Raw genomic sequence first — 72,089 nt, 5'->3', positions numbered from 1 at the left:
TAAATATGTTTTAAGTCTAACAAATGCTTTAATGGGGTCAGTGATCATCTTTATTTTTAACTTCCTGACTTTGGTATGTTTTACACATCCTCATGATCAGTCTGATTTTGCCTTCCTCAGATTAGTCAATGTTTTACAAGATCCTACATGGACAGTCTTCATGTTTTACCTGACCCTCAGATCATCACTCACTTTCTGACACACCTTGATACTGTACATCCTCATGCCCAGTCCTTATGTTTTACATACATCCTCAAAATCAGGACATGTCTTTCCAGGAGTTGAGCAGGTACAAATCAAAAATATTCTACAAGGGTCAAAGCAGTGGGTGGTGAAGAATAAAGCCGCTCCCCATTCGCTCCATTCATTAAAATCACAAGTTAACCAACACCCATCTGGACCTACTAATTGTTTTTGAATTATTGAAACCAAACCATATGGATTTTAATGAAAATAATTTGAATAAACATGAAAAGGGGAATGTAAAAGAAAGTGTCTTTTTAAAACCGCATATAAACACTAAATAGGTCAGGAGCCATAAAGAAGGAACAAATATGAATTATTTAGGCTATATTATTTCAATTATTTCAAGGCTATAGCCTACAAAGAAATACCTTGTGAAGCATTTGCGAGTGCGACACGGTAGGCTGCTAGGGGCATAAAGCCCTCAGTATTTAAATAACATATCATTGTATTAAATCATTATAGTCTATAAATTGTGCATATAGGCTGTGACTTACTTAGAATTAAATACACATTATACAAAAAAATTACTTAGTGCCTTTGAATTCATTTTTAGAAGTCATTTTTTGAAACACGAGTTTGGCCAGTCTGTGGCTTCGGGCTCATGCGATGGTGCATGAAAAGCAGGCTGGTCGCAGAGAAAATCCTCTGCACACTTGCAGAGCCACTGGGGAAGCTAAACACCCTTTTGGCCCCTCTTGCCAGGCTGGGCAGAGATCCAGGGTTGTTTAGACATTTTTCTATAGGTAGGCCTAAAAGGTCTTTAGGTAAAATAACCCAATCAAAACAGAAAGTTCCTTGAACATGGGAAAATGCCAGACCTATAGGGCCAAAATCAATTATGGCCAATTGTATAGATAATATAACGAAAATGAACAACATGTTTAAGAGATCAGATTTTTATGTTCATAAATATTTTGCTACAATGATACACTTAGTTATCTAACCACCTCATTCCTTTCTTTTAGCACGTGCACGTAGCATGCTTTTGGGATACGTGTCTTTTTACATTCCACAGTGATTCTTTAGTTGTGGACACTAAATCACTGCACTCACTCTCTTGCTCTTGGTCCTCATCTTTGTAAGTCATCTTGATATAGCACCTGTGTGTTTAATCAGTTTCTTTATGAAAATATTTAGAGAACTCCATGACAGTAGTTAAAGCAAGGGGCTGTGGCAGCACACAAGATGACTACAAATGCATGCTGGGGCGGGCATACCCTGAGCTCGTGAAGGAAGTGCTACTGGAGTGAAATTGGAGCAGGCAAGAAGGCCAAAGCTCCAGTATTTTGGAATCTCACTCCAAGTTCCAGTCAAATTGGGCACCCTCCACTCCTCGCTCCGCTCCAACTCCACTCTGCTCACATACTCTGCTAAAAGGCATCATCTTTGAGAATTGTGACAGACCCTACACGTCCATTTATCATGTTAATGGCTGCCGTCCAGCCAATCAGCCATGATTGATCTGGTCTTGTCAGCCAATAGACTGCTCCATATGGTGTGCCACTCACATAACACTCCCCCATGAGAGGATGTAATTAGCAACTTTATGTAACAGTATAGCTTTCCATCCCTCTCCTCGCTCCTGCCTGGGCTCGAACCAGGGACCCTCTGCACACAGACAACAGGCACACTCGAAGCATCGTTGCCTGTCGCTCCAACAAAAGCTGCGGCCCTTGCAGAGCAAGGGGAACAAATACTTCAAGGTCTCAGAGCGAGTGAGGTCACCGATTGAAACGCTATTAGTGCGCACCCCGCTAACTAGCTAGCCATTTCACATCGGTTACATCTACCTTGGTTCCCAGTTACACTTGTAAATATCAAGCACGACCAATATCTAGCTGAAACTGGACCAACATAGCTGAAAAAGGAAAAAGTTCCCACCAGCACGTGTCTGCCCTGTCAGCGGATGCATGTGCTTGTTTCAGCGTTTCCTCCTCTGTTTATTCTCTCTCTTTCGCTCCCTCCAGGCGCTTGGTATGAGGTGCATTTACATTTTACTCCAAAGTTAGTAAATTACCGTTTTTTTTTTAATCGCTTTGTGGCAATTTCCTTAGTACAAAACTCAAAACAGATCATCAAAAAGGCAGTTATTCAAAACTCTTCAGCACATTTTCAATTGAGTACCAAAAATCATAGACACTTTTTCACCAAACTTAATCAGTGTTTTGTCTACAAATAATTGATTGTTACTTAAACTTTTTGTAAACCTATAGATTTACATTTAGACTGGTTTGTGTACTACAGATTTGAGAACTACATAATGAAAATGTATGTCTGTAAAGTAGAAAAATAGGATATATAGTCGAATGTACTAGTATGATGTTGCCTGACCGGGGATTTACTATATGTAACATATCAAATCAAAGTTTATTTGTCACTGACGAGACCATAATCATCTGCACAATATACGTGGCACGAAAGCCAAAACAACAAAGCACAGGTACTCACACAACCAATGGACATTGGAACAATAAGCGACAGGACAATGGTGAACAAAGGGCACACTTATACAATTACTAATCAATGGGAATAGGGACCAGTGCGTAATGATAGTTCAGGAGGGATCCGTGACAATAATCCATTGGTATTCACTTGAATCAGCCTTGTCATCTCTGTTATTTTTTTGCTAGGGTATGGATCACTTGACTGAATTAAAAATATTTATTGCCAGGATATCTTTGATCATTCATAAGGCAAGGCACTCTGACGGAACCCGGCAGTCTGCTGTGTTTGAGAATATGGTTTCTGTGTCATCTAAATTAGTTATTCTCAACCAGGGGGACTAGGACTGAGCCCTGGGGGACCTCAGTTAGCTTTGAGGTGGTCCCTGAAAAAGCAAGGAAATAAATAGGAAAACAACAGCAGGAGTTCTCTCGCAGAAGGGGGTGAATGTAGCAGAGGTGAGTTTGACTCACGCGCTCGTGATGAGGTAGCCCTGCCTACGACTTCAAACCAGTGCAGAGCAGTTGCCATACCAGGCAGTGATGCAAACAGTCAGGATAATTGGACCATGTTAGTTTGTTGGTGATGCGGACACCAAGGATCTTAAAGCTCTCAACCTGCTCCACTACAGCCCCCTCGATGGGAATGGGGGTGTGGTCAGTCCTCTTTTTCCTGTAGTCCACAATCATCTCCTTAGTCTTAATCATGTTGAGGGAGAAGTTGTTGGCCTGGCACCAAATGGCCAGGTCTCTGACCTCCTCCCTTTTGGCTGTCTCGTCATTGTTGGTGATCAGGCCTGCCACTGTTGTGTCATCGGCAAACTTAATGATGGTGTTGGAGTCGTGCCTGGCCGTGCAGTCATGAGTGAACAGGGAGTACACCAATGAGGGGCCCCTGTGTTAAGAATCAGTGTGGTGGATGTGTTGTTACCTACCCTTACCACCTGGGGGTGGCCCGTCAGGAATTCCAGGATCCAGTTGCAGAGGGAGATTCTTTGTCCCAGGGTCCTTAGCTTAGAGATGAGCTTTGAGGGCACTATGGTGTTGAACTCTGAGCTGTAGTCAATGAATAGCATTCTCACATAGGTGTTCCTTTTGTCCAAGTGGGAAAGGGCAGTGTGGAGTGAAAATTGGAATGGGTCTAGGGTTTCTGTGATAATGGTGTTGATGTGAGCCATGGCCAGTCTTTCAAAGCACTTCATGGATACAGACTTGTGCTACGTGTATGTGGTAATTTAGGCAGGTTACCTTAGTGTTCTTGCGCACAGGGACTATGGTGGTCTGCTTGAAACATGTTGGTATTACAGACTCAGAAAGGGAGAGGTTGAAAATGTCAGTGATGGTCTTTGCCAGTAGGTCAGTGCATGCTCGGAGTACACGTCCTGGTAATCCGTCTGGCCCTGCGGCCTTGTGAATGTTGACCTGTTTAAAGGTCTTACTTACATCGGCTGCAGAGAGCTTGATCACAGTCATCCAGAACAGCTGGTGCTCTCATGCATGTGTTACTTGCCTCGAAGCGAGGACAGAAGTGATTTAGCTCATCTGGTAGGCTCGTGTCACTGGGAAGCTCTCAGCTGTGCTTCCATTTGTAGTCTGTAATAGTTTGCAAGCTCTGCCACATCAGACGAGAGTCGAAACTGCTGTAGTACAATTCGATCTTAGTCCTGTATTGACGCTTTGCCTGTTTGATGGTTCGTCGGAGGGCATAGCGGGATATCTTATAAGCTTCAGGGTTAGAGTCCAACTCCTTGAAAGCGGCAACTCTACCCTTTAGCTCAGTGAGGATGTTGCCTGTAATCCATGGCTTCTGGTTGGGGTATGTGTGTACAGTCACTGTGGGGACGATGTCATCGATGCTCATATTAATGAAGCCAGTGACTGATGTGGTGTACTCCTCAATGCCATCGGAAGAATCCCAGAACATAGTCCAGTCTGTGCTAGCAAAACAGTCTGGTAGCTTAGCATCTACTTCATCTGACCACTTTTTTGTTGACCGAGTCACTGGTGCCTCGGAATCAGGAGGATAGAATTATGGTCAGATTTGCCAAATGGAGGGTGAGGGAGAACTTTGTAAGTATCTCTGTGTCTGGAGTAAAGGTGGTCTAGAGTGTTTTTCCCTCGGGTTGCCCATTTAACATGCTGATAGAAATTAGGTGAAACGGATTTAAGTTTCCCTGTATTAAAGTCCCTGGCCACTAGGAGCGGCACCTCTGGATGAGCATTTTCCTGTTTGCTTATGGCGGTATACAGCTCATTGAGTGCGGTATTAGTGCCAGCATCAGTTTGTGCTGGTATGTAGACAGCTACGAAAAATACAGTTGAAAACTCTCTAGGTAGATAGTGTGGTCTACAGCTTATCATGAGATACTCTACCTTAGGCGAGCAAAACCTCGAGACTTCCTTCGATATCGTGCACTAGCTGTTGTTTACAAATACACATAGACCACCACACCTTGTCTCACCAGAGGCCGCTATTCTATACTGCCGATAGTGTCGAACCAAGCCGTCGTTCAGCCACGACTCAGTGAAACAAAAGATATTACAGTTTTTATGTCCCGTTGGTAGGATATACGTGCTTCTAGTTCGTTCATTTTATTTCACAGCTATTCTACGTTTGCCAGTAGTACGGATGGCAAGGGCAGAGTAGCCACTCATCGGCGGATCCTCACAAGGCACCCCCATTTCTTTCCGCGATATCTTTTCAGTGTCTTTCTCCTGCGAATGACGGGTAGGAGGGCCTGTTCGGGTGTCTGGAGTAAATCCCTCTCGTCCGACTCCTTAAAGAAATATTCTTTGTCCATTTCAAGGTGAGCAATCGATGTTCTGATTTCCAGAAACTCTTTTCAGTCATAAGAGACGGTAGCAGCAACATTATGTACAAAACAAGTTACAAAAAAACATGAAAAAAAAATCAGGCACGGCGTAGTTGTTGATATTCTTACTAGGCATAAACCCAGACTTTGAAATTACAGAGGAGTTTGCTTCAGTGCAGTCAATGAAGAGCACATCCACAGGGAACAATTTAATGGAAGAGGTTAATAAGTGTGTGGCAAAGCTGGGACTGTGTTTTGAAAAGTTATACAGTGTGACCACTGATAGGTGCCCAAACCTGACAGGAAAAAATGTTGGCCTTTTGAAAAGGATACAAGATCAAATAGCGAAGCTGAAACCAGATCAGAAAATTATTTTCCTGCATTGCATTATTCATCAGGAGGTGCTCTGTAAATGTGTTCTGAAAATGAGCCATGTTGTGGATACAGTCACTAAAGTGGTAAACTTCATAAAATCTAAATCTTTAAATCATAGGCAGTTTGTCTCACTGTTGGAAGAGACAGAGTCGGGTCATGCAGATCTCCCCTACCAGACAAACATGAGATGGCTGAGTTTGGGGAAGGTGCTTAAAAGGGTGGGACCTGAAGTCAGAGATTGCTGAGTTTTTGCAAATGAAAGGAAAATGTGTAGATATCCCTCCACTGCAAGATAAAGAATGGTTGGCTGATTTTGCCTTCACCGTGGACATCATGAATTAACTGAATTCCAAACTACAAGGGAAGGGCCATTTTGAACATCAGATGTACAGCCTTGTCATAGCCTTCAAGCAAAAATGACTCATTGTGACCCATCAAGTAGAAGCCAACAATCTCACCCACATTCCCGACACTACTAGTCTGTTCCCTATCAGATGACCAGCGGGAGAAGTATACATCGCTGCTGTGTGCTTTGAGCGGTGAGTTTTCTTGTCGTTTTGAGGATTTCAAAGTGTTGGAAAATGGCATGCTGTTGGTTCATCTCCTTTCACCTTCCAGTGTGGAACGATCTTCAGTCTGATGCCGTGATTGGAGAACTATTCAAAACAATGTCACTGACAAGGTTCTTTGCATCTCTCGATGAACAAAACCTTCCAACGATTAGGAGTCATGCTCAGAAGATGTGTCACGTTCAGACCCTAGTTATTGTGTTAATTGTTTGTTTTAGTTGGTCAGGACGTGAGTTGGGTGGGCATTCTATGTTTTGTGTTTCTAGGTTGGTTTTCTGTGTTCGGCCTAGTGTTCGGCGAGGTGGAATAGCCCGCACTGGGCTATGCAGGCGAACCGGGGACACCGTGCGCAAGGCTGATGCCATGTAAGCCGGCCCAAGGAGACGCACTGGAGACCAGATGCGTAGAGCCGGCTTCATGACACTTGGCTCGATGCTCACTCTAGCCCGGCCGATACAAGGAGCTGGTATGTACCCCACCGGGTTATGCACCCACACTGGAGACACCGCGCGCTCTACAGCATAACACTGTGCCTGCCCGGTCTCTCTAGCCTCCCAGTAAGCACAGGAAGTTGGTGCAGGTCTCCTACCTGGCTTCACCATACTCCCTGTGTGCCCCCCCAAGACATTTTTGGGGCTGACTCTCGGGCTTCCATCCGCGTCGCCGTGCTGCCTCCTCATACCAGCGGCTCTCCACCTTCGCCCCTTCCAGCTCTTCTTTGGGACGGCGATATTCTCCTGGCTGTGCCCAGGGTCCTTTACCGTCCAAGATTTCCTCCCATGTCCAGAAATCTGGATTTCGCTACTCCTGCTGCCGCAGCCTGTCACCACGCCGCTTGGTCCTGTTGTGGTGGGTGATTCTGTTAAGGTTTTCTTCCGTTGTAAGAGAGGAGGACCAAAATGCAGCGTGGTTATTATTAAACATCTTTAATAAAGATGAAAATAGGAACAATATAAAAACAATAAACGTAACCTGAAAAACCAAAACAGCCCTATCTTTTTTTTTTCTAAAAAATAATTTATTACGTTCAATACCATTCATTCTTTACAACTCATAATTTTCATACATACTCCAATAATGGTATTAATGGCTTCCCACAGCCCCCGTTTAAAGAGACTCGTGAGAAGCCAGAGCAGAAACCTGTCCCTATCCGTCCCTCTCCCTCTCCCTACACCTCTCTCTAACCTGGCCCACGTCAATACAAAATCCCCCCTTACCAAACCTAACAGCACCTGTGCCCTAGCCCATACTACTCCGGCAAAGGCACAGTCCCAAAAGACATGGCACACAGTCTCCTCCCTGCCACAAGAGGATCTTGGACAGGTGGGGGATTGCACCAAACTATACCGGTACATGATGGAACGTACCGGTAAGCACTTATGGAGGCTCAACCAATTCAGGTCCTTGAGCCTGTTGTCCAGACCCCGCGCCTGCACTCCCTCCCAGACCACTTCCGAGATGCCCACTACAGGCGCCGGACTCCCTGCCTTTCTGACCTCCTCGTACAGGTGCCTGTGATCTAAACCTACTCGGGCAACTTCAACCTCAGGGTGCGCACACGCAGCCACTTGGCCGCATGACCAAAGTGCCACGGCAGCTGTTCCGCCCGAGGACCCGTGTTAGACCACACCTTTACGCTTCTCGCCTGATACGAGAAGAACACCCGCAGGAGGTAACCGGATGGGTGTATCACTGGATGAGCAAGCTCCGTTAACAATAAAGAAACAAAAATTGCGTCCAGCTTGAGGGGAAAATGTGGTACCCCCCTACCTCCCTCCCCGATGGGACAGAGCATACGTGCCCTGGCGACCCACTCGCACCTGCCACTCCACATGAACTGAAACACAAGCCTCACTAGAGGCCTCCTCAGACAAGCCGGCAATGGGTAGATGTACGCCAAATACAAAAGAGACGGCAACACATCCACCTTTAGGACCAGGACTTTGCCCATAAAAGACAAATACCGAGCCTTCCACATTGCTAGCTTCCTCTGTACCACTGCGATACGCATGTTCCAGTTTAGCGTCGCTGAGCCGAAGGTCTCAAAATGGACCCGAGAATCCTCAGGGCCCCCTCACAGAGAGATAACCCCCCGGGCACATCCGTTCTACCGCGCCATCTTCCGAAAAACTTGACGGAAGACTTTGCATGGTTCAGAACCGCTCCCGACGCTCGGGTGAAATCCCCAATGATGGCAAGGGACCTTGTCAGGCACGAGTCCTTGCACAGCAGCAAGGAAGTGTTGTCGGCGTACTGCGTCATCTTAACATGCAGCCCACCACTTCCAGGGATCAACAAGCCTTCCACCCCTGTGTCTGCCCTAATGGCAGCCCCCAGAGGCTCCATATACAGAACGAAGAGGAGAGCCAAGAGTGGGCACCCCTGCCTGACTATTTACACTAACTCGGCACCCCGCTCCGACATATAATGTACGAATCCATCCTATGAACTTCTCCCCGAATCCTAATCGACCTAACACTCTGAATAAAAAGGATCTATTCACGCGATCAAAGGCTTTCGCCTGATCTAACGCTGCTACCATTAAAGGCAGTCCCCAAGCGATGGAGTCCCTGATTAACTGTAGGTTCCATCTAATAGAGCGGCCCTCTACCCCGCACGACTGATCCTCATGGACGACGTAGGGAAGGGCTGTGCGCAACCAGTCTGCTAAAACCTTTGCAAGTATCTTGTAATCTACAGACAGCATGGTCAACGGCCGCAAGTTGCCAAGGTCTGTTACTTCCCCCTTCTTATATAAAAGTGACAGCACACCAACAGCCATTGATCCCCCGGGACCCCCGTCTCAAGGATGGCCTTCAAGACTTTGAGGACCACTGGTCCAAGTATACCCCAAAACTTGAGATAAAACTCAGCCGGCAGCCCATCCATCCCAGGCACCTTCCCTTTTCCCATCCTACTGAGAGCGCTCTCAACCTCTTCTAGTGAGATCTGGGCCTCCATCACTTCTCTAATGTCCTCCGGCAACCGCCTGGACAAGTGTTCTAAAAACACATTTCCCTGCTCTCCATCTATTTCCCTTTCCTTAAATAAACCTTGGAAATTATCAGTTGTCACCCTGACCATATCCTCTGGTTCTCTAACTATACTACCATTTTCTTCCCTAACTAACACAATGCATTACCTTCCTACTCTGTCTGGCCCTAACCGACTTAAAGAACATAGCAGAACAAGTCTCATTGTGTTCTAGAAAGCCACTATGCGCACGCTCCAGGAAAGCTCGAGCCTTCCGCTCCTGCAACTCCCTGAGCTGCGCCTTTAGGTTTGCGGATCTCTCCCAGTCAAACGACCCGCCGAGGTTGCCTGCCTCGTACTCAAGTTCAATTAACCTTTGGATACGATCCACCTCCCTCCTCTCCTCCCTTTTTTTCCTCTTGCAATACCCTATTATAAAAGCCCTAATCCTCACCTTAACTAATTCCCACCACTCTAACACCCCCTCGCACATGGACCGGAGGCCTTCAAGCCTCCAAAAGAAACCAAAAAACCCGTCAACAAAAGCCTGTTCCTCCAGCACATCCCGATCTAACTTCCAGTACCCCCTACCAAAGAGGCAGACTGGCGACCCCACCTGCAAGAGCACCCCGTCGTGATCCGAAAAGAAAACAGGCAACAGCCGCCCAGTCAACTTACCCAAAGACCTGGGTACAAAAATATAGTCGAGCCTCCGCGCAACCCCCCTAGTGTTGCGCCATGTAGGACCGGCCATTTTCGGAGTAGTGTGCAGGCTACCATCAACCAGACCATGGCAAGCCATTAGCCCGGTGATGGCGCCTGCACTGCTATCCCCCCTATTCCTAAATCTGTATTAAAATCCCCCCCTATCACTAATTTCCTATTTGTGACACACAGGGCGCCAGACAGTCCACCATCTCCCTCCTGTCTGCCACCACCTGTGGCCCATACACCACCACTAATCTAAATTTACAATCCCTTATCGTAACATCCACCCCTATAACCCTCCCCTGCATCAACACAAAATAACCTTCCACTTTTACCTCCCTGTGCCCACACAAAATCCCTACCCTCGATGAGTGTACCCCCCCAATACCCCAAACCGACTCCCCCTTGTCCCACTCCCTCTTAAACCTACTAACATCCCCTCCATCCCTCAGGTGAACCTCCTGTAAAAAACAAAAATCAAACTCCACACCCTCCAAATAACTAAAAAACGCCCTTCTCTTAACAAAATCCCTTAAACCCCTTACATTTAAACTAACAAAAGTAAAATTAGACCCCATGAAAGAATAAAAATAAAAACATGTAATACACTCAAATACTAAACCCAGACAGAAAAAAACAAAAACAGGAGACTCACCCGATGCTCCCCTGCTCCATATCTACCGGTGATAACACCATCCGTACTCCCGACGTCCAACCCAGGATGCAGGAATAGTGTTTGGCTCCGGGGTGCCCTGCACCCTGGGTCTACTTCCACACTCCTCCCCCTCCCCAGCGCTGCAGCTGGTTTGGAAAAAAATAGGGGAGGCTGAGTCCCCAAACAAAAAACTCCCCAACTCCTCCTGTACCCAGTCCTGGGTCTTGTTAGGTGTGTCCCCACCCAACAGAAGTTGAGGGCCTGGGGAAACCAGCAGCAACCCAGAGGTTTCTCCCACCCCCATTGCTCTCTTGGCCATCCCCTCTCTCTCACTGTCGGCCAATCGCACCCTCCTCTTCACTCTCTTCTTTGGTGATGGCGGCAGTGGAGAGATACCCCCCCCCAGCTCCTCCACCATACCCCTCATCTCTTCCACCAGGGCACTTTCCCCCCACTCCACTTGCTCTTCCACCATCTCCTTCTCCACCACCCCTCCCTCGCTTTCTTCTCTCTCATGCTCCTCCACTCGCTTGCCTTCTTCCGCCGCTTTTCCCTTTTCCTGGTTCTCCTACTCCCGTGCCTTCCGTTTCCTTCTCTCTTCCATCCGCCGCTTATTGCTCCTCCTCCTTCATTGCGGCCTTCTTCTCTGGAACCGGACTCTTGGCATTAGGTGTGCTTCCTTCCCCTCCTCTTCTTCCCCCATCCCCCGCTCCTGCTCCCCCCCCAGCCGCAGACGCGTATGACCTCTGACGAGCCGGGAACCCTCGCCACAGGTGTGCTGACGAGCCACACCCGTGGCACGCCTTAGGCTTGTCACAATCCTTCAAAGATGTGGCCGTAGGCCATACAGCGCCTGCAAAATGGGGGCTGACGTGCATAAAACAATGTCCCCCTGTCAGCCCCTAGGGAGAACATAGCAGGAGGATGGAGGTAGCCACCATGTCCCTTTGGGTCCTCCCTGAGGAGGGCCTGGAAGCCTCTCCTCCCATTCCAAAACCAAAGGGAGTCTTTGAGGTGCCTTGCTGAGGAGATGTTATCCATGTATCTCCCCAGAAAGGCCCTCACCTCCTCGTCCTTAACGTATGGGTTGTAAATATTGACAGTTACAACCCTAAAGTTGTTCCTCGCCAGGCTTGTTATTTCATAGTGGCTCATCGGCCTCTCACCTCCCACTGCTCTTGCCATTCTCAGGATATCATCATGTTTCTCCTCTGTATTTAGTGCCACGTCGTATGCTCCCTCCAACGAGTTGCCTTGGAAGCAAAACACGTCCTTCACCGTCAGCTTTAGAATCCCTATCAAGATTGTCCTTCCAAAAGTTTCCCGTCCTAAAGGCTCCAACTCCTTTTCCTTCCAAGCAAACCGAATCGTGTTGGCCAGCCCAATCCCAGGGACCGACCGTGTTGATGGATTTTGCACCATCTCCGCAAGGAGAATGGCGCTCGTTCTCTTCTCTTCCAAAATAAGGAAAAAAGAAAAACCAAAGTGACTGAGCCTATCTGGTGCAAACTAACACAGAGAAAGGAACAATCACCCACGAAACACTCAAAGAATATGGCTGCCTAAATATGGTTCCCAATCAGAAACAACGATAAACACGTGCCTCTGATTGAGAACCACTCCAGGCAACCATAGACTTTCCTAGACTACTATACTACACCACAATCCCTTAACCTACAAAAAAACCTAGACAATACACACCACATAAATAACCCATGTCACACCCTGGCCTGACCAAAATAATAAAGAGAACACAGAATACTAAGACCAGGGCGTGACACCTGGAAATGGATCGATAACTATCGAGATCACTACTATCCCCGCCCTTACGGAGTGGCAGCACAAAAGATGCTTTCCACACTTTTTGGAATATTTCCTGATAATAAAGTTCAATTAAAAATATGTGTGTTACTGAGCCAGCAATGAGAGGCGCTGCAAACTCAAGCAATGATTGGTCCAAATTGTCAGCCCCTAATGACTTATTGATATATTGCTGTCAATAGCTCATAAGGCAGCAAGACCTTCTGTTTCTGTGAGTTGCCTAAAAGAAAAACCCTGACTACCACTAAATCACTTGAGATTGACTGATCATCCATCGAGGCAACTGGGAAGAACAGTCAACTGACTGGCTAAGACCAGTATTTTATTCAAATAAGAAACCAGCTGAGATAAAATGCAGATTTAAAAACATCACAAATCTGAACTTTTTCAGTAGTAATGCAGGAGTCTAAAACGACTTGCTTAAACAGGGAAGTAGAAGAATTACCCTGCTTCAGTGAATTAACAGTTTTCCAGAATTTAGAGGGAACACTAACAGTCTGCCTAAGAAAGTCGTTTGGCCTGTATAACTGAGGCAGTGCACCTATTTCTCAACCGCCTAAACAGCTGCCAATCAGCTAATGAGACAGTTTGTCTAGCCTTGGCCCAGGCCTGATTTTTTTTCATAAAGAGGAGCTCTGAGAGTGCAGGAGGGTACGATGGATTCGTTTGGTTTTTGACTCTGAGTTGCTTGAAATGGGACATTATTATCAGCCAGAGAGGTTAAAATGGATGAGAAAAATGAAAGTGCCAAAACAGGCCATGAAGAAACACTATAGATCATGAAGGATCACCTGGGGTGAGAATTTCTAAAAATGCATTTCAAAAATGTATATTTGTTATCTCTAATGCAAGCAATAGGTCAATGGTCGCTGATATAATTTGCAAAAACAACACTAGCCTATTAAATACATGGGGACGGTTAGTCAGGATTGAGGATTGAGAATTGATATCTTGACACTGTATGTCATGGAGTTTTGATCTTCTTCAGAAATCAACATTGTTTTCTTCCTCACTGACTGGCCACACGAGCCCAAGACTGATAACTATCACCGAAAGGCATTAATATCTTCAAAAGTAATCTCTTCCTCGGCGCCCTATGAAAACATCAAATTTAACATGAATTGGGAAAGGGAATCTGACTATTCACACTGAGGTTTTTTTTTTTTTTTTAAACACAAAAGCATGAATGGCTGCTGATATCAGAACTGGAATCAACGGGGACAACAGGATACATGATGTGTTACGTCAGGTATCCTCTGACTTATGAGGTGGGTAACGACAGCACCGCATCACACTACATTAAGTAGAACCAAGGGTGCCCCAGTGCAATCTTGAAAAGCTCCACAGTCCTGCTGGTTTTTGTTCCTTGCTTTTTGACAAACATTCTAGGATTGCCTATGGAGATCAAACACCATTTTTTTTTGTTGCCTCCAACTCAGTATCTGATTATCAACCGAAGAGAATGAAAAACAAGCAGACGTTGACTACGACCCTCAAGGGTCAACATTGTGCACTCCTGCATCCGCCCAATGTGCTGTACTGTTAAGGAGCCACTCCACTCTAAGATAGCATAGAGAAGTTACATCCCCCCTGAACCAATGTTCTTTCCCTGAGTAATCTAGCCGTGCTGAGCCCGAGGGGTAGCACAGATAGGGGTGTGATTGCTTTGTGATTGCCTGGCAGGACTCACTCTTTAATTTGGAGCCTGGGGGCCCATCAGGACCCTGCTCAAAGCATTGCTGTTCCTACTCATTGTTTTCAAGGATCGGCTAATCTCAAAAGACCAGAGCAAAACAAGATGTTGGCAACAATGAGACGATAAGATAGTGCTTGAATTGATCCTGAAGCTCTTGGTTATTGCCCTGAGCAATATTTTAGATATTGAGTGCAGAGGAAATCTTCTCAAATGAATCTAGTTGTTTTTGTAATCTGTTGTTCATTGCTTTTAAAGACTCCCAAGTCAGATTATATCTGAATGTAGTTGACCATTGTTTTGCGGCAGGGGAGGCAGCAACCATATTCTGTGTCTAGGGAGTCTAAGGCTCAGCTGCGCAGTTTATTTCTCCAATGCGACGCTTTGAATCGAGTGGAATGTTCGCTGGTCACTACAGCCAGCGGGAACAGCCATTTCATCCCAGTGAAGAAACCAGAACAATCTGTAGGTCCTAATCGCAGTTTGACAGAGGGCAACTCTGTGCCTGTGGCAGGCCAATGAGAAGTGCTTGTATGATTGCAGGGCAAACTGCACTGTTCATGATTGAGTAATCTTCTTGTGGAGAACATGATAGTCCCACTGACATCTTCCTGAGGATGAAAGTCTGTGTGTGTGTGTGTGTGTGTGTGTGTGTGTGTGTGTGTGTGTGTGTGTGTGTGTGTGTGTGTGTGTGTGTGTGTGTGTGTGTGTGTGTGTGTGTGCGTGTGCGTGTGTGTGAGTGAGTGTGTATGTGATTGTGTGTGCCGCGCGTGTGTTCTTGTGTGTGTGCGTAGTGTGTGTGCGCATGTGTGTGTAAGCCACTGTCATTCAGGGATAAATTGCGCTTTGAGGGAAACCTAAGATGGAAATTCAAAGATGAGGTTCATGTAAGGCAAAAGAAAAGGAGAGGTAAAACACACAACAACCCAATAGAAATAGTGTCCTGTGTGGCTCAATCGGTAGAGCATGGCGCTTGCACCGTCATGGGTTCGAATCCCGCTGGGGCCACACACACAGAACATTTACGCAAGCATGACTGTAAGTCGCTTTGGATACATTATATATCATTATTTTTATAGTGTAAGGCTGCAGGCAAAAATAGATTTTGTCTCCGAATATTAAGGATAAAGCCATCGGGTTTTCAATGGGAGTGATCCGTTGATGGATGACTAGAACAGAGATAATTGTCCGTTAAAAATGCACAATATGTTGGCCTTTGTGCGTATCTCAACTCGTCCGAAAATAGTTGACTTGAACTTTTGTCGGACAAAAATGTACAATGATGGGATGTGTATCCATTTTCATGTGTCACAGCCTGGTCTAGGCAACAGACAGCACTACATTTAGCTCATCTCTGTCTAAAGGTTATCATACTGTCTGTAGACTGTATCGCAGTTAGGTGCTGTTTGTGATATCTCTCTGTACTGCTGAACAGAGGTACTGGAGGTTATCTATCTATCTATCTATCTATCTATCTATCTATCTATCTATCTTGATAGATAGATAGATAGATAGATAGATAGATAGATAGATAGATAGATAGATAGATAGATAGATAGATAGATAGATAGATAGATAGATACTACCTCAGGTAATTCTACAAATGGCAGCCATGATTAATGTAACCATGCCAGCTCTCTTTAGTAGCCCAAGGCATGGCAATGAGCAAGGTTTTAAATGGCTGGGGCTGGCACCTGATCGATTTATACTGGTGGCATATCTGACTGACTATAGTCATATGATATGTGTTTGTGTATTACATGGAATGTTTCATTTTGTATGTGTGACTAGCATTTATAATCAAGAGTCTATATTTTCCGTTCCACTTCCCAAGGACCTTAGAGATGCTTCCGATTTGCCACTCAGAAAACTCAAAATGGTGGTCTGAAAGGAGATGGAAAGTGGTGAAAATAACGAACAGAAATGCCGGAAAAGCTTGAGGCTGTTCATTCAACACAGAACTACACTTAACTACCAGGTCTCACAACGTTATCCTCATCCTTTAAGTCCAGGAAGGTGCCGTTTCTTGTCTTCCCTGGTGACTAATTTATAGTGTGCATGTTTCTGCCTGTGTGTGTGTGTGTGTGTGTAAATAGGTTTTTTGATAAGCTTGACTCTCTTTTGTTTGTGTGTGTTCCTCTCCCCTCTGGGAATGTACTATGTGAGGCTAGAGACATTAACTGAATGTGTCTATTGTTGATTGTTCCACTTGATTGTGAGGTAAAATCTGCACAAAAATGGGACTCATTTAAGCCTTTAAATGGATTTATTGTGACGTCGGGCACTTTGCCAAATGATACCCCTGTTTTCTGGTGAAAAGTATTTAGTCAATGCAACATCAGAAGGTGACAGATTACTTGATTATTTTGAACAATTATCTCATCATTACACATTGAGTTAATACAATAACACCTTGGGAAAGTCTCTGTTGATCACCTTTTTGCGCAAATGACAGCCAAACCCCTACACTTCACCTTTGAACACTTGGCTGCTCTTGTAAATAAATGGTGATTTCAAAATACATCTTGCTTGTCCGAACAAATCACTAATCCCTTTTTCCAATTTCATTGACCTTTAAAAAATATATATTCTTGGCCAATAGGCATTTGTCCACTGATAATTAAAACATAAATGTTCAACAGGCATTAAGAGACATGCATATTCACATTATTGCATATTCATAGATACGAGCTCTTGTCAAGCTTACCAAAAAGTGAGAGGGTGACGGTGAACTCACTGGACACATACTGGTTGAATCAACATTCCTTCCTCTTAATTTCAATGAAATTACATTAAACCAACATCTGTGCTCCGCCCACAACCGTAAGGCTCTCCAGAGGGTGGTGCAACGCATCACCGGGGGAAAACTACCTGCCCTCCAGGAGGCCAAAAAATATCATCAAGGACAACAACCACCCGAGCCACTGCCTGTTCACCCCGCTATCATCCAGAAGGCAAGGTCAGTACAGGTGCATCAAAGCTGGGACCGAGAGACTGAAAAACAGCTTCTATCTCAAGGCCATCAGACGGTTAAACAGCCACCACTACCATTGAGTGGCTGCTGCCAACATACTGACTCAAATCTCTAGCCAGTTTATTAATAAAAAATTGGATGCCATAAATGTATCACTAGTTACTTTAAACAATGCCAATGTCATGACGTGGCGCTCTTTGGGTATAGCGAGTACCCTCCCCCTCTCTCTGACCACCTCTCTCTCCCTCCTACACCCAGGTTCTGTTATCTCACGTCGTAAATTGCATGAGGAGACTCTCCTCAGGGCTAGGCAGTATAGAAAGAGGGTTTCACAGTAGAACAAAGGAACTTCTTCTACATCACAGATCTTGAGAACTGAACAATATCCAGGTTTTGGAGAACGTGTAAAAGGTCGGTGGAGAAACCAGCTACGACCAGTCCGTTATGTTTTATGATTGTGACCTCAGGAAAGACAATACAGCCACATTACCAGAACTCTGTTTTATACAGGAGCCTCAGTTATGAGGTTTTGCATCTAATTATTGTATAAAATGAATGAGTAAAGATTAAACTAGTTGTGAAATTATGTAATGTAATTTTAAACTGTTTACTGAAAGAGAATCCAATTCCCTTTAAAGTTTAACTAAGTTATTGGCCCACCCCATGAGCACAGACTGTCACGACTTCTGCCAAAGTCGGTTCCTCTCCTTGTTCGGGCGACGTTCGGCGGTCGACATCACCGGTCTTCTAGCCATCGCCGATTCATTTTCATGTTCCAATTGTTTTGTCTTGTTTTCACACTCACCTGGTTTCAATTCCCTATTTATATGTATATTTTCCCTCTGTTTCTCCCATGTCCTTGTCGGGAACTGTTTATTGTTCTGTGTTACTGGTGCGCTACGGTTTTTGTACCCATGTGTTTGTTGTTTTTTATGCTGTTAGTTTTATGTATTAAACTGCTCAGGCTATTCACCAAGTTCTGCTCTCCTGCGTTTGACTTCCCTGTCATCAGTTACACACCCCTTTACACAGACATTGATATGGCATCATGCAACAGCCCCTTTTTACTGTTCCAAATAAAAACACCACCTAGAGAAATCATCTGAAGACCATGCGTACCTCGATCACAGAGGGGACGAAAGTTTTTGGATTCCTAACCAAACCACCTGGAGCATTGGATACACTGGTCGAAATGGTTAAACTCTGAGACTAACGATACCGACAGAATAAGAGACTAACGATACCGACAAATCTTCGATACTAATTACTAGTCTGCAGCTAGAAATTATGTACCATTGAATGCGAAGACCGACAACCGCCAAAACATCTATTCTACAAGAACATTTCTGAATGTTACTCTGAAGTATCCATTCTAACCACAAAAGACTCCAGGGACGCAAAGAGAAGTTCAGATGAACTTTCCAACAGAAAGACGGACGATTCCAACAGAGATCACGACGACACACTGAGCGTAAATACATATATATATTGCAATTATTCCCGAATGAGTGAGCGTTCATGTGCAAAGGATTAGTATTTCTATCAATATAATTATCAACTGTGTAGAGTCTTGTGTGCTTTTCTCAGTCCCTTTGCCTACCAAGCCGCCATACCGGTTTAGCCCACTAGGGCACATCCCCATATCATTTCCGTGTAACCATATCTACTGTTTGCTTGTTATGCATTTCTGTGATTATTTAGTTAATCATTTATTTACTAAGACAATTGATGTATGGATGATTCATAGTGAAGGCTGGGTTCGTGCAGATAACCAACAACTTACGACGTTTGGAATGAGACTAACGTGAGGTAAAGAACAATTCATTAATTAGAAGACTAATTGATCAGATATTAAAATATCTGAAAAGTTATATTAGGAAAATGATAACTTTGTAATCTGAAGATTTTCCTTGGTGCCCCGACTTCCTGGTTAATTACAATTACATGATTAGTTTAATCACGTAATAATAATTACAGAGAATTGATTTGATAAAATGAATTCAATGATGCCAAAGACACGACACCACTTTATATATATTATATAATGTTTACATACCCTACATTACTCATATCATATGTAATATACCGTACTCTATACCATCTACTGCATCTTGCCTATGCTGTTTGACCATCGCTCATCCATATATATGGATGAGTACATCTATATATATATATATATATATCATATATGTACATATTCTTATTCATCCCTTTACATTTGTGTGTATAAGGTAGTTGGTCTGAAATTGTTAGATTACTTGTTAGATATTACTGCATGGTCAGAACTAGAAGCACAAGCATTTCGTACACACACACTGACATCTGCTTACCATGTATATGTGCCCAGTAACATTTGATTTGATTTGATGTGCACACTGGGGAATAGAGAGATGGAATAAGCCAATGCATCTACTCCACAAAACAAGTCTCCCTTTAACTTATATATTGTGATCAACCTCATTGGTATCATTTATCCAACTAGAAAAGGTATATTTCCTGATTAAAATATGTGTGCTTGCGTCATCTTTTAGTTGTCTTAGATGTATAGTCTAGTTGGAAGTGTACTTGATATAATTGGTATAGATCGACAATCTAGTGGGTCGAAATCTTCTCCATTAAAAGTAGTTACAAGCAATATATAAACTGGCTGACATGGACTGAGAGATCTTGCATATCTGTTGCATCTAATCCTATCACCACCACCATATCGCTATAACCCTCTACCATGCTCACCCAAGGGCTACTTTCAAAAGATCCTCTACCTACGTCAGGAAGTCTTATTGTGGGAGTGGTGGAGCACAAAGCACAGTGGGGAAGCTGTTATCTGTCCCATAACAGCACACACACACACACACACACACACACACACACACACACACACACACACACACAGTGCAGCTTAAGGACATCTTCTACTAGGGTCACTCCTGTAGTCGCTAGGGACACTCATACTCATGTAGGAACATGCTGTGAACACATGGTGAGGTGTGTGAGTGAGGGAACATGAATTTCCCCAAGCATTTGATGGAATAGACCTACAGTTGAAGTCGGAAGCATACATAAACCTTAGCCAAATACATTTAAACTCAGTTTTACACAATTAGGTCAGTTAGGATCACCACTTTATTTTAAGAATGTGAAATGTCAGAATAATAGAACAGAGAATGATTTATTTCAGATTTAATTTCTTTCATCACATTCCCAGTGGGTCAGAAGTTTACATAAACTCAATTAGTATTTGGTGGAATTGCCTTCAAATTGTTTAACTTGGGTCAAACATTTTGGGTAGCCTTCCCACAATAAGTTGGGTGAATATTGGCCCATTCCTCCTGACAGAGCTCGTGTAACTGAGTCAGGTTTGTAGGCCTCCTTGCTCACACATGCTTTTTCAGTTCTGCCCACAAATGTTCTATAGGATTGAGGTCAGGGCTTTGTGATGGCCACTCCAATACCTTGACTTTGTTGTCCTTAAGCCATTTTGCCATAACATCGGAAGTATGTTTGGGGTCATTGTCCATTTGGAAGACCCATTTGCGACCAAGCTTTAACTTCCTGACTGATGTCTTGAGATGTTGCTTCAATAAAATGTTCCTTCCTCATGAGCCATCTATTTTGTGAAGTGCACCAGTCCCTCCTGCAGCAAAGCACCCCCACAACATGATGCTGCCACCTAGTGCTTCACGGTTGGGATGGTGTTCTTCAGGCTTGCAAGCATCCCCCTTTTTCCTCCAAACATAATGATGGTCATTATGGCCAAACAGTTCTATTTTTGTTTTATCAGACCAGAGGACATTTCTTCAAAAAGTACAATCTTTGTCCCCATCTGCAGTTGCAAACCGTAATCTGTTTTTTTTATGGTGGTTTTGGAGCAGTGGCTTACTTTTGTACCCGTTTCCATCATCATCTTCACTAGGTCCTTTGCTGTTGTTCTGGGATTGATTTGCACTTTTCGCACCAAAGGACTTTCATCTCCATGAGACAGAACGCATCTCCTTCCTGAGCGGTATGACGGCTGCGTGGTTCCGTGGTGTTTATACTTGCGTACTATTGTTTGTACAGATGAACGTGGTACCTTCAGGCGTTTGGTAATTGCTCCCAAGGATGAAGCAGACTTGTGGAGGTCCACAATTTTTTTTCTGAGGTCTTGGCTGATTTCTTTTGATTTTCCCATGATGTCAAGCAAAGAGGCACTGAGTTTGAAGGTAGGCCTTGAAATACATCCACAGGTACACCTCCAATTGACTCAAATTATGTCAATTAGGCTATCAGAAGCTTCTAAAGCCATGACATTATTTTCTGGAATTTTCCAAGCTGTTTAAAGGCACAGTCAACTTAGTGTATGTAAACTTCTGACCCACTGGAATTGTGATACAGTGAATTATAAGTGAAATAATCTGCCTGTAAACAATTGCTGGAAAAATTACTTGTGTCAGTTTCGGCATTCCATGGTGACCTCACCATGCGGTAAATTGGTTAATAGACCAAAAACAGAGTTCCAAACCTCTCTGCCAAATATCAGCTAGTTTTCCCCTCCCCACTCAGACCACTCCCAGGGAGTACTAGCTAAATAATTGCTTGAGAAGCTGCATTAAAGTAATACTCCCACCAGTGTATCTGCTGTGGTAAACAGACATGGGCTTTAAAAAGACACCAAATATGTGCAAATCTCAACAGTCAGTCAGACTCCAAAGAGAGGGGATAGGATTGAGCTACTTTGCCAGAAATCTAATTGATGAAAATTAAGGCATAAATACACATATACACTTATGTAAATCACTGGGTAACCTTTGGATCAAAAAAAGAGGAGAGATGACAGCCTACATAACATACCTTTATCAAAGCCTCATTGTGGTGTAATACCACCCATCAAAACATCCTGTGACACAGACACACAGTAGTGTATGTTGAAAGATATGCAAATTAGAATAGATATTTGGATAGCAGGCAAGGAAGACGAATGCATATGACGGAAGTGCTGGTATTGTATTGACGATCGAGAGTACATTCGCAACGAGAAACACATCTAAGAAGTGGCGTGTGTGTTGCGTGTGTGGGGCGATCTTTCCCATGGACTTGTGAAAGTAAATGGAGGGAAGTCTGCGTTATAGACTCATCTATAATTCATAGGAATCGTCATCATCATAAAGGCATCAAGCGGTTTCACCATTTCTATTTATTTGAAAAAGAGAGGTTGTCGCTTTTTTTGAGGCATCTTACATAATCAAAATCCGAAGGAAGAGGCCCGGCTCAGAATCAACGTACACACACCAGATATGGTGTCTCGAGTGTAAACCTCTCTCCGGGATTATCGATCTCACACTCTGACGTGTATAAAGACTCAGCATATATATTTCACATGAGGGACACGCTTTCAGAGAAAGCTTTAAACTTGTAATGGACTATGGAGCGAATATGAAAGCAATCTCTTTTGGAATGCAGGTAGCAATGTCAAGACGTGCTGTATGGAATACCGTATAAGACAAGTTTATGACGTGACTAGTAAGATGAAAGATCTGTATGCTTGTGTAACAGAATAACTTTAAACCGTCCCCTCGCCCATACCCGGGCGCGAACCAGGGACCCTCTGCACACATCGACAACAGTCACCCTCGAAGCATCGTTACCCATCGCTCCACAAAAGCCGCGGCCCTTGCAGAGCAAGGGGAACTACTACTTCAAGGTCTCAGAGCAAGTGACGTAACCGATCGAAACACTATTTAGCGCACACCGCTAACTAAGCTCGCCGTTTCACATCCGTTACACTTGACTCTGAATTCGTAATACACATGTGAAGGTGTGCAGGGTTGCAAGTGCAGTTGATAAAAGATAAAAGACAAGACTTATCTGGACCCCCCCAGGGGCCCATAACATTTAATACACATCTTAATGATAGTGTAATGTGTCAAATTCTATTCCAATTCAATTCAATTCAATTCAAGGGCTTTATTGGCATGGGAAACATGTGTTAACATTGCCAAAGCAAGTGAGGTAGACAACATACAAAGTGAATATATAAGGTGAAAAACAACAAAAATGAACAGTAAACATTACACATACAGAAGTTTCAAAACAGTAAAGACATTACAAATGTCATATTATATATATATATATATATATATATACAATGTACAAATAGTTAAAGGACACAAGATAAAATAAATAAGCATAAATATGGGTTGTATTTACAATGGTGTTTGTTCTTCACTGGTTGCCCTTTTCTCGTGGCAACAGGTCACAAATCGTGCTGCTGTGATGGCACACTGTGGAATTTCACCCAGTAGATTCCTCTTTCAAGAAACAAAGTACACCAAATCTTTATGAAAGCACAAATACTGTGTTTATGAACCCATGGCATTTGATTGAAAAATTCCCCTTCAGATTTTTTAAGAATGAACAATAGGGGAATGGAATTAAGACAACACAGGCTCTTTTTGATCTGGATTAAACATTTTGAAAAACTGACCCCTGAATATAGGATAAATAGGATCCTTGAGAGACTGATGGAACTAACTGTCTTTCAAGACAGGAAAGAGTTCATTCATTGTCTGGGCTTAAGTATTCAGAGCCTTTACTCAGTACTTTGTTGAAGCACCTTTGGCAGCGATTACAGCCTCATGTTTTCTTGGGTATGACGCTACAACCTTGGCACACCTGTATTTGGAGAGTTTCTCCCATTCTTCTCTGCAGATCCTCTCAAGCTCTGTTTCAAGTATCTCCAGAGATGTTCGATAGGTTTCATGTCCGGGCTATGGCTTTGCCATTCAAGGACTTTCAGAGGCTTGTCCCAAAGCCACTCCTCTGTTGTCTTGGATGTGTGCTTCGGGTCCTGTTGGAAGGTGAACCTTCGCCAAGTGTGTAGGTCCTGAGCATTCTGGAGCATGTTTTCATCAACGTAACGGAGCAAAGTACATTTTTAACTCGATCCGGACTAGTCCCTGCCGCTGAAAAGCATCCCCACAGCAGGATGCTGCCACCACTATGCTTTACCATAGGGATGGTGCCAGGTTTCCTCCAGACATGACGCTTGGCATTCAAGCCAAAGAGTTCAATCTTGGTTTCATTGGAACAGAGAATCTTGTTTCTCATGGTCTGAGAGTCCTTTGGATGCCTTTTGGCAAACTCCAAGCAGGCTATCGTGTCTTTTACTGAGGAGTGGCTTCCGTCTGGGCACTCTACCATAAAGGCCTGGTTGGTGAAGTGCTGCAGAGATGGTTGTCCTTCTGGAAGGTTCTCCCATCTCCAAAAAGGAAGTCTGTCCATTGGTTCTTGGTCACCTCCCTGACCAAGGCCCTTCCCCCGATTGCTCAGTTTGGCCGGGCGGCCAGCTCTGGAAGAGTCTTGGTGGTTCCAAACTTCTTCTATTTAAGAATGATGGAGGCCACTGTGTTCTGGGGGACCTTCAATGCTGCAAAAAATGTTGGTACCCTTCCCCAGAACTGTGCCTTGACACAATCCTGTCTTGGAGCTCTACGGAAAATTAGTTCGACCACATGGCTTGGTTTTTGCTCTGGCATGCAGTGTCAACTGTGGGACCTTATATAGACAGGCGTGTGCCTTTCCAAGTCATGTCCAACCAATTGAGTGTACCACAGTGGACTCCAAAGAAGTTGTAGAAACATCTCAAGGATGATCAATGGAAACAGGATGCACCGGAGCTCAATTTCGAGTCTCATAGCAAAGGGTCTGAATAAATCTTTGTTTTTCATTTTTTATACATTTGCTAAAACCTGTTTTCACTCTGCCATTATGGTGTATTTAATTTAATCTATTTTAGAATAAAGCTGTAACGTAACAAAATGTGGAAAAAGGGAAAGGGTCTGAATACTTTGCGAATGCACCGTACCTTACTACTTAACCTGACAAGAGCACTGACACAGAGCAGCCACAAACTGTCCGCACGCACACGCTGCTCTACCATGTGATACGTAGGTGGTAGGTTATATTGCTTGGCTGCTACAGCAACAGTTCTCTCAGAAGAGCCTCTGCGTTGCCAATTGCCTTATTTAGTGGTGTGATTCCAACCATGACTGGTGTGAGTTTGAAAAAAAATCACTTCCATGGAATCACAGTAGCTGCTCTCCAAAATGACATCAGGGCCGTATCCACAAAGTTGCTCGGAGTAGGAGTGATGATCTAGGATCAGTGGCCCTTTTTAAATCAAAATTAATACGATTATATGGACAGATGGGGACCTGATCCTAGATCAGCACTCCCACTCTGAGACACTATATGGATACGAGCCCAGATCACTGAATTACTCATTCAATCAGTGGTGAGAAAAAGTACCCAATTGTCATAGTTGAGTAAAAGTAGATACCTTAATAGAAAATGACTCAAGTAAAAGTCACCCAGTAAAATACTACTTGAGTAAAAGCCAAAGTATTTGGATTTAAATACTTAAGAATCAAAAGTAAAAGTGTAAATCATTTCAAATTCCTTATATAAAGCAAACCAGATGTAATCATTTTCGTGTTTTGTTCATTTACGGACAGCCAGGGCCATGCTCCAACAAATCAGACAAAATGTACAAACTAAGCATGTGTTTAATGAGTCTACCAGATCAGAGGCACTAGGGATGTTCTCTTGATAAGTGTGTGAATTAGACAATATTCCTGTTCTATTAAGCACAAAAAATGTAACTAGTACTTTTGGGTGGAGCAAAAAGTACTGAATCTTCTTTAGGAATGTAGTGAAGTAGAATTAAAAGTTGTCAAAAATATAAATAGTAAAGTACATATACCCCAGAAACCACTTTAGTACTTTTAATTATTTGTACTGAAGTACTTCACACCACTGCATTCAATTTAGAAGAAAATGTGTTTCTTATTTTGTTTTCTTTTTTTTCTCTCGCTACCCAAGAAGATATGACCTCTGAAATACACATTTAATTTTGAGGGAAATGTTGTCTTTTTTGGGTCTATCTACATTTTGGAGTAAGTTTAGGGTCAAAAATATACTTTTTAAATTAATTCCACATCGTAAAACAAGACAATGGGGGGAAAAAGTCCAAGGGTGGCCAATAATTCCTGTAGACACTAATGTATAGTGCTCAAATGAAACATTAATTTAACCAAGAACATACTCAAGCTAGAGCACACGCCGGGTGGTAAAAGTGTGGGAAGATGAGAGCGAATGGAAGAACAGAGAGATAGGTTTATTGTGCTTCATTACTTCTGCAATAACAACAGATTCAACGACAGCAAGATATAAACAAGATGGCCCTAGTACAATACGTCTCTTCGCTACATTAATAACCATGTCACTTCAGACTGCACTAACGTAATGAGCAACGCCATCAACCCTGCATCATCCCGTGGCTTCATTCTGCCCTCTTCAGGGAATCACCACACAGAGGAATATTGAAATGATGATGTTTGAGGACAATGATACTGTCAATGCTAAAGCATCTTGAACTGAAAGGGGAAGAAAACATCCGATTACCTCAAAATGTAATAATGTCAGAGGAAATTGTATATAAGGAGGTACAGTAAGTAGAAAAACCATAATGATATCTTGTTCCAACCTTTTTCTGTGTCGTTAACTTGCTTTCAAAAAACACACAAACACAAACGCTTTCACCTCAGCTAATGAACAGTGAACACCCAGCTTATACCAAGTGAGGCATGCCTAAAAATTCAGTCTGTCAATTGACCTACTTCAATGTACTAAAAAGGAAAGGATGCCTGGGTGGTAATAATACACGTTGATACAAATATGTAGGCAATTAGCGTAAAGTCTTGACAGTCTGTCTTTCGGTCGGGCATTCTTTTCTTGAGGATCTTGTAAATAGCTCCCTAAGTTAAGACAATTGAATAAAGAAGCTTATAGTCTGAGGAAGAGGCTGTGTCTGACATGGCACCCTATTCCTATTAATGCACTATTTTTGACCAGAGCCCTATGGGCCCTAGTCATAAAGTAGGGCACTTAATAAGTAATAGGGTGCCATTTGAGATACAGACAGGGTTTGAAGCGAGTAGCGTTTATGACGGAGTTAGTTCTGATTTCATTTGGAGTGCAAGCAGGTGAATTGTCGGTATTGTCTTGTGAGGGCTGCGAGCCAAGGCAAGTCATGGTCTTGGTTCTGCTTCTTGAATATCAATACACATTCACACGTCTCTGAACTAAGGGGTAGACAGTAACATCACAACAGTAGCCTAACTCTTTTTTTCTCAAATAATGTACTTTAACTGACTCTGTTTGGGGTGCCAGCTAGGCGGGATTTGCACTTTTGGAACTATTTAATTGGTTCCACTGTGCCTGGCAAGCTCAAAAGTATTTGGAAGAAAGTAATCCTCTACAGTCAAAACGTTTCCTCCACAGCTCGTCTGCTGTCCTTCCATAGAGCTGCATAAAGGCTGCACATGGAAGATGCAGAGATGAGCCCAATTCTACACCTCCTTGCAAATCCAGAGGAATGCCTGTTCCAAAAATGTTCACATGGGAGTTGAAATCAAATCAAATTGTATTGGTCACATACACATGGTTAGCAGTTGTTAATGTGAGTGTCGCGAAATGTTTGTGCTTCTAGTTTCCGACCATGCAGTAATATCTAACAAGTAATCTAACAATTTCACATCAACTACCTTATTCATTCTTTACACGTGTGTATAAGAGAATATGTACATATAAATATATGGATGAGCGATGGTCGAACGGCATAGGCAAGATGCAGTAGATGGTATAGAGTACAGTATATACATATGAGATGAGTAATGTAGGGTATGTAAACATTATATAAAGTGGCATAGTGTAAAGTGACTAGTGATACATTTATTACATCCAATTCTTAATCAAATCAAATGTATTTATATAGCCCTTCGTACATCAGCTGATATCTCAAAGTGCTGTACAGAAACCCAGCCTGAAACCCCAAACAACAAGCAATGCAGGTGTAGAAGCACAGTGGCAGTCTGATGGCCTTGAGATTGAAAAACAGCTTCTATCTCTAGGTCCCAGCTTTGATGCACCTGTACTGACCTTCTGGATGAACAGGCAGTGGCTGTCAAAGTTTGAGTGTTTTTTGTGACATGGCACATTTCTTCAGCCTCCTGAGGTTGAGGCGCTTTGCTGTTGCACCTTCTTCACCACTCTGTCTGTGTGCGTGGACCATTTCAGTTTGTCCGTGATGTGTACACTGAGGAACTTAAAACTTTCCACCTTCTCCACTACTGTCCCGTCGATGTGGATAGGGGGGGTGCTCCCTCTGCTGTTTCCTGAAATCCACGATCATCTGGTTGAGTTGGAGTATTTAGTCACGTCTGAGTGAGTTCCGATTGGGTGAGCGGTTGACTAATATTCCCTTCCACGACCATATGCACGGCTGATTCCTAGTAGGAAAGCATCGGTTTGACTTTAGTTGAGGATAATTGGTTAGATATCTGCTTTGTTTTGACAGTACCCCACGACACTTTAACAATTAGTTTAGATTCAAGGGTAACCACAATGGCTAAATTCTGCAACATCATGATCATGTAAATACTGTACCACAGAATGTTGACAGAGCATCCACAAGGGATGCCAAAACGTGGTGGGGTGAACACGTTGTTGTAGTTTGAATCCCAGACAAACCTTGAAGCACTTTTCTTCGTAGGAAAACTGCAGTAGCTAAATTCCACGACACAATGGCAGTGATGTGAATCAGTAAAGTAAAACTACTTTAAAGTACTACTTAAGTCGTTTTTGGGGCTATCGGTTCACTACATTCCTAAAGAAAATAATGTACTTTTTCATCCATACATTATCCCTGACAATGAAAAGTACTTGTTACATTTTCAATTCTAAGCAGGACAAGAAAATGGTCCAATATACACTTATCAAGAAAACATTACGGACACTGATCTGGCGGACACACTATGTAGTAGGATGTCCCTTGGGGGTATCCGTACCTATATATGACATGCGAGGGTTAGGTTAGTAAACATGCCGGAGCTAGAACCTCGTGGTCGTGCGTCCTTATTTTAGATCATACTACATGTTGTCAGAAGTGGTTTTAGAATTGACATAAACGTGAAGGACGTACCAAGTAAATCATGCGTTCAGGCTGTTTCAAAGCAGGGAGGGCACATTGTTGGAGATAAAACAGACAAACGCATATCATTATTGTGCTAGCTAACGAGCAAAGACAAAAAGTTACTGCTAAGCAACCTGTTGCAAGAGGAAGAAGCTGGCGGGATTTCAGGGTTTGCGACTTCAAGTTCAATGGGCTCTGGCGCAAACACGGACAGGCCAGTGGCTAGTGCTGACGGATTTCGCATTCGTCCCCTGCAGAATATGACTTCACACGTGACCAGTAGCCCCTACCATGCACAGAGTAATGGTGAGGCAGAGAGAGCTGTGAAAACAGTCAAGGGACTGCTGAAAAAGAACAAGGATCCATTCAGGGCTCTGTTAGCTTACAGAGTTACACCACTACATCATGGGCCGTCGCCCGCCAAGCTCCAGATGGGCAGGAGGCGGCGTTCCCCATTTCCTGTCTCGCCGGCTCAGCTTAAACCCCGATGGCCTAACAGGAAGGCCTTCGCTGAGAGGGACAAACGGCAGAAACAAACACAAACTAGAGACTTCAATCGGAGACACCGTGCTATGGAGAAGCCAGAGCTGACCGAAGGTCAACGCGTGTGGATTACAAACTCAAAGACACCAGCAATAGTGCTAAGGAAAGCGGATGCCCCACGGTCCTATGTGGTGGACACAGGCTCAGAAGAGGTACGAAGGAACAAAACACACCTCAGAGCTCTACCAGCCACACAAACTGAGGCCACAGAAAATGCACAAAAAGAGGGTGAAGGAGAGAGAATGCTCACAGAGCCACAAACGTGTCCAAAAAGGGATGTGAAGCCACCAGAGTGGCTGAAAGACTGTTATGTGAAGAGAAAACATACTGTTGGGGACCATACCCAGCAAAAAGAGACTGTACCTAAAGTTAATGTACATACTGTGTGATTTAATGCTTTCATACTGTTTCAGGATGGGAAGTAGCATGTTAGATAATAATACTGGTTTCCAAATTGCATTTCAGTTATGCATGTTTAGTTCTTGTTCATGGGAGAGGGGAAGATGTAGTAGGATGTCCCTTTAGGGTATCTGTACCTATGTATGACATGCGAGGGTTAGGTTAGTAAACATGCTGGAGCTAGAACCTCGTTGTCATGCGTCCTTATTTTAGATAATACTACACTAATAAACACAAATGCTTCATTTGTAAATGATGGAGTCCTGGAGTGTGCCTTAAAAAATATTTAATAAAAATAAAGGTGCCACCTGGATTGCTTAATATAAGGAATTTGAAAGGATTTATACATTTACTTTTGATACTTAAGTATATTTAAAACCAAATATTTTTAGACTTTTAGTCAAGTAGTATTTTAGTGGGTGACTTTCACAACTACACAATGGTCATGTAAATACCACAGAATGTCGACACAGCATCAACGAGAATAATTAGTAGGGACACCTAATAGAGAACAAAACTATTTTATTTACAGGATCACGTTAAACCAAACACGTTACATCAACATTGACAAAGTCCACGTTGTGACGAAAGTCAACCAAAACTCCACCAGTAGGTCAGAAATAGCTAACACAAAAGTGTTCACAATGTACAGAATTGAATGGATTGATTTATGATTACAAGTCTTAAATTGGTAAGCCCTGTGCTACTGTTACCACTGTGAAACACTGCAAGTTATACACATGCTGCTGGTCACTGTTCATATGGTGCTTGTAAATGTACAGAACTACATAAAACACTTTTCAATCTGAGCAAACAGGATTCTCCAAGTGTACGTTTCGTCAATTTGAAATGTATTACAATAAAGTCAGTTAAATTCAATATTTTGGGTTGTGTAGATGTAAGCATTCGTGATAAGAGCATAGACAGAACTTTGACATTAACCTTAAAACAATACAGTTTAGTACAGGCTGGGTTTACATACCCAGACTAAGCCTATTCAAAGGAACATCTGATTCCATGAATAAACTTCATCTGGGTCCATGAAACTGGCCCATTAAAATCTAACTTTAGAAGTTATGCAGAAATACTTTGTACCGCATGCATAAGCATCACATGAAAACTTTATAAGCACTACATGAACATTCATAATATCTTACGCCAATGTTACATCACTACACAGCACATGTCAACTGGGAGTTTGTTGCATACCGTATGCTGCCTTTAGCACGGAGTGTTTGTGAAGCTGTTGTGACTGATTGCACTGTGGTATATCCTTATCCAGGGCCCTTTGCAATTAAGTCACATCAGTTAATCTGGACAACTGCAAAGCAAAAAGACGTACCATTTGATAGAGGCACTATTAGTTATACATTAAACTTAAAAACACTGTCTTCAGTAACATAAATATACAATGGACGACTGACATCGCAACAGTTTTTTTTTTCTTTACGTATTTTCTTGATGTATCAAACCATATCTTCACGAATAACACTATCAAAATAAAAATGGGATTGAATGATAAATACAAGGAGCTAAAACACATCATGACAACAGGTGATGAAATCCAAAATATAGCATTTCTTTACATTCTTTCATAAAGGCTTAGAGCATTCTGTTGGCATACTCCAGCAACACTACACCAGACATACCTCATCAGAAATATGTCAGAATGTTGACACGTTATGGGACAACCTGTCCCTAAATCTTAGACAATACGTCATTATAATGACATAAGAGGAATATGTCGGAAGTGATATCCAAGTAATAAATCAGATTAGTTGACACACAACTACAATGGTTGAATACATTATTATAGTGACGTAAGTAATGTCACTAAGTGATATACATAGAAAATTAAGCTTAAGTGGCATATAACTACAGTGGTTTTAACGTCACTATCTTTACATATTCTGGTAAGACCATGGTGACTTCACGTCTGGGGTAAGGAAACATTGGCGATATCCTCACAGAATGGCAATATTAAACTGAATCTAGCCTGATTTCACTGTAATATATGCATTTACATCACTATCGAATCAACTGGTCACATGAGCTCATTTCAAAACTAAACAAAAGTGCGTGTCATGAAAAAAACATCTAGGAATGTCTTTGATCAAAGTTACAATGCTCTTATTATCTTTTGATTAACCGACTCATTGACGTTTGGTATCATGCTCAGGTATTAAACTAAAGAACTACATTTTCATCACTTGTGATGCAACCTTTCACAGCGATGCAACCCCATTGATATATGAACGCTATCGAACGTGACTTGTTGTGTATACAGTTTGTTACCTTAACACTGGCAAAAAGCAGGATGATTTCTTTTCTCTCCCCCCCCCCCCTTCACACAGCTGTGATTTTCATGTTATCTTTAAGTCAAGCTGAGGGCCACAGGTGGGTAGTCTGTCATCTGGATAGAGAAAAAATAATAATACAACACTTCACCGTCTACAAGGGCCTTGGGGGGGGCCAAGGTGAGACCGGTGCCTCAGGCTTTGAATTATCTTTGCCCCCTGAGGGAGTTTGCAGGAGACCCCCTATCAGACAGTCGTGGAACCTGAGCTATGGCACGTAATGTCATTATACTGCACTGGGCTGTTGGGTATAACACGGCTCACTCTCATTGGTCAGGGGAAGAAATACCCTAAACCAAACATGGTTGTTCTCTTGGCGTGTCGAGCCAAACATGACAAAGGCTGAAGAGAAGCCTAGTGCTAGTGCCAGCACTTGATTTAAACCCTGAAGGATCACACGCATACACATACATAGTAGGCGCACGCAAGCACACACACCAAGGGAAGAAATACTACCCCTTACTGGAAGTGATGGGATGGCAACCCTCTTTCACTATGGCATCCATCTAATTGATGGCCCAAGGTTTTATACCTAACATCTAGATTCTAAACACTGTGGTCATATAAACCCTGCAGTGTGGATGCACACACACACACACACACACTGTGATCATGAAAACTCTGCTCCGTGGGCACACGCACGCACAAGATCATCTAAAGACCTCCTTGTGGGCATTTTGTTCAAAGCTACAGTACTATATGTAAGTACAATGCAGGAGGTGACGCACTTCTCAATGGGAATATGAAGGCAAAAGAAAAGTAGTAGTAAAAACTGTCATCTGCTATTTTAATTCCATTCCGCAACAGTTTTTCCTGCAATTGTTTTCTTATTTGAAAGCGTGCATAACCACAAAGCTACTCAAACACAGAAAAATATGGATACTGCTTTAAAACATTAGCAGTAAAAAAGATTTACGCTGTACTAAGCATTCAGATTCAGATCAATGACCGCCGCTTTAAATAAACAATTTGCGAGTTATTTATGTGCAAATTTGTGTAATCGTTAAGTTTGCTTTTTTGCTAATGGTGACCTAACGTTGACCATGTCGGAGGAAAAACAACGTGCATACACACTAACACTTAACACGGAAATCACTAAGTTGCTATAGAGGTTACAATTGGGGCATAATGGAGGTATCAGGTATGAAGGTAAGATCCAGATGCAGACCACTTCGAATAAACAATAGTTTAATATTCCAACAGGGGCAGACAATAGACAGGTCAAGACAGGCGGGGGTCAGTAACCCGGAGGTGGGGCAACGGTACTGGGTGGCAGGCAGAATCAGGGTAAGAAAGAGGTCGGTAAATCCAGAGGGGGGCAAAGGTACAGGTCGGCAGGCAGGCAGGCAGGCAGGCAGGCAGGCAGGCAGGCAGGCAGGCAGGCAGGCAGGCAGGCGGGCTCGGAGTCAGGACAGGCAAGGGTCAAAAGCAGGAGGGCGAGAAAAGAGAGACTGGAAAAAGCAGGATCTGAGACACAAAATGCCGGTTGACTTGAACAAACAAGACGAACTGGCAACAGACAGTGAACACAGGTATAAATACACAGGGGATAATGGGGAAGATGGGCAACACCTAGAGGACGGTGGAGACAATCACAAAGACAGGTGAAACAGATCAGGGTGTGACAGGAGGGATAGATGGGATACTTTGGTCATTCTATACATGATGTAACTACATGACATTAGACTTTGTAGAATCTGTAGTGCTTATGAAGACTATATTTATGCCATATGAAGCCTTTATAAATTGTAGTTTGTTTAAACTGGGACCAGTCATTCTATACATTACGTAAGACTACAGCTAAAAACCACCGCTACACATGGTAACTATGGACACACTACCTAAAGATATAGGTCGCTCCCCAAAATGCATTCTCTCTGGTATCTAGCAGGCATATATCTAAAAGTGCTGTAATTTCTAAATGGTTCACTCGATAGGGACGAATGTACCCTCACATTAAAGCTGACAGTCTGCACGTTCAAAGTGCTGGTGTACATAGCCAAAAACAACAAAATTGTCACTGTCCCAATACATTTGGAGCTGAGTGTACAAAACATCCAGAACACCTTCCTAACATCCCTGTAAAATGCGTTCGACACCTTGAGACACTAGGTGTCGAACGCTTTATACAGGGATGCTGGCCCATGTAGTCTCCAATGCTTCAAGTTGGCTGGATGTCCTTTGGGTGGTGGACCGTTCTTGATACACACAGAAAACGTTGAGCATGAAAAACCCAGCAGCGTTGCAGTTCTTGACACAAACCAGTGCGCCTGATAGCAACAATCATACCCCGTTCAAAGGCACTTAAATCTTTTGTCTTGCCCATTCACCCTCGGAATGGCACACACACACACACACAATCCATGTATCAATTGTCTCAAGGCTTAAACATCCTCCTTTAACCACCGGTCTCCTACCCTTCATCTACACTGATTGAAGTGGATTTAATATGGGATCATAGCTTTCAACTGGGTTCACCTGGTCAGTCTATGTCATGGAAAGAGCAGGTGTTCATAATGTTTTGAACACTCAGTAGCCTTTACATTCAGGATGTTACTTGGCCAGGCATTTTTTGTATATTTTTTTTCATATGCATGTTTTTATATACAGTACACTCAGTATTACAGACCGTACAACAATATGTTATCTGATGGTTATATTTGACAATGAATTCCTGCTTCTCATCTAACATGTGTTTTCTGAACTCTTTGAAAAGTGTGTGTTTGCATGTGTGTGTATTGACAGGGACAGCATGTCTTGTATGCATGTTTGCAATGTCTACCTGTTTTTGCATGTACTGTACACAGTATAAGTTACCACTCTATACATGCCTGTGTGTGTGAACACATGCCAGTGTGTTTGTCCGCTTTCTCGTATGCCCTCCTTTAGGAGAAGTCCTCAGCCTCAGCATTGGGGGCGCAGCCTGCCTTGGCCCCGTTCCTATTGCAACCAAGCCCGTTTTCCACTCTAGGGTTGACGTAGCTCTTCATCCTGGCCTGGTTCTGGTTGTTTGTTCTGTCTACAGGGTCATACACCACTACCACGGCAGTATCCATGCGAGACAAGGTGTACATGCTGCTCTGGCGGGCCGGGTGGAGGCGCGTGGCCCTCAGCTCCAGCTCGTCATAGCTGGACACCTGGACAAAGGGGCACCAGCGGAACACCTGCTTGAAGCCGGCCCGGAACCTGGGGGAGGGGGGGCGAATAGAGAAGGGGGCAGGGGTGTGAATGACATGTGATTTTACAAACAGGGTAGTGTTCAAGGGCACGCTGTTGTGAAAAGGAAAATCTGTGTTCCTATTGGAAGAGTTAAAGTAGCACAATACACGTGCCGCCATGTTTCCAAAACATTTTCCACCTACTGAACACAATCCAGGTTTTCATATGGCAGGAGTAAACAAATGACATTCCAATGTATACAGTGCAGGGAGGTTTAAGAGAGAGTTGTAGAATGACATAAATCATCAACCGAAAGCACACAAGCTGCTTCACCTCTACCGAAACAGGCTCCTGCCCTATTGACCATTTTGGCTCAGACAAGGCTTACTTAATAATAGCCCAAAAATATTTAAATGTTGTTTTTATATATACACATCATGAAGGGGGCAAAGCAACCACACAGCACATCCTTCATGAATAGCCAGATTGTGTTGATGGTAAGAGTGCTATATGTGGTTTAGATAATTGCCTGCGTGTACCTAAGTGCACTGGGGTGCTTCATTCACAAGTTAGCATTCATCAACGCTCAGACTCTGGATTCAGAGCACTGCAGCTCCTTCAAGGCAGTTCTTGCTCTGTATTTAATTTGGTTATGAGATTTCTGAGGCCGGGCAAAGGAAAGACTAAGGCACAGAGCTTGTCTCGATGGATATAGAATTGCCATGCTCTTTTCATGGCATTAGGATTAATTGACCATGGAAATACAGCTACGTGTGTATAGGTTTGTGTGTGTGTACGTACACGAGGTGACGTTGAGAGGGTCTTATAGGACTACACCTGACACCATACCTCCAGGTTCTGTACCTGCATTGTTCCTGTTTGCAGAAAGAATGAGTCACACAGGCACTGAGTGGTTTAAAGAACAATGCTCAAAATTCATACAATGGTAACCAATTTAAACCATGCTTTGATTTCCAGGTCTCGTCAGCATTTCTTAACGATGTCCTCGAAGTAGCTTTACTTTCAATCCTCAGTCCTAAAATTGTTTAGTTTTTTTTTTGCGCATTTTCAAAAGTGCATGAAAATCACAAAAGAACATGTTATCAGGATTGCCATGCCCTGGACCTTTTATGAAGCACATGTCTTCTCGTCCAGTGTTTGGAGGATTACCGGATGTTCAAAGCTTCGACCTCCTAATGCACCTTAGTTGTTTTTCAAGGATTGTTATGAACCTACACAGAGGCAGGCCAAAAGGATGCATATAATTTCCATGCCCTTTCCAACCATCGACCATGAAAATATAGCTACATGGGTGTGTGTGTGTGTGCGCACATGCACCTACGTTTGCACGCACACGTGGGTGCATGTACCTCTGCCTGTTCCCATTTCTGCTTGCCTGCCTGTGTGCACGTGTGGATTCTCCTTACCTGCTGTTGAGGCAGCAGTAGATGATGGGGTTGTACATGGTGGAGCTCATGGCCAGCCACAGCACTGACAGGTAGACCTGCTGGATGGACTTCCACCTCATCAGAGCCTTGTTGAGGCCCGTCGCGATGAAGTAGACGTGGTACGGCAGCCAGCAGAGGGCGAAGGTCACCACCACGATGATCATCATCTTGACCACCTGGGAGGTGAGGGAGGGAGATGCGAGGTGTCAGGTAACATTAGTTCAATTCTCGTTCAACCCCGTGAGGCGAGCTGTCTGGACACTGTGTGGCGTCTGCTGATAAACAGACACATTCTCCTGCCACTCGATCAGCCAGACAAATTAAGCTAATTAGCCTGTAAAGTGCACTCTGCGGTTATTATTCTGTGGAGAGCAGAGAGAGAGAGCTGTCTCTCCTTCATTTGGAGAAGGGAAATGAAGCTTTAGTCTGTGGTTTCCTTCTTCCAGTGTGTGTGTGTGTGTGTGTGTGTGTGTGTGTGTATGTGTGTGTGTGTGTGCTTTAATGAGCCAGGTAGGAGCTCTGACTAGCTGGAGTGTATATGAGTAAACTTACAGGCTACAATGATCAAAGATAATAGGCCAGGGTTAGGGAAGAAGTGCATCAGAGTGAAAAAACCCTGTCTGTGTGTCTGCTTTTGCACTTTTCAAAACTAAATGTATGTTACTGTAGATATAGATATATAAATAAAGTGGTGGTTAGATATCTTGCTTAAAAAAACACCCCAGTTCACTGGCCTTTTTAAACCTTCATTTTCTTCAGGGAGAAAATGGTGACAAAAACACAGTTTCTGAAAGACACAACAACACTGTTGAAATGGGAAGAAGTGAACTCCAGCTTTCAGTTTCCTATCACCAGTTGGTGGTATTCTGTAGTCTGCACCACAATCCCAGAAGTATTTCAGAGACTGAAGACATTTCTCAGGGTCGATACTCTTCACACTAAGGGGTGATCTTTTCTCCAGGTGGGCGTCAGATCTGACAGGCGGGAGATAATAACAGAGCCTCTTAATGCGAGTGTGCGTGCACCGCGCATGCGTTTGTGTCCACTGCGGAAAGACTGCTATGATTGCACATCTCTCTTCTCCTCAAAAAGGACCTGTGGCCTCGATGATTAAAGAAACGGAGGCTGACCATTCAGCCTACCGAGAGACTGGCAGGAAAGATCTTAGCCCCCCTTTGAATCCCCAGGACATGGCTTCTCTTCTGAAGAGAGAGCTTGGATTTGTCACAAATGGCACCATATTCCCTATATAGTGCGCTACTTTTGACCAGAGCCCTATGGGTTAGGTTAAATAGGTAGCAATTTTGGACAAAGCCCGTAGCTTTGTGTAGGTAGACTGCACAATGGTGTGGTTGTTAGATGGTGGTAGGAGTTGTTATCGCAAACGTAAAATATGGTCATGCTCAAGGTTGAATGGACTTGTTCAAAAACTGATGAGCATCAAGGAAAATCTACACCTAAAGACTTACTGGATCAGTAAGTGTACGGTACAAAAGCAGCAATGTCACTGTCAAATTAAGAATAATACTGAAAACGGTTGAATATTGAAAGATAGGTAGATTTCCTGAATAAAGCAATCTTCCCACGTCCTGTAGCATTGTGGATACATGTAGCGTACACAGTGACAGGTGTGGTCTGTCTGTCTTTGGACGAGCATGGGAAAAGAGTTGGCTGTCTTCAACAGAAGGACTGTTCATAAAGGCTCAGAAAAGCAAAGTTCAGAGTGCGCCACACGACTGAGCCCAGACAGGCAGAGAGCAAAAAATGAAGGAAAACCACCCGGAGAGAACTAAAATACAATACAAATGTTCCTCATCTCTATTTCTGGCAGCCAATATGGAGTGACAAAAGTTCACGGATGCCTGCACAATAATTGAAACAAGGCAAGATAATCTTATATTTCTCATGTCCATGACGTGAAATAGTACTTGTTTTCTTTCTGTCCTTCATTGAGCTTGTGTGGCTTGATGGAGCCATTGGAACCAATGCAAACGCTACCCAACCTGGCACTCCCGGCAACGCCAAACTAAAAACTCTCAAAGTATTTCAGTGAAAACAAATACTATTCAAACCCAGGTCTGGCTGGCATATCAATGGTATTGTACCTAAGGACAGTACATTAAATGTGTTGTTTTCAGTGTTTCTTGGAAGGATAAGGAAGCAATACTAGCATACCTAGTAAAATGCCAGTCTCTGCCCGTGGCTACATGTGGTCATGTCTTATAATAACCAATAGAAACAACGGTCATGTAGTCAACATGTCACAGACAAATGTGGTGTCCCAAATGGCACCCTATTCCCTTTAAAGTGCACTACTTCTGACCAGTTGAGGACAGCAAATGAGACAGTTGATAAGTCAGGGTTTTTAAGTGTTAGTAAGATAAGCGGACAACAGCCATTTTCAATCACAGGAAAATAATCACATCAGATTTTTCCAGGACAATCGGTTTTTGTAATCTGAAAGAAATGTTACTCCTAGCAAATAACAGCAACACACACCTTAAAGAAGTGTTTACACTTAAATATCAGGAAATATAGATAATTGAGTCTATTTTCTCCTTTTCCATGTCAGTAAGTGGAGATAAAAATGGAGGATGGTTGTTCTCTGACAAGGAGAAAGGACATTTACTTGCTAGAGGACACTTGTGGCTAAAATGAGAGGACAGCTCAACAAAACAAAAGCCTGTGGCGTGGGAGAAAACTAGAGAGGTCACAGAATGTGTTAGTAACACTACTGCTGGGCTGGTTGGCGGGAGCAATATGGATTCTGTCTATGTTAAGTGGGTTTGGTTCCCTGTTAATAATATGTACGCTATGAAGATAAAGAGCTAGGGAATGTATCAACCACTGGGTAAAAAAATACAGGACACAGTCACAGCAACAAACACATGTAGCGCACACTCACAAACACATAAGAATGCATACTAATACGCACGCACGCAGACACACACATGCAGACACACACACACACACACACACACACACACACACACACACACCAGCTCAAAACTAAATGGAAAGTACAGTGTAACCCAGAACCAGCTGAATGAACCATCATTCATCACAATGAATATCCTAGTAAAAAGCAAATGAAGTGGCATCTCGCGCAACACTCGAGCACACACATTGAAGAGCAGGGGAGCTAGAGACTCAAAAACAAGTGAGGATAAATACAACCTAAAAGCCTGCGGAGCTATCAAGAATGGATCAGGTATGCATTCATTCAAAAGGGAGAGGAGTGGGACATATTTACTCATAAGTGCCACTCACCGTAGGGTGGCAGGGAAAGAGCGATGGGTGCCGCAGAAAGAGTAACTGTCTGATTAGGTAGGTGATGAGGTGGGTTGATTATGCCTCATTTTTGCACTCCCCATTTACGCAATCTGAAGCAACCGCCTGCTGTCAGCAATCATTAGTGTTGGTGGTGACTCGGTTACCCATGACCCCTTGCAGGCACGCGCACACACACACACTCCCCCATACAGGGTTTTGACGACCTGGTGGTTTTGGTTTTTCTCTCTGCTAGACCTGGGTTGAAATAGTATTTGTTTACTTTCAAATATAGCATTTCAGGTGCACTTGTTTGAGCTTGAGCCTTGTTCAAGGGAACCAACAAAGTAGTCCCAACCACCGCCCATCTCATGGCACTCCAACTATGATTCAACCAGTACGTGCCCAGTGGGTTTCTTCTAATGGCCTATTGCTGCCTCCGGAACTCAGATGAAAATGTTCGGAAATAGTGTTTAATGGTCCGTTTTCAATGCAATTCTCTGAAGAAAAAAAAAAGGCTTTGGTTTTAGGGCCCACTGATTGCGAGGTAAAACAAACACTAACCTCATCACTGTAAGCTGGGTAAGTTAAAGGGTGTTTTTAACCCTCAAAAGGAGTCTCTGTTGAGATGAGCACTTTCCAGGCCATCTGTTATGTAGAGATTAGAAAACTCTTAAGAGAGGAATGTTCAGTGTAGTCCATTTTCATGTATTTATTTCCTTTGCATATAAGAACTAAGATAATAACCACTAAATGCAATTCAGAAAATAAATGGCCAACTCATTCCACGAGGCCTTCAATAGCAATTGACCCAATTTTGTGTTTTTGGTTTTAAAGGCTCATTTGTTCAAAGAAAAAAAAAAACTGTTGCGAAAAATGCTCTTTCAAAAACATATATGCAACTGATGTAAAAGACTGTACAGTACAGTACTTTCTGCTCTTCGATTGACGTTGTGACAGATTTATGAATGTGGCAAAAAAAAGCATAGTTTAGAAAAACATACTGTATGTCAAACAAATGTACTGTTTTTAATGTGGGATCCATTCATTTCCAAGACAAGTCCTGGTGAGGACATGAAATCCTTCAAAAGCCCAAAACAAATACTGAATATTTAATTCACCCTGGCTCAACACAAAGAAGCTACAAATCCTTTGAATTCAGTCATACAGAACACCTACTGATTTGAATATACAGTCTACTCAAATAACCAGAGAGTATATGAATACATATTTATACACCCAGAAGCTACACAAAATAAAAAAGTGTTAATCCTTCAAAAAAAATATTCCTATTATTGTCAATATTATTGCCCTCAAGACCTCATATTTCACAATAACCACTTGGAAGCAGATTTTTTTTTTAAAGCGAACGGGGGAAAAAATAAAATTATGTCGATTTAAACTAACACAGGGGGAGAAACCTTGTGCTATAAATAATGAATGTTAATGATCATTTACATTTGTATAATGGTCATTGAATTATTCAGTAAGCGAGCTGAATGGTCTTGGTTAGACTAAGGGAAAACCGGAGTATGTAGAGCAACTGACAATGAGAGAGAAATAGCGAGAGAAAGAGAGATGCAGAAAGAGCATTTAAAAGTTTTGTGGTGGAAGCATCATTCGATGGGTATGCTTATCACCGGCAAAGTGAGTTTCAGGATCAAAAGACAAATGAAAGGAGCAAAGCCCAGGGAAACAGTTAGAGGAAACCCTGCCTCAGACTTCATCCTGGAGCAGTTGTATTTTTCAGTGGAACAATTAAATACATTTTAATGGTGGCAAGACACAGTAGTGATGACACCATAGGCCTTGTTGATCTCTGCACCATACAGGATGCTCTTGCCAGTATACTTGGGGTCCAATGTACGCTGCGGCGTGTATGGGCTTCAGGCAGAAGTCTCCATGCTTTTTGATGCATTTCAGAACTGCAGTTTCCTCTGCTTGGAGCAACAGTGAAGTGGGCAGTACAGATTTCTTCTCTTCCATCTGCAGAGTCTGAACATCAGACAGGATAGCATTGTCCCCCTCAATCCGTGCAATGGCTACTGCTATAGGATTCAGGAGTTTCAGACTGCTTACCAATCTCCCAAAATACATCATCCAGAAGGATCCTCTTGATGGGGCTGTCCATATCGGCAGGCTGTGATTTGGCCATTTCTTGGAGACTCCTTCCCCTCCAGGAGCCTGTCAAACACGATGACAACACCACCCCAACGGGTATTGCCGGGCAGCTTCAATGTGGTGCTCTTATTCTTCTCACTTTGCTTGGTGAGATAGATTGCTGCTATAACTTGATGACCTTTCACATACCTAACCATTTCCTTGGCTCTCTTGTAGAATGCATCCATTGTTTTCAGTGCCATGATGTCCTTGAGGAGCAGATTCAATGCATGAGCAGCACAGAACATTGGTGTGATGCGAGGGTAGGACTCCTCCACTTTAGACCAAGCAGCCTTCATGTTCGCAGCATTGTCTGTCACCAGTGCAAATACCTTCTGTGGTCAAGGTCATAGATGACTGCCTTCAGTTCATCTGCAATGTAGAGACCGGTGTGTCCGTTGTCCCTTGTGTCTGTGCTATTGTAGAATACTGGTTGAGGGGTGGAGATGATGTTGTTCATTATTCCTTGCCCACGAACATTCGACCAACCATCAGAGATGATTGCAATACAGTCTGCTTTCTCTATGATTTGCTTGACCTTCACTTGAACTCTGTATCCAGCAAATGAGTAGTTCAAGCATGTCTGGTTGAAGGGGTATATGCTGGGCGAAGAACATTCAGAAATCTCTTACAATACACATTGCCTGCGAGCATCAGAGGTGAACCAGTTGCATACACAGCCTCGACATTTATCAGCATTTCTCTGACTACGTTCCTCCATTGAGTCATAAACACTTCTGATTCCAGGAGGACCATGAGCTGTTGCTATTGATAAGGTGTCTGATTCATTGCTTGTTGTGAGTGCTGAAGGAACTTTATGCACTTGTTCAGATGATTCTGCATCTCTGTTGCATTCTTTACATATGATTTGGTACACTATTTGCAAATGTACACAGCTTTCCCTTCTACATTAGCTGCAGTGAAATGTCTCCACACATCAGATAGTGTGGACATCATTTTCCTGTAAAGATGAGAAAAAAAGGGGGGGAAAACAAACAATTCCATATACAGATAAGTAGTTAAGCAGTTAGATTAAACAACTAATTTGTAAGATAAAATCAAACATGTATGGAAACAGGTGAATTAACACTCAGTTAGCAGGCTCAAGCAAGCTAAAACCCACATGGTAGCAAAAACTAACTAGTAGAAATCATTAACAAGTTAGAAATTATTTAAACACACTTTGCTGTAGGCTACTAGAAAGCATGTAGTCCTTGGCTCAGACAGTGTAGTAGTGTGGGCTCAATAGCATCTCATTAGTGTGCAAGATCTTGAGAATCAGCTGTACATGTGATGGAAGAGTGCACTGCACATGTGATGGAAGACTGAACTGTGCATGCAGAGGGTTGCAATTCCATAGAATTGGGGACAGTTTAACCAAAATATTCCACAAGACCTAGAGTTGCCATGTGTATCCCACAAAAAATGTTCACTGTTATAAGCTAACTTTTTTGATGAATTTAAGAAAAATTCCCCAAATTCCCAGGCTTAACTTCCCATTGAAATATTCTGGAAAAATTCCAGAAACTTACCGGATGGTTTCCGATCCTTTGCAACCCTAGATATATGTTGTGCAAAGTTAGACTTTCGCTTGGCACATTATATAGGGAATAGGGTGCCATTTGGAATGCAGCAACAGTCAAGACTAGGAGGATTACCCCTGCTGCTCCTGCCCTCTTATCTGCACAGTTTAGAAGGAGCCAGTGTATCACACGTTAGTGTACCATGGGGATTAACAAACAGCCTTATTGGATTTTTTTTTTAAAGGCAAAAATCCAGGTCTCCCCAGGTAATCCATCTATCCACCAATCACAAGTCAACAGCAACATGCATCCAACCTCTTTCAAGTTCTGCTTCGCTGCCAGACACAATCGATGATGCTTCGAGCGACTCCACTCTATACCCAGATGGGGTACTGGATTCACAGGTGTCATTACGAGGCATTTCTCCAAAGCCTAATGTCATTTTTCCTAGATTTTGTGTGTATGCCATCAGACAGGGACCAAATATAACCTGGAGTACCAGGCCTGGTCTGCACAGCGGAGGTTCAAGCAACAAAAGGAAATGAGAGCCTCCTCCGACATCATTTCAGTTGAATGGAGATAATAATGATGAATGTCAGGGAATTATGGCTTTTATAGCTATTCAATGCTTCCTGACACACTTCTGACCTGATCATTTTAACCGTGATTGAGTTATACAGCCTATACATTATCAAATAAATGTAGGCTAATTAAGTTCAAATGGCATATATTATATTCTTTTGCCATTTAAGGTGAAAAGGTTGAATGAAATGTAGGCCTACTTTAAAAATGAAATACTCCAATAAATTGTTACATTCAGCAGCCTTACAGTTTCTGATGAGCCTGATAGGTCAACATTTCATTGGGGGCGGGAGTAGAGAACGTAGATGCAGCTATCTGGTATCATAATCACTTGCGTGTTAAAGCAAACTTGCTTGCTACCAAAAACCCACAAAAATAAACCAGCAAAAAAGTTGATCTCTTGCTGTTAAGCAAGCAAGTTTGCTTTAACACGCAGGTGCATATAATCTCCCGTTAGTAGCATTTTAAGAAACACAGGGCCAGCGGTATTTCTTATCACAGTGCCTGTTGGTTGCAATGCAGCCACACTGGTTTAGATGTTCTAGTTCAATAAAAAGTAGTGTTGGAGCTTGATTCATAGCTTCAGCACAGCTGAAGTAAATGTGCTGAATATTAAGCAGCAATACTTTACATTTACATGGGGTATGTGGATCAGGGGTTCAGATGTTGTGAAGGGGGGGGTGCTGTGGGATTATTTAAGATACTCTTTGAAGAGGTAGGGTTTCAGATGTTTTCGGATGATGGACAGGGACTCTGCTGTCCTAGCTTCAGGTGGAAGAGAGGAACTGCCCCTCCGTACCTTCAGGCTATGCTCAAACCCTACACCCCAACCCGAGCACTCCATTCTGCCACCCCTGGTCGCTTGGTCCTCTCACCCCAACGGGAGGGCAGCTCAGTCCAGGACAGAAGAGCTTGGACTGGACTGAGCTGCCCTCCCGTTGGGGTGAGAGGACCAAGCGACCAGGGGTGGCAGAATGGAGTGCTCGGGTTGGGGTGTAGGGTTTGAGCATAGCCTGAAGGTACGGAGGGGCAGTTCCTCTTGCTGCTTCATAGGCAAGTACAATGGTCTTGTAGTGGATGAGAGCTTCGACTGGAAGCCAATGGAGTGTGCTGAGGAGTGGGGTGACATAGGAGAATTTGGGAAGGTTGAACACCAGGCGGGCTGCAGTGTTCTGGATAAGTTGCAGGTGTTTGATGGCACAAGTGGGGAGCCCAGACAACAGAGAGTTGCAGTTGTCCAGACTAGAGATGACAAAAAGTAGGAGAAGGGCCTTGATCAATGAGGTGACCAAGAACCTGATGGTCACTCTGACCGAGCTCCAGGGTTCCTCTGTGGAGATGGGAGAACCTTCCAGAAGCACAACCATCTCTGCAGCACTCCACCAGTCAGGCCTTTATGGTAGAGTGGCCAGACGGAAGCCACTCCTCAGTAGAAGGCACATGACAGCCCGCTTGGAGTTTGCCAAAATACACCTAAAGGACTCTCAGACCATGAGAAACAAGAATCTATGGTCTGATGAAACCAAGCTTGTAGCGTCATACCAAGAAGACTCAAGGCTGTAATCGCTGCCAAAGGTGCTTCAACAAAGTACTGATTAAAAGGGTCTGATTTTATAAATGTTATAAAAATAAAAAAAAATCAGCCACCTGGGTGTCAGAAGGGGGAAGGAGAAAAGTAGTGGAGTGGCTTCTGCATACCAATGATAGGAGAGACCGTGTGAGGATATGAAGGAGCTAAGTGACTTGGAGTTTCGAGAGAAAAGGAGAGAGCCTAGACTCGGGCTCTGGGGGACACCAGTAGTGAGAGTACATGATGCACACACAGATCTTCTCCACGTCACCAGGTAGGATGCAATTTAAGAGTGTGCAGAGCCTGAGACACCCAGCCCTCAGAGTGCGGAGAGGAGGATCTATGGTTTATGGTGTTGAAGGCAGGGGATAGATCTAGGATGAGAACAGGGGAGAGAGTGTCAGCTTTAGCAGTGTGGAAAGCCTCCGTGACACAGAAGAGCAGTCTCAGTTGAGTGACCCATCTTGAAGCCTGGCTGGTGTAGTCAAGAAGAGCGTTGGTCAGAGACAGCATGCTCAATTGTTTTGGAAAGAAAAAAGGGATACCGGTTTATAGTTGTTGACATCAAAGGAGTGGAGTGTGTTTCTTTAGGAGGGGAGTGAATCGGGCCATTTGAAAGTCCAGGGGGACGCAGCCAGTGGTCAAAGATGAGCTGATAGGGAAGTGAGGAATGGGAGAAGGTCTCCAACAATGATCTAGAGAAGAGAGGAGGATATGGGGAGGATTTCATGTGGAAAGAGAGGGGAGAAAGACGTCAAGGCTTAGGGTAGTTCTGTGTGAGTGGGACCAGAGGACTAAATAGGCTGGGTGAATGAAGAACTGATGTCGTCAACCTTCGTTTCAAAGTGGTTGACAAAGTTGTCCGCAGAAAGGGAGGAGAAGGGGGTGTCAGATTAAGGAGGAAGGAGAAGGTGGTAAATAGTTACCTAGGGTTAGAGGCAGAAGCTTGACATGTAGAGTGATAGAAAGTAGCGTTAGCAGTGGATACAGAGGAGGAGAAGGTAGAGAGGAGGGAGTGAAAAGTTGATAGGTCCTCCGGAAGTTTTGTTTTCCTCCATTTTCGCTCAGCTGCCCACAGCCCTGTTCTGTAAACTCGCAATGAGTCACTTAGCCATAGAGCAGGAGGGGAGGGCTGAACAGCCTCTAGTAAAGATGAAGTCAACCGTATTGTGCTTTGTTAATGTGAAGGGACTGGGAAAGGATGAGGTCAGAAGAGACAAGGAAGAGAAAGAGAAAGAAATTAATCATAGGCAAATGTCAGGAGGTTGAAGTCACCAAGTACAAAGAGCTGTGAGCCATTGCCAGTAAATTAGTTCATCAAGGTGTCAAGCTCATTGATGAACTCTGTAAGAACACTTGATGGGCGATAGATGATCGCAATGTTAATCTTGACTGCACAAGTGACAGTGACAGCATGCCATTCAAATGAGGAGATAGTCAGGTGAGCGAGGGAGAAAAGAGAAAACCTCCACTTAGGAGACATTATTAGCCTTGTGCCACCACAAACAGACGCTTTCAGACTATGAGAAAACGTAGATGAAGAAAGAGCATTTGGAACAGTGTTCTCTGTGGGGATCCATGTCTCCGTCATAGCCAAAATGTCAAGGGACTGAAGGGCAGCATAGGCTGAGAAACTGCATTTTTGACTGCAGATCGGCAGATACCAGGAATTCCACATGGGTTGTGCACACAGGGTACACTAAATTAGAAGGGTTGCAGCCAAGGTGTGGGGAGCATCTGTAAAGCTTACAGTGAGAGGAGCGAATAGGTATAAAAAAAAAAACACAGTTGCCAAAAGTTACAAAAGAGAAAAATGAGATTTGAAAAGAACTAGGTAAGATAAGGGAGTGGTGTGGAGCCTTCCTCTCTTTCCTACCTCGAATAACTCTACAGAACAGTCTTTGTGTTGCGACGAAATCTCCGGTTTTAGCCGTCGCTGCGAAAACAGGGAAGACTTAAGTACTAATCCTGATTGCTAATTGCCTTGCCAAGAGGAAGAGCACACCTGGTCGGTACTAATTGCCTAGGAGAGGAGAAATCACGCCCCCCTCCAATACAGCCACTGATTACCAAAACAACAACAGTCGCAAGTTTGAGAGTGATACTGTGGACCACAAGGAGCAGAAGATATATTTCTGGAGGGATGGCCGGAGACAGCTAATTTGTCCCAACATCACAGGCCAATGACTTTGATACAGTTTCAAAGGTTTTTCCGCAGTTTGAGATTGACTGAGTTTTTTGGTAATGGGGTTCCAATGCACATGCCAATGTTAATCTATTGAACGATATTAGTAACCAGACAGGAAATAGTGCTAATGTTTTTCACATTGATAACCTGAATGACAATGAACCTGACTCTCGCCCTGAGGAAATTACTCCCCAAAGGGCCCTACTAATTACAATTACAGAATATGAGTTTATGAAAGTCGACTGCCCAACCACACCTGTCATATACACTCTATCCAAAATTCACAAGAGCATGACACCACCTATACCAGGCAGGCCCATTGTGAGTAATAACAGATCTCTGACAGAGAATATCTCTACCGTTGTAGACCATTTTGTGAAACCCTGGGCGATCTCTCTCTCTCTCCCCTCATATACTAGAGACTCTATTGATTTTATAAAAATTATATTCTGTGTACTTTTGATGTTACCAGTCTATATACTAACATCCCCCATCAGAACAGCCTAGAGGCCCTCAAGTTCTACCTCAATGAATGTCCCCCTAATGCTCTTCCCAGCACTAATTGTATTGTGGACTTGGCTGAACTGGTACTAACCTCCAACTATTTTCTCTTCAGAGGACACTTTTTCCTCCACACCAAAGGGACAGCGATGGGGAGCACTATGGCTCCTAATTATGCTAACCTATATCTAAAGAATGTTTGGAGAAACAGGTGGTGCTGAATCCAGACCCTAACCCGTTTCTCTCCAATATTCTCCTAATTCTGAGATATTTGGATTACATTTTCGTGATCTATACAGGCACCCAGTAAGAACTTTTGGAATTCCATGCATATCTAGACTTCATGAATGAACACATTCACATCACCATTAACTATGACCTATCACAAATCAGTTCTTGATGTGATGGTTAAGGACAAAACCTCCCACTCTACAGATCTCTATAGGAACCTATGGACATGAATACCCTCAAAGGTGACAGCTTTATTCCACGTCCACTCGTTTTTTAAAAAGTATCCCGTTAAATCAATTCAGTCGCATCAGAAGAATATGCAGCTCTGACGCTTCTTATCAGAAACAGACCAGGAACCTCACATAAAAGGTTTAAGGAAAGGGGGTATAAAGACAATTGGGTAAAACATGCCAATGATTGTTTTGAAGGACTAACACATGTGGAAAGTCTTCAACCAAAAGTCAAAGAAAAAGCAGAACGGCCTTATCGAAGAGTTTATCGAACGCTGCTGCTCATGAGTATATATATATACACAGTATATCACAAAAGTGAGTACACCCCTCACATTTTTGTAAATATTTGAGTATATCTTTCCATTTGACAACGCTGAAGAAATGACACTTTGCTACAATGTAAAGTAGTGAGTGTACAGCTTGTATAACAGTGTCAATTGGCTGTCCCCTCAAAATAACTCAACACACAGCCATTAATGTCTAACCGCTAGCAACAAAAGTGAGTACACTCCTAAGTGAAAATGTCCAAATTGGGCCCAAAGTGTCAACATTTTGTTTGGCCACCATCATTTTCCAGCACTGCCTTATAGAGTTCACCAGAGCTTCACAGGTAGCCACTGGAGTCCTCTTCCACTCCTCCATGACGACATCACGGAGCTGGTGGATGTTAGAGACCTTGCACTCCTCCACCTTCCGTTTGAGGATGCCCTAAAGATGCTCAATAGGGTTCAGATCTGGAGACATGCTTGGCCAGTTCATCACCTTTACCCTCAGCTTCTTTAGCAAGGCAGTGGTCGTCTTGAAGGTGTGTTTGGGGTCGTTATCATGTTGGAATACTGCCCTGCGGCCCAGTCTCCGAGGGGAGGGGATCATGCTCTGCTTCAGTATGTCACAGTACATGTTGGCATTCATGGTTCCCTCAATGAACTGTAGCTCTCCAGTGCCGGCAGGACTCATGCAGCCTCAGATGACACTCCCACCACCATGCTTGACTGTAGGCAAGACACACTTGTCTTTGTACTCCTCACCTGGTTGCCGCCACACACGCTTGACACCATCTGAACCAAATAAGTTTCTTGGTCTCATCAGACCACAGGACATGGTTCCAGTAATCCATGTCCTTAGTCTGGTTGTCTTCAGCAAACTGTTTGCGGGCTTTCTTGTGTATCATCTTTAGAAGAGTCTTCCTTCTGGGACGACAACCGTGCTGCAGCTCAGTTTCAGGGTCTTCTTATAGCCCAGGCCAAGAATCTTTTTCAGATCCTCAGAGAGTTCTTTGCCATGATGAACTTCCAGTGACCAGTCAGTATGAGGGAGTGTGAGAGCGCTGACACCAAATTTAACACACCTGCTCCCCATTCACACCTGAGACCTTGTAACACTAACGAGTCACATGACACCGTGGAGGGAAAATGGCTAATTGGGCCCGATTTTGACATTTTCACTTAGGGGTGTACTCACTTTTGTTGCTAGCGGTTTAGACATTAATGGCTGTGTGTTGAGTTATTTTGAGGGGACAGCAAATTGACACTGTTATACAAGCTGTACACTCACTACTTTACATTGTAGCAAAGTGTAATTTCTTCAGTGTTGTCACATGAAAAGATATACTCAAATATTTACAAAAATGTGAGGGGTGTACTCTTGTGATATACTGTATATATACTGTATATATACACATGAGCAGCTGTGTGCATCGTTTTCCTTTCTGTTTTCCATGAGTTTGCCTGCAACTCTAGCACCTGTAGAAAGTGCCTTGATGTTCTTCAGCTTTTGTACAGTCAGCAGTTCACTCACCAAGTAGGCTGCTGGGAAGACAGGCAGCACTTAAAGTAGATGGCCCTATCTAGCAAAAAGACAGTACCAGACAACAATATATAGACAAAAACTATACTTATCAATCCTGAAGATATCAGGAGTCCTCTGGCTAGAGAATTACACAGAATAGAGGGAGACTTTCAGAGGGCGCCAGTTCAAATCAAGAAATCTTTTCATCCAAAGAACATCCACAGTCCCTGTTGATCACCACCATGGGTACACCCACAATGTTTCATTTCTCAGGCATTTGCCTTACAGTACCTTAAGCTTGTAAAGATAATAGTCTGTACGCATCAAAATAATTCAGATTATGACAATACAGTGCTCTCAACTCCTCAAGCAAATGTTATTTTATTTTGGAAAACAGGATAATAAGAAAATTCGAGGAAAACAGTGATGTCGCTAAGCTAGGCTCAGCGTGGGCTGACAGAGCAGAACAGTGCCTGAGGCCACCAACTCCATACTCAGACTGTCTCTGAGCACCTAACCTTATCTGAACCCCATTCACCTGGGCCCGTATTTATAAAGCGCCTCAGAGTAGAAGTGCTGATCTTATAAAAAAAAAATTTAAACGCTCAAACCGGTGTGATTATAATGCTTATTTAGAACGTCCAGTTTTGATTGACGCAACAATCAGCGTTAAAGCTGGCCACACTTTTTTTCAATCATTTTGCACAAACATAGTCCTTACAAAGTTATGTCCTGAATGTGACCAGTTTATTTTTGGATGCAATGTTCAGGAGTAGTAATCGAAAGTAATCCAACGATGAGTAGTTTGTGCGAGCCGCCAGATAAGAGGAGACAAGATGAGCTTGGTGAAACAAATGGCGCCGAAGGAGATGGCTGCCGTTTTATGGGCTCTTAACCTATTGTGCGATTGTGTGTTTTTTTACGTTCTGTGTTATGACGTGCCCTGGGGGGAGCATCATGGCCCTCTCTCTACAGTTTTATGACTTAACGACAGGTTGTAAATTCCTGGAAGGGACCCTCTCTCCCACTTTGTTCTCTCTCAATACTGCATATCTACAAGGACTTCACTTGGCCAAACTCCTAAATCCCCAAAACGGGAGAATTAAACTATTTCTACTTTTGAGAATGTTGGAATGGTCTGTGGACACATTAAGGGACAGTTATGACAAGCATGTTTAATTTGATGACAGGACAGGAAACACACATAGCAGTATCTCTTAACGACCGTTCCACAGGTGCATGTTCATTAATTGTTTATGGTTCATTGAACAAGCTTCAGAAACAGTGTTAAGACCCTTTACAATGAAGATCTGTGAAGTTATTTGGATTTTTACGAATTATCTTTGAATGACAGGGTCCTGAAAAAGGGACGTTTCTTTTTTTGCTGAGTTGATTTGTGAAAAGATGTGATGCTAACCTTCTAAATGAGAAAATATGGGTTTACATATGAAGTTAACCAAGTATTTTATGAAGTTTGGAATGGCACTAATAAGGTAAAGACTAATTGATCAGATATTAAAATATCTGAAGAGTTATATTCGGAAAATTATAACTTTGCAATCAACATTTTCCGTAGTGCCCCGACTTCCTAGTTAAAGGTTACATGGTTAGTTTAATCACATAATTATTATTATGATTATTATTATTATTACACAGAGAATTGATTTGATAAAATAACAGTCTTCACATTTAATAATAGTCCAGACTATCGATTTGACGCCTCATGCAATGAATCTAAAATAGAATGAGGTTTTCATGATTGAATTAAGTATATACAGGGTGGCAGGTAACCTACTGGTTAGAGCGTTGGACTAGTAACCGAAAGGTCGCAAGATCGAATCCCCGAGCTGACAAGGTATAAAATCTGTCTTCTGCCCCTGGACAAGGCGGTCAACCCATTGTTCCTAGGCCGTCATTGAAAATAAGAACTTGTTCCTAACTGACTTGCCTAGTTAAATAAAGTTAAAATAATTAAAAAATATATATATATATTAGTTGTGCAAACAGATTTACTGTACAAACAGACTGCGTTAGATACGAATAGAGCCGTGTGGGATGTGTGTTGCCCTTAAGAAGTTGTCCCGGTTTCGCGGATCTGGTGACGTCAGTCTGTTCCATGATCTCGCCATCACGGTTGACAACTCCATTGTGTCCTCCTCCCAGAGCGCTAAGAACCTTGGCGTGATCCTGGACAACACCCTGTCGTTCTCAACTAACATCAGGCGGTGGCCCGTTCCTGTAGGTTCATGCTCTACAACATCCGCAGAGTACGACCCTGCCTCACACAGGAAGCGGCGCAGGTCCTAATCCAGGCACTTGTCATCTCCCGTCTGGATTACTGCAACTCGCTGTTGGCTGGGCTCCCTGCCTGTGCCATTAAACCCCTACAACTCATCCAGAACGCCGCAGCCCGTCTGGTGTTCAACCTTCCCAAGTTCTCTCACGTCACCCCGCTCCTCCGCTCTCTCCACTGGCTTCCAGTTGAAGCTCGCATCCGCTACAAGACCATGGTGCTTGCTTACGGAGCTGTGAGGGGAACGGCACCTCAGTACCTCCAGGCTCTGATCAGGCCCTACACCCAAACAAGGGCACTGCGTTCATCCACCTCTGGCCTGCTCGCCTCCCTACCACTGAGGAAGTACAGTTCCCGCTCAGCCCAGTCAAAACTGTTCGCTGCTCTGGCTCCCCAATGGTGGGACACACTCCCTCACGACGCCAGGACAGCGGAGTCAATCACCACCTTCCGGAGACACCTGAAACCCCACCTCTTTAAGGAATACCTAGGATAGGATAAAGTAATCCTTCTCACCCCCCTTAAAAGATTTAGATGCACTATTGTAAAGTGGCTGTTCCACTGGATGTCATAAGGTGAATGCACCAATTTGTAAGTCGCTCTGGATAAGAGCGTCTGCTAAATGACTTAAATGTAATGTAATGTAAATGTCAGTGTCTTGAGTTAACACTGTCAAACAAGCTCAGAATGAACACCCACAAGCTTACTATCATAGTCTTCATTCAGCTTACTTTGGCCTACTCACTGAAACAAGAATGGAAGAGCTGTTACCATTCAAACAAACGTTTCTGTCGAACGTGTCCCACCTTCATTACCTACTTGGGCACTACAGTCCACGTTGGCTTGCCTATCTTACAACTCCGAGAGCTTGCAAGCACAGCTTTTGAGGCATCAAAAGCTCTCAATGCTAAGAGCCTTGAACACTCGGTTTTGAAGTTTGACCAGGAGCACTCACTCCAGTTAGAGGGTGCATTATCAGGTATTGAAGCATTGTGAGCTGACGTACAACAATGGTTTCTACCACAAAACCACGATTCTAATGACCTCCACGGTCGAAATAACTGTAAAGTACGTGGCCATCGAAACAACTTCCGCTACAATAGACCTGTTCTCTACATTCCTGCACACAACTCACACAAAGTGTCAGAGCACAAGGGTAACAAAGGGTTAAAGGACAATCAAAATGTAGACCAATGATCCCTAGAAGTTCCACTATGTGAAGAACTAAAGCAAACAAAATTGAGAGAAGGGTCAAATATAAGTCACAAGGACTAGACGGGGAATTGCCGGACACCAGGTTCGCAGGAATTAACATCCCAGCAAGGAAGTAAAAAAATCGAATTTCTCCCCCTCTCACTTGAGACCCTATCCAGTGCCCACTTGATCAAGAAACAAGCCCCATAGGCTTTGTCTATCGACTCTGATACAAAGGTTGCAAAGAAAAAAGGCCAAAAGCTAAGCTAAAACAAAGCCCACTCAAAATCAGAAAAGTTCTTTTTTTTCACCTTGAACAGAAATGGCACATCACGTCATTACGAACAACCACTCCACTTTGTGGGGAATTTGTCCACTAAACGTGAATCTAAACAGACATAACTGGAAGCAGTCCTGGAGAGCTACACTTCGAGGTTTCACTCAGACTACCTCGCCTCTCACATTGAGAGTCATGCTGGAACTACACTTCCAGGACATATCGCTCGTTCCCCCTGTGCATGTTATCAGCCTTGAATCTGAACCCCTGCTACTCGGAGCAGACTTGATGGATCGGTTACTCCCACTGATGGATTGGAAAACCAACCATGTATGGTCACAGGCCCCAGTGCCTTCTCCACTGACCACACTGTCTTCCCCTAAAGCTAGCTGAAATGCAGTCATCCACGAGGGGAATCTGTCGAAAGCACCCCTTGGGAAAATTACGTTCTGAAACCGATCCAAGGAGATATTACGATATCGACACATCCCATCAGCAAACCTTATTGACCATTATTTTCATGATTTCGAGCCAGCAGTCTCTGTGAAAAAAAGAGAAAAACATTGATGTCCAGAGTATACTCTGCTTCCGATGATACATACACCTTCCGCTTTGTGAGGGAGTGTCACCCCTTACAATGACACTAATGGCGTCAGTCCAGCAACTGACCAGATGACTCCCACTCGTGAAACCCTTTGCGATATCACAGACAGATATCCTCGTCTCAGTTCACAGGTGCTGAAGAGATTGCCACATGCAGACGCGGTGGTGTCTGACAGGCCTCGACAGCCACTGAGCGTTTTGAAGCACAAACACCAGGAGATTTGGTTGAAAGGTCACAGACATTCTCATAACAATGCAGCCGTTGACACCTCGCACATAGGGTCCAACCTTTTTGTTTGTGCCTCGGATACCAACACCAACCGCTGGGGGGGGTCGAGACTTCGTGCAACACCGTACGAGGCCGCCAGAGCAGAAAACAAATCCAGTTGTAAACACCCCTATGAGAACAGTGAGGAGCAGACATTATCCCCGTCTAGGAGCCTCTTAGAACACATCTAAGATATTATTGGCGTGTACCACACTGGTCGTAAAAGAAGTCCAGTGGACTTCCACCTCCAAAACAAATGTCAAAAATAATCTGCAGGTTCAACTACAATACAACTAGTAAAATTCTCTAATCATGTGTTCGAGTAGAATAACATTTCAGAATAAATAAATGCATATCGTAAATATGCAAATTGCAATCTCTTTTCGAATGAGCGGTCGGTCGTTCATGTAAAGTATTCATTTCTATGAGCGTAGTTATCAGCTATGAGTTTCCCGCTCTTGAGCAGTCCACACCCCCTTCCCTTTGTCTACCAAGCAGTCATACCGGCTTAGCCCACTAAGGACTTTCCTGTCATTGTTAGTAACCAATATCTACTGTTTGTTTGTTATGCATTTCTGTGATTATTTAGTTAGTAAATAAATAATTAAGCCAATTTGTGTATTGCTGATTCATTATGGAAACTAGGGTTCGTGCAGATAACCAATAATTGTTACAACGTCTGGAATGAGACTAATGAAGTAACAATTAATAATTCATTAAACAGAAGACTAATTGATCAAATATAAAAATATCTGAATAGTTATATTTGGAAAATGATAACTTTGTAATCAACATTTTCCGTGGTGCCCCGACTTCCTAGTTAATAGTCCAGACACAAAATGTGTAACTTATTTTGTACATAATGTTTCTGCCACCAACTCTTATGACCAAAAAGAGATTCTGGATATCAGGACAGTGATTACGCAACTCTTACTGGACGAAGATTCTCTCTTTAAAGAGTCGGACACAAATGATTTACTTCAGACACCTAACAAGGCCGTCACTCGCAGGAGAAAGAGACTTCATCCAGAGGTAGCGCTCCTAGTTGCCAGGGACTTTAATGCAGTGAAACTACCTCATTCCTACCAGCATGTTAAACGTGCAACCAGAGGATACAAAATACAAATAAAAACTCTAGACCACCTTTACTCCACACACAAAGCTCGCCCTCACCCTCCATTTGGCAAATCTGACCATAATTCTATCCTACTGATTCCTGCTTACAAGCTAAAACTAAAGCAGGAAGCACCAGTGAATCAGTCAATAAAGAAGTGGTCAGATGACGCAGATGCTAAGCAACAGGACTGTATTGCTAGCACAGACCAGAAGAATCCTAAAACATATTCCAATGGCATTGAGGACCACACCAGTCACTGGCTTCATCAATAAGTGCATTGATGATGTCTTTTCCCAACAGTGACCGCACGTACATACCCCAACCAGAAGCCATGGATTATAGGCAACATCCGCACTGAGCTAAAGGGTAAAGCTGCCGCTTTCGAGGAGCAGGAAGCTTATAATAAATCCCACTATGCCCTTTGACGAACCATCAAACAGGTAAAGCGTCAATACAGGACTAAGATTGAATCGTACTACACCGGCTCCGACGCTCGTCGGATGTGGCAGTGCTTGCAAACTATTGCCCAGTGACACAAGCTTATCAGACAATCTTGCTTGTTTGTAGGTGACCAAACACTTATTTTCCATCATGATTTGCAAATAAATTCATTAAAAATCCTACAATGTGATTGTCTGTCATAGTTGAAGTGTACCTATCATGAAAATTACAGGCCTTACTCATCTTTTTAAGTGGGAGAACTAGCACAAATGGTGGCTGACCAAATACGTTTTTGCCCCACGGTATAAAAAAATATATGTATATATATAAAAAATATTAAAAAATAAATAAAATAAATAAAAAATGAGCAAAATCGTCACCCCAAAAAAATGATTTCCAATTGTTATGAAAACTTGAAATCGGCCCTAATTAATCGGCCATTCCGATGAATCGGTCGACCTCTACTCTGTACCCAAGAACACTAAATGTAACCTGCCAAAATGACTACCAACCCGTAGCACTCATAAAGTGCTTTGAATGGCTGGTCATGGCTCACGTCAACACCATTATCCCAGAAACCCTAGACCCACTCCAATTTGCATACTGCCCCAACAGATCCACAGATGATGGAATCTCTATTGCACTGCCCTTTCCCTCCTGGACAAAAGGAACACCTACATGAGAATGCTATTCAGTGACTACAGCTCAGAGTTCAACACCATAGTGCCCTCAAAGCTCATCAGTAAGCTAAGAACCCTGGGACTAAACATTTCCCTCTGCAACTGGATCCTGGACTTCTAGATGGGCTGCCCCCAGATGGTAAGTGTAGGTAACAACACATCTGCCACACTGATCCTCAACACGGGGGCCCCTCAGGGGTGCATGCACAGACCCCTCCTGTACTCCCTTGTTCACCCATGACTGCATGGCCAGGCACGACTCCAACACCATTACTACGTTTTAGATGACACAATGAACAGCTAATCAAATGGCTACCCAGACTATTTGAATTGTCGTCGTCCCCGCACCCCCTCCCCCCTTTTACACTGCTGCTACTCTCTGGTTATTATCTATGCATAGTCACTTTAACTCTACCTATATGTACATATTACCTCAATTACATAAACTAACCTGTACAGGTACCCCCTGTATATAGCCTCGCTACTGTTATTTTACTGCTGTTCTTTAACTATTTATTTGCATGTTTTACTTAACACTTATTTCTCTTGAAACCGCATTGTTGGTTAAGTAAGCATTTCACTGTAAGGTCTACTACATCTGTTGTATTCGGCACATATGACAAATACAATTTGATGCTCCCAGTATGCATGTTGAAGGGGGTGTGTCATCTACGATCATTCACTTCCCTTCAATTAAATTCCTGATGTTTACTCGAAAGATGAGAGAACCATTCCTTCACCTCAAATGTCTCCATACTTGATCTGCGGAAACACTAAGGAAGTGCTTGGGCTCCCATCGAAGAGAGAAGTTTGTCTGGCTCAGTAAAACCTAACAAATTGTTCGCAACACTGAAATGGACAGAACACACCTCAAATCACACTATTGTTAGAAAATAAAACATGTTAGAAAATAATTTGAAATTGGCAAGTAACAAGTGACACACTGTTCTGTTGCATAACAATCACATTTTGGAACAGTGAGTGCATTCTGACATCAAGTGGATAAAACAACTCACGCTGGGGCGACCATTAGAGATGTTTGAAACTCACATGTGAAAAGGTTCAAGTAAACATTCTAAAGGCCCCATTGTGACATCACTTCCAATATTCTATTTTATTGACTGTAAAATTGACCTCTTTGCCAACCACTTAGGCAAAAAGTTAGAGCATATGCAATCTTACTCCAATTCTCTACTATTGAAATCGGAACAAAAATATCTGCTGACAATCAAAAGTTACAGCAGTTTGTCGGAGTATAAAGTGATGAAAAGTAGCTAGCTAACATCAGCGAACAGCTCTGTCTCTTCACTGAGCTCCCAAACAGAGCCATTGCTATGGATTCTCCCACACACAGAGGAGCACATGGGTCAGTGAAGGCAAAAAGTATTAGGAGGGTGAAGAGGGTGATTGAATTGAGAACGTACTGACGATGAAGAATTGTGAACACCAAGAAAGAAGCTACTTCCTTCTCAGGATCATACATCATGCTCTAAATAACTTAACTGGCTAGTTTTCCTGTCTGTCAAGAGAAGGGTGGGTTGTACATTGGTCCTGCTACCCTAATTGGATAGAGCGAAGTAGTCTCCGTTCACTCGCTTCATATTTCACCTAATCACTTCTGATAGCATGTTTCAGTCTAATCATTTAGATTACTGCGGCCTCCTGTCAGCCTGCTACTATGATAAATCATCAGGCGAGGAACGTTTGCTAGCAGCTATCAATGTGAATTATGTCCAACATATATTATGTTTTGAGTACAAGACACAGTCACACACACACCTCTGCACACTGCTCCTAATCTGCAGCTTTTTTGTTCTAGAAATCTACAGATAGATGTTGGCAAAATACCTATTTAGGCATTATAAAACACTTATTTTTTTCCCGTTCACGAATATCAACTTATGGATACGATTACGAATAAGAGTAAAGCCAGGTTGCCACACCCCTAACAACAACACACTAGAATCTGATATGTAAGGGTAAAGGGAAACTTTCTAGTTTTAATTTTTTTTAATTGCGCGTGAAAACGTCCTTTACACGCATCAACACAGAGATTTTAATATGAAGGAGAGTTGTGTAGCCTATTCAGTTCAGTCAGTCAGCATCAGTGATTTGTATTTTTTTTCTAAAATGGCACAGGACTGTCACAGTCTGTGTGTGTGTGCAGTGTGCGTGTAGGTCTAGACTTTGTGTAGCCGTTAGCGATGATGCTAATGATAAACTACTTCTGGTGGAGATGGAGAGGCTTTCCCAAAAACCTTCTCAATTAAATGTGAACTACAAAGTGGCCCATGCATACAGTGGGGCAAAAAAGTATTTAGTCAGCCACCAATTGTACAAGTTCTCCCACTTAAAAAGATGAGAGAGGCCTGTAATTTTCATCATAGGTACACTTCAACTATGACAGACAAAATTAGAAAAAAATAATCCAGAAAATAACATTGTAGGATTTTTTTATGAATTTATTTGCAAATTATGGTGGAAAATAAGTATTTGGTCACCTCCAAACAAGCAAGATTTCAGGCTCTCACAGACCTGTAACTTCTTCTTTAAGAGGCTCCTCTGTCCTCCACTCATTACCTGTATTAATGGCACCTGGTTGAACTTGTTATCAGTATAAAAGACACCTGTCCACAACCTCAAACAGTCACACTCCAAACTCCACTATGGCCAAGACCAAAGAACTGTCAAAGGACACCAGAAACAAAATTGTAGACCTGCACCAGGCTGGGAAGACTGAATCTGCAATAGGTAAGCAGCTTGGTTTGAAGAAATCAACTGTGGGAGCAATTATTAGGAAATGGAAGACATACAAGACCACTGATAATCTCCCTCGATCTGGGGCTCCACGCAGGATCTCACCCCGTCGTGTCAAAATGATCGCAAGAACGGTGAGCAAACATCCCAGAACCACACGGGGGGACCTAGTGAATGACCTGCAGAGAGCTGGGACCAAAGTAACAAAGCCTATCATCAGTAACACACTACACCGTCAGGGACTCAAATCCTGCAGTGCCAGACGTGTCCCCCTGCTTAAGCCAGTACATGTCCAGGCCCATCTGAAGTTTGCTAGAGAGCATTTGGATGATCCAGAAGAAGATTGGGAGAAAGGAGAAACTCAACTCGTCATGTTTGGAGTACAAAGAATGCTGAGTTGCATCCAAAGAACACCATACCTACTGTGAAGCATGGGGGTAGAAACATCATGCTTTGGGGCTGTTTTTCTGCAAAGGGACCAGGACGACTGATCCGTGTAAAGGAATGAATGGGGCCATGTATCGTCAGATTTTGAGTGAAAACCTCCTTCCATCAGCAAGGGCATTGAAGATGAAACGTGGCTAGGTCTTTCAGCATGACAATGATCCCAAACACACCGCCCGGGCAACGAAGGAGTCGCTTCGTAAGAAGCATTTCAAGGTCCTGGAGTGGCCTAGCCAGTCTACAGATCTCAACCCCATAGAAAATCTTTGGAGGGAGTTGAAAGTCTGTGTTGCCCAGCAACAGCCCCAAAACATCACTGCTCTAGAGGAGATCTGCATTTAGGAATGGGCCAAAATACCAGCAAGTGTGTGTGAAAACCTTGTGAAGACTTACAAAAAATGTTTGACCTCTTGTCATTGCCAACAAAGGGTATATAACAAAGTATTGAGATAAACTTTTGTTATTGACCAAATACTTATTTTCCACCATAATTTGCAAATAAATTCATTAAAAATCCTACAGTGTGATTTTCTGGATTTTGTTTCTCATTTTGTCTTTCATAGTTGAATTGTACCTATGATGAAAATTACAGGCCTCTCTCATCTTTTTAAGTGGGAGAACTTGCACAATTGGTGGCTGACTAAATATTTTTTCCCCACTGTACCTGGTAGAATGATGTGATTATTTAAATCAATCTAAATGGCCATTTGTTTTGCAAACTCATGCAAAACACACCCAAAACCTACATTTCTATTTTTCCCCAGACCTCAAAAGGGGCCCATGATGTAGGTTTAAGCATTGTTGTGGATTTTATAGGGCCCTATGTATGCTATGCTCAGTTAACTTGTGTGTGTGTCCCTTGGGTTTAAAGGTGCTCAGAAGGAAGTGGTTTTCCTTTTCACACCAGTGGGTCCCTCTTCTCATTGATCTCCCTCCAGCCCAGACAGGACATTTTTGTTTATTTATATAAAAACTTAAACAATGCCTCATTGTCTTCTGTGCTCTACTATTACAGTTTAGATATACTGTCGTATTCTAGTAGCCGAGTGTATACAAGTGTAGTAGTCAGAGTGTAGTTATTTCTGATTAAATGTGTGATCTAACTGCCGCACAGTCAAAAGTAATATTTCATTAAAAAAATATATTTCGCTAGGCATGTCGGTTAAGAACAAATTCTTATTTACACTGACAGCCTACAGCGGCCAAACACGGACGACGCTGGGCCAATTGTGCGCAGCCCTATGGGACCCCCAATCACAGCCGATTGTGATACAGCCTAATAAAGGTTGATATAGTAGTACATCAAAGTAAATCAGACCAATAATTTTTCTACATTTACCTTTGACTGTATGTACAGTAACTCCTTTGTTTTACATAGTCAAGTACCACAAAAATACTTTCAAAGAGCTAAAGCAAGTCCCACAACTTTACTTCATGTAAAGTTACCATCTAGTTCATTGTGATCTTACAGGCAAAAATGATCCTAGATCAGCACTCCTACTCTGAGATGCTTCATGAATATGTGTCTGGGGGGGGGGGTGACCTTCTTACTATTGAAACTCTATGGTTTATGCAGAGGTATTGTTCTGATAAATAGAAAGGTCTCTTCACATACAATAGCCTAGGCTGGTGCTCCAGTCCGTTCATGTTTTAGCCAACTTCACACTCCATCTCTCTTGTCTCTGTGGTCTTTAGAGTGTGGACACTCTAGTGCCTCCAGTCCAATCCTTATCACTCATTAATTCCCAGTGGAGGTGCATCTCTCATATTTCCTGTCAGCTTGAGGTCATTTACGCAGCAGTGCTCCCACTTTAAAGGGGCAATCTGGAATTAGTACATACATGTTTTAACTCAAATGGATGGCCAGTTCTTAGCGGTTTAGCAAAAAAGTGTCAGGGAGTCAGCTTTGTTGTTGTTTGAATCTCAGATTGCCCCTTTAGGGAGCCTCTTCGGCTTAGTGCCAGAATGGACAGGGCCTGACCCACCCACTGTGGTCGATACTGAATTGTATTGGCACAGCTTCTTTGGGACAAAATGGGTCAAAATCCAAATGTAATCTGTTGTATGGAGTGTGTACTGAAATGTTGGACCAGTTTTCAATTAATGCTGCCTATTTCCTGTTTCCGTTTAACACGACTATTTTCTTAGGAAGCACGTTTTATTCTCAAAACCAGAAAACCACACTGACAAGTCACCTGTTCTGACTGTCTGAGTATGCCTGTGACTCACAAAGTAGACAGTCCGGAGAGTATATCCAAGTGTTGACTTTTGACATCGGGACGAGGTGGAGGGCCAAGCTCACAGTGCCTCGGGACGCCATTAGCATTCAGAGCTAGCGCTGCATGTCAAAAAGCCGCTACGTCAAAGAAACAGGGTCGATGGAGGAACGGTGACCACAAGTCAGAAAAATCGAATGTCTCAAATTGATTTTTCATAGACTTAAAGGTCTGTGCTGTGTTGATAGGTTTTTGTCTGTGGAGATTGACCAATGTGCTGGATTAGGTGACCCAGACTGTAACGTAATAGTTACTGTGAATGTCTAAACAAAGGCACAGTAAATCCTCCATTATCTTGCTATAAACGCACTACGAGTTTGTACCCATAGTACAGTATGTGTGTAGTATGTGTGTTTTGATTAATTATATGTCCCCGTAGTATACTAACCCTCAACCAACTCAATTTAGTGATTTTTTTTGGCACTTTTAAGATAGTCAAAAAGCCAGTACACAATAATCAATCTATCATTGCTACTGCCTTAAAGTTCCTGAGACGTGAAGCACTGTCACCCCAGAAACAAAGATACCTTTTCTTGGTCAGTGGTACTGACAGCGCATCGTAAGTACGTTGTGTTGTGGGTTATAATCCCGAGTCAGCTCTGGATTTACCTTCCTCTTGGCCCGGAGTTGGCCGTGGTAGTTGTCAGATGAATCCCCTGGGATCTCTCCCCCCCACAGAGTCACCCCGACGATGGTGTAGGTGATTCCCATTACCATTAGGGGCAGCAGGTAGACCAGTACCATCACAATGATATGAAACCTGGGCATGACAGGGAGAAAACCAGAATGTAAACAAAGATGAAACAACAATGAGCAAAATGGCACTGGCCCATTTTTTAAGTGGATATGCAGGCAGAGAAGTAACAGATGAGAGGAAGGAGGAAAATAAGAGTGAGGTAAACTAGACAGGCATGATAAAAAGAGCTGTTCAAATCTCAGAGAGAGAGGAGAGGACCAGTGTGCACTTCCAGAAAGGAGAAAAGCAGAAGGGAAGAGAGAAGAGTGCTAGTCAGATGACGTGTTTATACTGTAACACAACAAAAAGGAGTGAGTTGAGATAACACATTGAGTTGTAGAGAGAAGAGTGAAAAGGGCTATGCTAAGCTAGCCCAGAGCAGGCAAGCTAATCATCTCTCTCTCTCAACTGGTACAGTCACATCTTTCCATTGTCGCAGCCAATGTGTGATGAGCGCTCTGGCACAATATGGCTGCCATAATGCATCATAATGCATATGCTCCTCACTTCAGTTTGCTCCTCAATTCATGCACCTTGGTTGGAGAGCGAGTTAGCGGCAGTGTTCCCATAATACATAAGCTGCCATAAAGTGTAACCATGTAAAACGGAGTGAAATGAAGAGGCTTATGATGATAAAAGAGTCTTAGGGTGATAAACATGACTCATATGAAGTAGTCGTATAGAAGTCTAGAATGAGGTGGCCTGGTGCGATGTACCGCTGCCCGCATAGGTTCAGATCTGGCCTACTGCTCTTTCAGCACTCTCCTACCTTTCACCTCTATCGCTCTCTATCCAAATAAAAATAAAAATACTTCAAAGATATATAAGGCTTGAATGAGGCTAGTCTACAAAAGAGGCTACACAGGGCTAAAGGTGTCGTGACTCACATGAAGGGGTCGTCCTCCTTGCGGGGCCAGGCCACGTAGCAGATGGTTCGGCGGGGCAGGATGCGGATGGTGGAGTAGAAGCAGAGTGGGAAGGCCAGCACCACGGCCAGCGCCCAGATACACATTATCACCACCTTGGTGGCTGTAGCCGACAACCGGGGCTTCAGAGGGTGGATGATGGCTATGTACCTGCAGGGGTCAAGACAATGAAATCAAATCAAATTGATTTATATAGCCCTTCATACATCAGCTGATATCTCAAAGTGCTGTACAGAAACCCAGCCTAAAACCCCAAACAGCAAGCTATGCAGGTGTAGAAGCACGGTGGCTAGGAAAAACCTCCTAGAAAGGCCTAAACCTAGGAAGAAACCTAGAGAGGAACCAGGCTTTGAGGGATGGCCAGTCCTCTTCTGGCTGTGCCGGGTGGAGATTGTAACAGAACATGCCCAAGATGTTCAGAAATGACCAGCATGGTCAAATAATAATAATCACAGTAGTTGTCGAGGGTGCAACAAGTCAGCACCTCAGGAGTAAATGTCAGTTGGCTTTTCATAGCCAATCATTAAGAGTATCTCTACCGCTTCTGCTGTATCTAGAGAGTTGAAAACAGTAGGTCTGGGACAGGTAGCACGTCCGGTGAACAGGTCAGGGTTCCATAGCCGCAGGCAGAACAGTTGAAACTGGAGCAGCAGCACGGCCAGGTGGACTGGGGACAGCAAGGAGTCATCATGCCAGGTAGTCCTGAGGCATGGTCCTAGTGGGGTCAAAGGTCAAACATAAGGTAAGGGATAGGTAGTCAGTTGTACAACGGAATGCATTCAACTGAAATGTGTCTTCCGCATTTAATCCAACCCCTCTGAATCAGAGGAAGTCCCATACATGAATTTTTTGTAGTGGCAAATTACATAAATTAATGTGTGAACGTTATTTTACATTTTTGACATGCAATTTTAATTATTTAATTAAATTCCTGTACTGAATTGAGAATGAATTGACTGCATCCTTGCTCCTGTCTTTGTGTCTAGTGTTTCCAAAACACAAAGACATTCAGAAATCCACTTGTGGTCTGGCGGTTTCTATTGTAACGTCGATTCATTCATATCAAACAAGAGGCTTTGGGGCAAAGCCAAGGACAAAGCTGAAACAATGGATCGTCCAAATTAGTAGGAGATTACTCTGAACACACTGTTCAGAGTAAGCCCGGAGACACATTTCATTATGCTACTGCGTCCTCTTGTTTGCCTCACTTTATGACGGTCCATTACTGAGTGCCACGGCGTGTTGATGCTAATGCTAATTAGCATCTCCTTTCCTTGAATGAAGCGCCTCGGACTCTGTTTCTGATAACTTTCAGAGCCCTGGCTGCCATCTCAATCACGGTTGGAAAACTTCCAAAGGGCCAGAGAGCAGTCCCTCAACTCGTCTATAATCACTTGGTATTTAGTCTGAGTGGCACTTGGGCCCTGGTATTGAGATGAGAGGAATTCAGAATTAATCAATTACACTTCAGTAGCAGTGTCTGTGCAGTACAGTGCCACGCAGGGGGCTGCTCTTTCAGGGCTTCAATGTATTTCATCACAGAAATCTCATTATGGTGTTTTCCTGAGGTCTTAGGTTTGCATCACAAAATTAGCAATTAAAGAATTTGAGCGTTTATATAATACTGTGAAAATTATCATGACCTTTAAGTGAAAGAGCTGTTTGAAAAGACCGCCTGAAATCAGCCTGTTTGGCGGGATGGAGTTTTGGCCTGCCTGGTGACACCACCTCTCTGCATATAATAGCTAACTTGCTCTTTTATTAAGAAGCTATTCTTGTTTCTTTTTTACAATTTTAGTTAAAAAATATTCATAATAAAGGGTACTTAATTGTTACCCAGAAATGATTTGATACTGAGATAAAAACATCTGCATTGGATCTTTAATGATTTTCAGAGTTGTAATTTGCATAAAGTTGTAACTTAACATCAGTTAGAGGCTACTGCGCCTAACATGACCATCTAAGAAAAACGAAGAACACTGAAGTCGGAGACTTGCTTGAAGAGTGTCAACTCTTCTACACCTGCATTGCTTGCCATTTGGGGTTTTAGGCTGGGTTTCTGTACAGCACTTTGAGATATCAGCTGATGTACGAAGGGCTATATAAATAAATTTGATTTGATTTTGAACTACCAACAATGTTAAATCTAAATCAGTCCCATCTCAAAAAAATACACTCGCTGACAGACTGGCACCTCATCACACTCTTCCCTCCAAACGAGTGTGTGAGGATGTCTTGCCGTTTTTAATCAAAGGTGTGTATAGGAGTCTTATCCGAGGTGCTGTTCACACAGCAAATGCATTTCACTTCCACAGGAAATAGGGATGGAGGGGTGGAAGGGTAGCACATGTACGGATGACCCCAACATTGCAACCCGGTGCCATTTCCAAGGCGACACACTGTCTGGATTGCGCTGCGCATCAGTTCGTTCAGCCATGAAACAAGTAGGACTGGAGGTTGTGTGTTTCAATCTGGGTCAAATCTATGTTCTCTTTAATCGCTGGCATTGGGTGATGAAATCGAAGGGACACTTAAAAAGATGGAATTTGTCTGCCTCGGCTGCAGGAAGGTCATTGAGAGCAGAGCCTAAAGGGTGCGCCTTTTGTGTTGTCGCCAGAGCTGCAGGAGATACCAGTGCCTCACACTCACTACTTCTCCTCCATTATCACACCATAGCTTTATAGTATGATGTAACATGGGGATATTCATCCATATCGAATCAGCCAGAGTCCCATTTGATATGATAATCTCATTAAGTGACACCACAGAAGAGGAAGAGTCATTGAGGGATGTATGTGTTTTGTGTGTGCCAAGCCCTCTTGTGTTTGATGCAAGGGTATGTGGATGCCTTTGATGGAAGTGTGTGCGTATGTGTAGTCAGTGCAAGCATGTGTGTTTTTTTATTTTTACAAGCAAAGTCTGGCATCTGGCTTTGGCGAGGGTATAAAAAACCCTTTAGGCTTGTGGAGTTAGGAAACAATTCTTGTCTTGTCTGTCTCATCTCTTTAGCAGACCATCGGAGAATGGTGTCAACAGAAGGACAGCAACTCAGTGTTTGACTGACACCCCAATGAGTGAATACTATTCAGTTACAATGCCAATTCCAATCAATCTGCTGTAAAATTAGTGAATCATTTAAATTCACGGCAACCAATCAACCACAGAAATAAGAGCAGAGCCGAGATGACTCTGTGTATACAATGCATGCGCTGTATATCAATGCACTTCATACTTCAAACACCAGATCCATTTGTGCTACAGCCAGCTCCTATGATCATAATCAAGCCATGTTTGACATGACAAGGTGTAACCGGTGTGAAATGGCTAGCTAGTTAGCGGGGTGCGTGCAAATAGCGTTTCAAATTGGCGACGTCACTTGCTCTGAGACCTTGAAGTGGTTGTTTCCCTTGCCCTACAAAGGAACGGCTTTTGTGGAGCGATGGGTAACGATGCTTCATGGGAGGCAGTTGTTAATGTGTGCAGAGGGTGCCTGGTTCGAGCCCAGGTAGGGGCGAGGAGAGGGACGGAAGCAACACTGTTACATTGGTGCTGTGACCCGAATCACTGGTTGCTGCGGAAAAGGAGGGTGAGTGTAACCGGTGTGAAATGACTAGCTAGTTAGCGGGGTGGGCGCTAATAGCGTTTCAATCGGTAACGTCACTCGCTCTGAGACTTTGAAGCACCGTTACCCATCACTCCACAAAAGCCGTCCCTTGCAGAGCAAGGGAAACAACCACTTCAATGTCTCAGAGCGAGTGGAGTCACGGATTGAAACGCTGTTAGCGCGCACCCCGCTAACTAGCTAGCCATTTCACACTGGTTACAAAGGCATAACAATGGCCATAGGAATTGACAAGACAGCACAGATCCAAGCATACTATAAATATTTAACTACACACAATTATCTAAGGGGTAGTGTTTCTCTGCATGGTGAAGTGGAGGCACAATAACACAACCCTCTGAGGCACCTCCATTACTGGAATGGATGTGTGTAGGCTTCCCCAGTAACACCCCCTGAAGATGCCATTAATAAGTTATTTGCGTCTGAAAATGAGCAATAATAGTGCGGGCTTGCGCCTATTTGTCAAACGACTGATTAGTTATTTCCAAGCTGTCTTGGCAGGGCATTTTCCAAATGTAGGTTTTGGTTTCCTTGAGTATAAGTAAAGTAAAATGGATACTGGTGTTTGTGTTGATAAATGTATTTTTCCCTTTTGGTCGTATAAGTGTATACCTACACACACACACACACACACTGCCACCCCTACACAGATGCAAGCATTTGCTCACAAGTGCACAAAATACTCTGCCACCCCACATGCAAGCTTGCCATCAGTGTCGTGTCAATGTGGCGTTCTACTTGCTACACAGAGCGTGTTGTTTTCAGAGTGGAGGAGCAGAAGGGAAAAGTGTCCTTATTCTATTTTTCCCTAGTGTACCATATTCATTGATTATGCGTAAATGCAATAGCTTTAGTCCAGTTTTTCGCAGGTACTCATTAACTTGTTGCTAGTGGTTGTACTAAATGATCCTCTAATTGCAAAAGATTCTTTTGTATACAATGTGAAAATAATCTATGTAGCTAGAGTTTCTTCTCACTACTATTTCCTTGGCTTCATAAATCTTAGTATGTGGATGCGAGCACAACATGGACAATATAGCAGCTTTCATTGATTTCAAAGGAATCATTTGCTCAGTGGCTGACGGCAACGCCAGATACCCGATGGCTATAGTGTAGCAGGACCATAATGATGACAAGCCAACAATCCCATATGCCAGAACATGCTACAGAAGCCTGACACCAGCTTTGTCTAGATTTACAGTTTGAATCACAAGGACATTTCCAACACACAACCTGTAATATAGCTGTGCTCTGGATTGATGTCAGCAGTCTGGATATTCCATGTCTATTGATATGACTGCCAAGGTAAGTTCAGATGGAATATAATATTTTTCACCTCCCCTGACTTCCGTGAATAAGATGAAAAGCATTACTAAGTTCACGGTTACTAATAGTTTTAATCTGTTCATTATCGTCTGTGGTCGGTGCTGCTTTGAACCTCTCCACTGCCTCACACACACAAAAAGGTATAAATGTGCGCACATGCGTGTACACAGGCATCCACATACACAAATTCATGATTACACATGCAATATACTGCCTTCCCCAGCAGACACACAATACTGCCTGGATAGAATAAACAATGAAATGCACATTTCATTTAAACAGGAAAAAAGGTAACCATGGTGTGTGATCTCAATTTAATAATAATTTAAGGGAGTTGGAGGGATACCAATTCCCTACAACCTCATCAGCATCACCATGTAGAGCGAATCCTGATTTATTTTACTGGTAGAAAATGCTTGTAAAGAATCTTGAACAATCGGGGTGGCAAGGTAGCCTAGTGGTTAGAGTTTTGGACTAGTAACCTAAAGGTTGCAAGTTCAAATCCCCGAGCTGACAAGGTACAAATCTGTCGTTCTGCCCCTGAACAGGCAGTTAACCCACTGGTCTTAGGCCGTCATTGAAAATAAGAATTTGTTCTTAACTGACTTGCCTAGTTAAATAAAGGTAAAATACAATTTAAAAAAATAATAACGTTTATAGATCATCTTAATTAATAAATACCGTTAGTGATTTAAAAAGTAGGCATAATCAGCATCAGTTGCCTACCTATCCACGGCAATTGCAGTCATCGAATAGATGCTTGCGAACACGGAGGTGACGGGGAAAAAGTTTTGAAACCTGCAATAAGCCTCTCCGAAGTACCAGTCTCCGTGGGCTGCGTATATGAAATTAATTAAAGTGTTGAAGGCGGCCATAGATGCGTCCGAAAATGCCAAGTTCAAAAGGAAATAGTTGGTGACTGTCCGCATTCGTTTGTGGGCGAGAATTATCCATATGACAATGAGGTTTCCGAACACAGCCACCGCCAAAACGGAGCTGTAGGCGACCGACCACAGGGCAATGCGCCAAGGCGGCTGAACAAACTGATTCGTAAAGTTCCCCGTAGTTATGTTCGATCCATTGAGTGCCACAGCTGCCATTCTGACTTCTATGTTCACTTCCTACAGTGGAACAAGTCTTTTTTTCTGTCTGTGTCCTTGAAATGTTTGGAGAAACAGAGTAGATAGCCGCACCACTGCGCGCAACGCACCTCTCCGCAAAACGCCAGTATAAATATTCTCAACTTTGAATAAAACGACCGGTCAACTTCGACTCCACCGCAGTCGCCTGACCACATCCCATTTAGATTTTTAGTTTTGAATGCACGCCACTATTTCGGTAAAGATGGCAAGATGCGAAGTATAGTTTCCATTCGCATCCTGTTGAATGTGAGCGCGATGGCACGGCGGAGCCCCCAAGCCTCTGCAGTATAAACTGTGCGCGCACATAATGACGTACCCCCAGTTTCAGCTGGCACAAATAGGCTAGAAAACTCGATTGATTCTGGCACTGCTGGTTTTAAACTCGGTGAAGGACAAATAGGTCAGATCAGGCGTCTGCAAACGCTCAGTGAACCTAAAAAAACACAATCCCGAGTGACAACATGTTTGGGAATCACTCTACAATCATTCAAATATCAGACAGCAAATCCATATTGGTTTATCTTCTTACTACATTTGATTAATTATGTCAAACAACTAGGTCTTCGATTTGTTACTGATATCTTTGCAAATATTTACTTTGGAGACATATATGGATGTTTAACAGTTCTAATCTAAGTGCAAACACTAGCCAGTTATATACCTTAAATGTTTCCACCACGGCATGCATCTCCTGTTAGGTTGATGCAGTTTCAGGCCCAGAGTATATATTACAAAAAAATAAACGTCAACAAAATCA

General features: G+C 43.2%; 1 protein-coding gene across 1 annotated transcript; it reads right to left on the bottom strand.

Annotated features, from left to right (window-relative positions):
* Positions 1-34,196: 34,196 nt before the first annotated feature.
* Positions 34,197-71,663, bottom strand: LOC118362091 (neuromedin-K receptor-like). The gene is made up of 5 exons (XM_035742294.2): positions 70,917-71,663; positions 65,204-65,392; positions 64,190-64,340; positions 37,164-37,360; positions 34,197-35,763 (listed from the first exon to the last, which is right to left on the bottom strand). The coding sequence occupies exons 1-5, from the start codon at positions 71,288-71,290 to the stop codon at positions 35,463-35,465; spliced, it is 1,212 nt and encodes a 403-aa protein (XP_035598187.1). The 5' UTR covers positions 71,291-71,663; the 3' UTR covers positions 34,197-35,462.
* Positions 71,664-72,089: the final 426 nt, after the last annotated feature.

The sequence above is a fragment of the Oncorhynchus keta genome, chromosome 29 (assembly GCF_023373465.1).
Source record: "Oncorhynchus keta strain PuntledgeMale-10-30-2019 chromosome 29, Oket_V2, whole genome shotgun sequence".
In the NCBI taxonomy this organism is placed as follows: Eukaryota; Metazoa; Chordata; class Actinopteri; order Salmoniformes; family Salmonidae; genus Oncorhynchus; species Oncorhynchus keta.
The sequence above is the reverse complement of the archived record's forward strand: the minus strand, read 5'-3'. Positions and strand labels throughout refer to the sequence as shown.

Excerpts from the sequence above, each read along its gene's own strand:
- LOC118362091 (XM_035742294.2), bottom strand. The coding sequence starts at position 71,290 with ATGGCAGCTGTGGCACTCAATGGATCGAACATAACTACGGGGAACTTT. Across the intron at positions 64,341-65,203 it reads AAGGAGGACGACCCCTTCAT|GTTTCATATCATTGTGATGG; the intron begins GTGAGTCACGAC and ends TGTCATGCCCAG. Across the intron at positions 35,764-37,163 it reads TACTGCTGCCTCAACAGCAG|GTTCCGGGCCGGCTTCAAGC; the intron begins GTAAGGAGAATC and ends CCCCTCCCCCAG.